Below are 72,089 nucleotides of genomic sequence, written 5' to 3' on the forward strand. Positions count from 1 at the left end.
AGTCATTTTTGCGCCTAGCCTTTTTGGCCCCCCTTCAACTGCTCTGTGGCCCCCTTAGTGGGCCATGGGCCCTCGGGTGGAACCGCTGTATTAAACTTTCCGTCTTTGGATAGTTCTTTATTTAAATAGCATGGCTGGCACGATACCCAACGCTTGAATGAAAGAAGGTTTATTTCGAGTATGGAAAGCGTAAAAAGAAAATCCAAATGAAAAATTGCACAGCTATCAATAGATCCGGTGCACAACGGAAATAGAAAAGCAATTGATTTTTTTTTTCATAGAGCGCCCTGATATATATAAATCAATCAATTCATTTGCTGCAATTTCGCGAGCTGCGGAACCGAGTTTAGCGATTGTGAGTGATTTTGAGTATGGGTGTCAGCACTCGAAATGCCAGAATTTGCTGCAATGTTTCATCTGTTAAATCTATGTTGCGAAGGTATTAATTAAATTTTGGGCAAACAACCGTTTGGAATAAACGCACAAGTATGCAAAAGGGCTTTCCGATCACGTTTGCCAATTGGAACCTCTTATTTTTGCAAAGCTGGGTCACGTTTATATCAAGTTTAACACCACGCTTTGAAAATATGTGTCCAGACAGCAGAACAGACATAATGTTGTTTTGCTGCCATTGTCTATATTCTTTACGTCTACATGTTTGAAACATTTAAAAAGCACACGTTTATATCAAGTTTAACACCACGCTTTGAAAAGATGTGTCCAGACAGCAGCCGCACATCTCTAAATATAAATCAATAAGTATACAGTTATGACATCATGTTGTTTTGCTGCCAATGTCTATATTCTTTACGCCTACATGTTTGAAACATTTAAAAAGCATGAAATACACATTAATGTTCACAAAATTGAGTTCAATGTAGGCCTGGGCAAGTTGCAGCCAGCGGGCCGCATCCGACCAGTGGCAACGTTTCATCCGGCCCGCGAGCAGACTTCTAGATTTAAACACTTCCGTTTTTTTACCTCTAAACTGTACTTTAGTTTTTTTATTGTAATGAAAAACCAGTGTTTTAGTAGCGATGTTTTATAGACCATAGTACCAGCTGGTAAATGCAGTCAATTTTGCAAAAATGACCAGCGCTTGTTTTTGCAGGTGATCGATCACTTATTATATTAATAGAGTAATAAAAGCCTGAATTTTGCTCGTATTTTTGATGAGTCAGGAGTCGTGCGCTAACACAGCCAGTATTTTGAATATTATTGTAATTACATCTGTCGTTGAACCTGACAAACGCGCAATGAAGATTGATTTGACTTAGTCCGGCCCGCCACTGCATTTTGAATTAGCTCCATACCAAAAATAATTGCCCAGCCCTGATTTGGAGGCAGCATTTTTTTTTTGTGTAAATGCGTTTTTACCTTGATAATTTGGCGCGCACGAACAAAAAGTTTGTGAACTGCTGCTACAGAATAGAATAATAGACCATACAATAAACTTTCATTTCATGCTACAGTGGCGGATTCAAATCAGTTCATTTATTCCACGAATTAAAATCGCGAAATCACTTTTTGAATGTGCTCTACGTATCATCGATTCGAATGCAAAAATCGAGGCGCAATTGTAATATACTGCAAAGTCATGGAAATTTGAGTTTATCAAACAGTTGAAAATATAGAATTTATCATCGCGGTGTTTCTACAGGGTGATCAGACCAACCGTAGACACATGTTTATTGAAATATCTGCAATATAAATGTAAAAGAGAAAAAAAAATATTTCACTGGAAATAGCTGTATAAAGATAAATAATAGAATTCATTGTTATTTTTCGATATAACAACTTGTCGGGACGAAATTTTAAAAGAAACCATACGTGCATCAAGTTCCAATCAGATCGAGGCGTGTAGTGAAGGCCTGTTTAAAGAATAAGAGGCGCATTGTGGTAAGCGTTAGAAATACGCTTGCCACGCACCTATGATTACCCTGTGTGGATTCGCAGTTTCGAATCCTGAAGGGCTTGGGTGTGCAGCCTGTAATACAGGAGGGCAAGATGCAAGCAAACTGGGTGAAATTGAAGGCTTTTGTTTAACATAGACTTTCTAGTAGTTGCAGGCACAAAAAAAATTGATTATTGATCTTATGACATGCGTTGTTCGCTTCTCACAAGCTAACTGTTAGGGCATTGTAACGTCATAGGCATAGATAATAATTTGAACTCAGGCATAGGCTTTGCAAGGCAAATGGATTGGAATTACTCGCACGTACCAGATTAAACTAAATCAAAAACTCGTTTCGCAATTTCCCCTGTGGGGCGCATTCGGCCCGCGGGCCACAGGTTGCACACCCTTACCGCAGGGGATAATTATTTGTGAGAGGATTGCTGGACTCCTCACCGCGGTAGGGTGGTTCACGTAACCACTGGTCGGTTACGGCTTTTTCTACAATCAAGCCCATGCATCTGAATGCAAATAATTGCCTAACTAATCCCATACACGACATGAACTGGTAAACGAACGAGAGGTCGTGGTTCGCCATATGATTAAACCGTCTTATCGGTTTTTCTATCCCCGGAATAAATATGTAAATTCATGCCTTTTCTAAGAAGGCGAAAAAACATTATTGGAATGCGTGTTTCTCGACATTTACTGGACAAATGATTGATCCAATGGCTACAAAGGACATTAAGGTCAGGAGTTCAGACGTGTCTCAACATAGTGGAGTATAAATTTCTCGTAGTTGTGATTCGATCCCCTATTAATAACAAAAATTCAGTTCAAAAGCCAGGTTCTTTAATACAAAATCTTTAGCATTAAAGAAATGTATTTCAGTTTAACCTATAAATATCGCAGCGGACCTTCATTATTAATCCATACGTCTTTTGAGAGTTTTCTATTGCAGTGGTTCCAAACCTTTCTACCATGGCGGACCGGTACTGTTAAATAAAATATACTCACGGGCCGGCAAAAAATTGAAATAACTGGAACAGAAAATAATAAGACATATTTGCGTAATTTAATGCAATGTCAGTCCCTCAATATGATTTTAGATAAAAAAAAGCACATTTAAAAACATTTTAGGTTGGCTCATTACCGGGTACACGATAGAGATGTACCGATACCACTTTTGTCGCCGATACCGATCCGATACCACCTAAAACGCCGATACCGATACTACTAAAATTCCGATACCGATACTATATAATTATTACTTAATTAAGTGTGCTGTGTAGGGCAGAAGGGTTAAAACAATGGTCTTTGAGCGTTGTTCATAGTACACATTATTTCAGATCGAAAAAAGGGATATATCACATAATATGAAATTGATCTTTGGTATCCAGACGCTGATTGAGATGCATTGTACAGTGACGCTAGTAATCTCGGTTCAATTAGAAAACTCATAAGCCGGGATGTCCAATTCGAAGTTAATGTTAATATCGCAACCTTCGAATATCGTTATTCGTGTTTAAAAGAATATCGAATATTGCCCACACATTCTAACGCCGCCGTCCTACGTTCAAATTAAAAGAGTTTACAAATATTTTATTTTGTGGTTGATCATAATCGTCGCCACAATAAATCAAAGCCAACATGAAAGAATATCAATCAGCACCGACAAAAAGAAGGCCTACCTATAACTGTCGAGCATGTTTTTTTACTTCACTATTTTATAATATTTTACAATCGCTATCATATATTTTGAGACAGTCTAGGGCTCTAGTCAGTCATGTCAATATATCTATAAAGAAATTGTGTAGTTAAAACAAAATCGAAATTAATACCTGCGTAGAGGAATAGTTGTGTCGGAATTTAGTTTATCGATGTCGACGGACTAAATGACACTCGTACTTGACGACTAACAGTCAGAATTTATAGCCGTGCCCAAAGAGCACGTGGCGTTAACAAGAACTCCAATTCCACTGTATATGATTTAAAACTGGGCGCCTCGTTGCTTTTTGTTATGTGATGTGTTGATATATTTTTTCATAATTACTATGTAATATTAAGAATGTCAATATAAAAATGTGACAGCGAAAACAGCCAAATTAGTTGAGCTACTTTGGCTGATAAATATCTAAAAACAGGTGAATCATATTCCCTCGCGGGGATGGGGACATGTATGGCTCATAGCTCACGATCTCTTTGGACAAAAAATAAATTTAAAAGTAGTATTTAAACTTATCTTTTAAAACATTCTGGACCATATCAAAAAAGTTAATATATCGGAAATATCGGCCTTAATTCAACCGATACCGATACATGGCCGACACCGAAAAAATGGCCGATATTGCCGATCCCGATACATCAGTACATCTCTAGTACACATACCATGTTCAGGTTGTGCGCCATCTTGGTACACATACTTCGGATGCTCCACACAATAACATGAAAATAATTCAGTACAATTTGGAGTGAGACAAATATAGTGTAAAAATGTATAACTACTTGCACGTAGACAAAGGCTATCATACAAGCAGAAGAAAAATATATTTTTTTTCATTTCAATCAGAGAAATTGGATTCAATTGGATTGATGAATGAGAACGAGGATGTCAAGCTAACAGCAAATAATGATTAAATAGCTTGCATCAAGGCTTGAACAGTCATCAATATTCCTGTTTATGTACCCTAGTAGTTTCAAGTATTGAAATAGCATAGGCTGGTGCGGTTCCCGTCTGTCAACAAAAATTGAACGCTTATAAATGAAGGTTTGTTTCGCTCAGTACACGAAAATATATCATAATGTATTATAAAACGTGATTATGATTAATAAAAGCGTACATTGACGGGAAAAACCTAAAAATTGCAAACACACAACGCCTTCCCTCATCTGGTGCATGATTAACTGGCTCTGTTTTTTCATCATTTAATTTATAATCAATTAATTGTCGCGAAAGAATAAAAGATTCCACGAAATGATTTATTTTTATGATACAGCGTACAGGCGGCTTCAATTATGTTTCATTTATTTGATAAATTAATATCGCGAATTCACTTCATGACAAACATCGATTAACGCTCAGAATGCTATGGCGTAATCTATTAATTCAGCATATCTGACAATAGAGATAGACACTATTTGCTGCAATTTCGTGAGCTGCAGTTTATTTATATGCTGAACCGAGCTGAGCGAACATGAATAATTTTTCAACTTCAAAGAAAAATCCGGGAAAGATAAGAAAGAAGAGTTGACATTTTGCCTTCATTCCCTAGGCGCGTGTTTACAAACTTGAAAGGCATTAAGTACACAGTAACGTTCACAAAATTGAGTTTTATTTAAAAGCAGCATTTTTTTCGGGTAACTGCGCCGTGAGTATTTTCCCTGATAATTTGGCGCCGCAGGAACAAAAAGTTTGGGAACCGCTGTACTGTGGCGTATCTACGTAAAGTGGCGCCCATGACAAAATTTGAATATGCGCCCCCTCTGATTGTTGACGGGCAATTTTTAAGAACTATCGTTGAATTGAGATACTTTTACGTTATTATTTAGGAAAAATAAGAGTTTCAATTATTTCCAATTTGTAATTAATGGCGCGAGCCATATAGCTGCCACGCCCTAGATACGCCACTGCCGCTGTACTACAGTATTCTGGGCAGCTTCAGTTCAGATCAATTTATTTCACAAATTAAAATCGCGAATTAACTTTTTGAATGTCCTATACGTATCATCAATTTAAATGCAAAAATCGAGGCGTAATCTTTTTAATTTAGCATAGTTTATATTTATGTCTTAGCGCGGCAATGTTCGCTTACAAATATTCTTTCCGTACTGTTTCCACATTCAGTTGAAAGTTCGAGACGTTTTGAGCGAACTTTAGTATTAAAACGTTCTTTAAAATCTAGATGAGGCGGTAAGCAGTTATTATTGACAGTTTTTACTTTTCATTTGGTGCTCCCGAACTATTCTTACCAAGATGGCGCACAACCTGAACATAGTATGTGTACCAGGCTAGGGTTGTTCAGGTTGTGTGTCATCTTGGAACGAATACTTTCGGAGCGCCTTTCGTTTAGCCTGTTCCATTGAAATATATAGATTATTTTACCATGAAACTGTCCGAATTGACGGTGACTGCGGAAGATGCCACAGACGTGGGAAAGAAATGCTTGCTAACATTTGCAGCAATCGGAGCGGCTTACTACCTCTGGTATCGAAACAAATGCAGTCAGCTTCGATTGAAAGCCATTGATAAAAAAAGAGCCGAACAAGAATATATCAAACAGAAGTTGAACACTCTACAAAGAGAGCTAGTGGGTGTTAATGTTTCGTTCGAAATTTTACCATCAGATCTTCCACTTTCACAACAAATCTTTGAGCAAGAAGCTATTATTACTTGCGTAGTCACTATACGCCAGGGGTGTGCAACCTGCGGGCCAAATGCGGCCTACGGGGAAAACTTGTGCGGCCCGCGGAGAAGGGCCAATTTCGAATGGTGTGCGGACCGCGAAACGAGTTTTTAATTTAATCGAGTATGTGCGAGTAATTCCCATACAATAATGATTGTAAATTATTTTCAATCAAAAACATCCTCGACGTGTTATAAGTACTTCAAGTCGGTGCTGCTTTAAATCCTATCATGTCGGCAATAATTAATTGCCACAATGAGCTGTCTTCGATTACGATAATGAATAAAACATAAAATTTACTAATGTTTGTGTGCACGACATTCGATATTATATAAACAATAAAAACGATATTCGAAGGTAGCGATATTCGAATATTAAATTCAAATCGAATATTCCTGGCTGTAGTAGGTGCGTACTAGTTTTATGATTTGTATGGTCGGCGCATATGCGAATTTTCATAAATTCACCGTTTTTTAGGGGATGTTATATATATGCAAGATTGGCTAATATGTGAGGATATACGGTATATCTATTTCTGCATAACTATCAATAGTTCCTGATCAGCAAAAACTCTTTGTCATTTCAGAACGAAGAACAAGTAGAAGAAATCTTGAAACTGAACGGACCGGAATTATTGGAAAAATTACAAAGCAGAGAAATAGAACCGACAGATGCTCTGAATGCTTATATCTACAAGGTATCGCATTTTTAAAATCAATCAAACCGTTTATGACGTCACATGTAGTTTTGCTCCGGAGATGAACAAAGCTTCCGCCCAAGTAAACTCGCTTTAAAACATACACTTAGTCGCGCGATAGTCACCAATGTTTCAACTTTCAATAAGGAAAATTCCATCAAATGGTGAACTATGGTATCTTATCCGGCCAGGTGCTAGCAGTATGTTCTCCGCATTTTAGGGAGAGTGTTCACCGCGCATTTTCATCCATCAAATCTGGTGAACGGATTATTGATAGCAAGTCAGGAAATAGCAAAATGGTGTTGAACAAAGGCGCATGAATTTATGTCTCATAGCAAAATTGCATGACTACGCCTATGGATAGAGCGAAATAACCGACCAGAGCTGAGGAACTAACAGCGGCATTATAAGCAACCAATCTGTTACACATAATAATAGTACCCCACGGGTATCAACAGTGCGATATCTAGAGTATTTCTGTTACTTGGCATCGTTAGAAATCTTGTGTACATAACAATTCCCCATGAGATTCCAATCCACGCATCAGCGTTGCGATATCTATATTATAGTTAATGCATGGCTTACTGTTGAGTACGGATTAAACCTTAATTTGACACATAGAGAAATTTTATTGGCAGTAGGCAAAACCAAGATATAAATTGTGTTTTATTATGTGCCATATTTTTCATATACAAAGGTTAATTTCGTGATGAAAGGCCTCAATTTTGTCAATTTTTATATATGATGAAAATATTCTGTGAAAAAGCTAACATGAGGTTCAAAAAATCTATATTATGTCCATGGCTTGGCACGGGCGATCCATAACACATATATATTGCTGGCATTTCCACATTTTTACTACATGCATTTCAATACAGGCTTGCAAAGTGACGGGAGATATTAACTGCATAACAGAAGTGCTTAAAGACTGCGAGGAAGTCGCTCGAGAAGTTTCAACAAAAAATCCGAAGGATCTGCCTTTGTACGGGATTCCAGTCAGTTTGAAAGAATGTATGAAAACCAAGGTTTGTGATTGAGATATGACTGCACAGGGGGTCCGCAACGATATGAAAGAGTCTGACCGATCTTCAATGATTAATTTCAATCAAAAAACATTACATCTTTTTGGTTGAGCGTTGCGAACGAATATTCATTTCTGTCAGAAAAGGCAATTAAAATTTTATTGCCTTTTGCAACGACCTACATGTTTGAGGAACTATCTTCAGTTCTTACTAATATGATGACAAATTACAGGCCGAGACTTGCAGTAGAGTCGAATCTACGAGTTTGGTTGCCACAAATTGCTTCGAGAATCGATGAATTGGACGGTTAAACACAACCTGATCCATCACATTAATGTCGTTTACTAAGATTTCGATTGCGTTTCAAATGTCGTCTCAATATTTCCACTCTTCATACTTGGTGTGGATATATATAGTAAAATGAAGGATGAACGGTTTAAAAGATATAAAAGTTCAATAAAATTATCACGGAATATATCAGTTATAAACACCACGATCCATGATAAAAATAACACAAGTTAAAGTTCGATACTGGTTCGAAAATCATCAGCAAACAAAAAATATAATATTTTTGAGAAATCAACACTTCCAGTTGTTGCGTGTGCGAAGCCTCGTTCAGCGCGGGGCTAGTCACTTCACATAAACTACGATTGGATGAACTGGATGTCAGACAAAAACATCAATGTTTCTCGGTGTCCAATTTTTTTTATATAATGACGTCATACGAAGCTTTTACCCCGAACAAGACTGGATAAAAGCAGCCCTCGCTATCTAACAATATCTCAAAGAATCTTATCACAGACTTACTTCGCTGTCGTATTCTAAGGCAGGGCTACTCAACTGGCGGACCGCGGTCCAAATCCGGACCTTTCGAGTATTTGATTCGGACCGCACATCATTCTTTATTTTGGATCATTAGCCTCACTTTTGAAGTTTTATTTTATAAAAATGACTTTTATAGCTTTGAATATATATGAAAAGAACCATAACACCATAATAAACAATCTTGATTAGCTAATATCCATTAGCCGGTCAAGGAAGTGCGCCTTCAAGGATGCCGAAATCTAATTTCTGAAAACACCGGACCCAAATAATTTTGGAGTTTTGTATACGAACCTTCGGTGAAAATAGTTGAGTAGCCCTGATCTAAGGTTACAAAAGCGCGTTTTCCTTTATCCGTCAGTTTTTCAATAAAATGGTGTTGCAAAAGGCGTAACCATTTATGTCACGACGCAAATGCCGCAAAATTGCATTTGAAAAATTATTTTTTTCGGGCCCCCCGACTACGCTTATGTTCGGCATTGCCACCCCAATTAATTAAACCCTGGGTTTTATCTACGATGCCACGACAGCCGGGTTCAATGTTTTAACTTAATAAGCCACTGCGCCACCGAAAACTATAGCTAAAAAAGATCCATAGAGCTTTGTAACTCTTTAGTGAAAAGATCCTACACTTGTACGGCATTTGTTTTCATTTCTTTCTATGTATTACACAGGGAACTCCAAGCTGCGTAGGTCTGGCAATGTACCTCGATCAAATACCAACCGAGGATCTGGTTCTGGCAAAAGTATTGAAGCAATGTGGGGCGGTACCGTTTGTGAAAACGAATACTGTGCAAATCATGCTCAGGTAGGTTTAGTTTGTATAAAATTCACGCAAGATTACCATTCTGGCTTACCATTAAGACGTTGTAGCATAGGCCTTCATTTTAATTGCTTTTTTTGCGGCATTTGCAGTGAGGCATAAATTCCAAAAGTATATGTACCAATATGGAGGTAACTAACTTTGTTCGCCTACTTTACATCAAGTTGTGTAAAGGGACTGAAACCTATGGACAGGGGGTAGATTCACTTGGCTAATACAGACAGTCCCGAACTCGTAATAGAACTAAAATAGGGAAATTAGAACTAAAAAGAGGAAAATAAAATTATGGCCTAACCCTAACCTGGTAAACACACTGCGTGATAACCTAAATTCGTACGTCTTTTTTAATAACATTTTACTCTTTTTTTGAACGATTTACTGAGTACTCGACGTTACCTGGCTTGCTATCAATAATCCTTTGTTCCAATGAACCAACCGCGATAGATGGAAAGGCGCGCCCATATAGCTTGGATAACTTCGACAGCGAAATAAGTCAGGAGAGAGATTCTTTAGGATATTGTTAGACATCAGTGCCTGCTTTTATGTAGCCTTGTTCAAAACAAAATGCACGAGTAAGTGTTGTGTTACGTCATAATACTAAATTTTGGTCTGATTACGGTTTTGCGTCAGTGGCCTAGTGATTAAAAGCAAGGTGGCTAGCCTTGTATGTTGTATAATTCAGGTTGAGAATGCCTGGTACTACCGTGTTTCCTTTAGGGTCCTATTTCAATTTTCTTTCGAAACATAACACTAGGGCTTATTTTGATGGATGTCTTTTATTTTCATTCATCACAAACAAAATTACAAAGTAGTGAATCACGAAATTTTCAAATATACAAAATATGAATCGTGGCGTGATCTTCACGTTACCTCAGGTCATTGAACCTTTTTCTTCGTTCACACGTTTTAGATTATTCACCTAAAGTTTCTTGCTATCGAATAGGTCAATTAAAAGTTGCGCTATCAACTTGGTCTTATTTTAATGGGAAGTATTATATTAAAATCATTTTCAAAACACGGTATTTGTCTATTTTGAAATAGTTTTAAATTCTGGAATCCTGATATGCAATAATTGTTAATTCCGTTAATTAACGTATATTTGAACCTATTCACTAGGCCGGAAAATCGCGGTATCATGTAAAATTAATCCCGTGTCACTTCGTAATTTGTGTTTTAAATTGCCAAATTTGCTGCCATTAGCCGGTATATTCGTTTGAAAACGACCAGTCAATCCTGCCTTATTACTGAACTACCGGTAATTTCTAATGAATAACCAACATTGAACAGCATATTGAACCAATTTCTAAGACACTGTTTCGATATCGGTAGCTGCTTGTACATTACCGAAAGGCGTAATTGATAATTTTAAAAATATTGACCTTCCGAAATTCGTTGGTTACTTGAAGGAAGGAATGCGTGATTGGAACATTTTTTAATACAAAATGTCTAATTGCCAACTTTTTAAATCGTATATACTATAACGTACACATTATTACGTTACTTAGAACCTCATTTAACTAATTTCTAATGAATAATCAACTCCACCATTCTTTCTACACAGCATTGAATTGAGCAACCCCATTTTACAGCGAGGCCACAAACCCTCTGTACAAAAGTGTCTTTTTGTCCTGAAGTTGTCCATTTGCGTTGTGCTGGTAGTTCGGCACACATCGTTAGCTATCAGTGGATGTCCTTATTCGGAGCGCAAAAGCTTAGTATGAAAATCGTCTTGTTGGGTTTCCCATTCACGTTAGTTACTCGCAATAGGGATTACTAGATTGGAACATTATTAGACGAGATTTTTAATTGCGGTTTTCTTTTGCAAAACTATAATTATATACACACATTGTGAGCCATCAGGGGCCAAAAATTTTGCCCACCTAGACTGGCGGGCCATGTAAGTGTGACGTAAAAAGTTAAATTTCATGAACAATATTTACAGTGTTATAAAAGCAAAAGTGAAACACAATAAGACTAGTGTCAAAACTAAATTTGATCGCAAACTCAACAAATTCTTCGAGCAATTTTTTAGCTAAAACATCAAAATATGTTCTTAGTTTGGTTGTGGCAGCATCAGGCGGGCCGTGGTTTGGCCATGTCAGTAAAGTAACACAATATTGAACCAGTTTCTAAGACCCCGGTCTTTTAGATATTAGTGGCTGCCTGTACGAGAACAAAAGGCGTGAATGGTAGTTTTAAAAAATGGGCTTTCCGCGATCCGTTGGTTACTTTGGGGTAAGGAATGCGTGATTGGAACATTTTCAGACAAAATGTATAATCGCGGACTTTTTTGAATATATAACGTACACATTATTAGCTATATAGTACCCGGAAGGGTGCCCCCGTAGTGTGTGTACCAGGGGTATCCAGGCCGGATAGCAACTGTCATAATGGCGACTTCATAATAGCGACGTAATCAAGCGAGCGACTGTCAAAACAGCCACTGTCATAATGGCGACCGCATTAAAACAGCGACTGTTATGATAGCGTTAGGCTTAGTCCAAATAAAATGTTTTTTTAAAGTCGTATTTGGTTTCAATCTTTCACTACGCAGTGTGCGTGCGTGCATACGTGTGTAGCGAGGTCCCTAACCCTAACACGAGTTAAGCCGCTAATATAATAGTCGCTGTTTTAATGCGGTCGCCATTATGACAGTCACTGTTTTGACAGTCGCTCACTTGATTACGTCGCTATTATGAAGTCGCCATCATGACAGTCGCTATCCTGACACTCGCTATTTGGAACCCGAGCCGTGCCAGGTTAGGCCATAATTTTATTCCGATTTTCCTTATTTTAGTTCTATCATGAATTCGGGGACTGTCTGTGTTTGACAAGTGAATGTACGTACCCTCTGCCCACAGGTTTCAGTCCCTTTACGGCTTTACGCAACTCGATGTAAAATAGGCAAACAAAATTAGTTACCTCCATATCAGTTACACACACTTCTGAAGTACCCTTGAAAGTACAATTAACTAATTTCTAATGAATAATAAATAACACCATCATTTTTTCCACGCAGCATTGAATCGAGCAACCCGATTTACGGCGAAACTTCAAACCCATTGAATCACGAATTCTCTCCGGCGGGTTCATCATCTGGTGAAGGTGCAATTGTTGGAGCCGGTGCCTCTGTTCTAGGATTTGGATCGGACATTGCCGGCAGTATCCGAGTTCCGGCTCATTTTTGTGGAATTTGTGGATTCAAACCTACAAAGTATCGTATAAGTTCGTCAGGAATGATTTGTAAGTATATGACCCAAGGTTTATTTACTTAACGAATTAATTTTCAGTCTATTTTGTGAGACATAACGCGTCACCAAAATTCTGTGCGGTTACTATGACTCATAGGTTTTCAATGGACATTCGTTGGTAAAGATTCTTTTAACATCTACTAGTTCATGCAGTTCCCAACCGGGGGCCCATGGCCTCCTAAGGGGACCACAGAGCAGTTGGATGGGGCCATAATGCTCGGCGCAAAACTGATTTTACTTTTCCCTTTACAAGAAAACATCCAGTTTTTCCTAGCTCATTGCTTGATTAGGATATTTCAAAGGGTATTTTCACTTTGTTGAGCATGAATTGTTTGAACATAATGGGCAAATTTGAAATACACCAATCCTAATAACACTCTAAACACCACGGGAATGATAAACAGGCGGGCCATGAGTACCTAGAGCCTTCGGTAGGGGGGCACAGGCTATAAGAGGTTGAATCAGTGCACTAGTTAATTAGTTTTATGCGCTCCTCCGCCATTAATTTACCAGTTCATGTTTTTTTCTGGCCTTATTAACTTCACTAGATTAGATTGTTTGAAGCTCACAATGTAAAACCATAATTCTATATGGTTTCTTCGCGCTTTGTAAATTATTAGAGTTTTCTTGCATATAATTCTCATATTACAAGTCCAGCCCATTTAATGGGGCATAACGCGCCACCATGATTCTGGTTGCAAAGACTCTTGACTTTTTAGTGGTCGATTGTTGCAGTGTTGGACAAATTACGGCCCGCGGGCCAGATCCGGCCAACCGAAGTGTTTTATCCAGCCCATTTGTGCCTGTAGAAATTACGGCAATAGTCGGCTAAAATATGGAACGTAATTCCCGACGTATTATGTGCCCCTGAATATATTGTGCCGTTTGGTCGATATCTGTTTGTTGTACAATAACTATTACGCTAGTTATTTGTAAATGAACTGTTTTTATTCATAGTCTCATGTTGAGTTTTCAGCATCCGACTCAGTAACCAAGTCTATTATCTGTAACTGGTTCACTCAGAAATGTAAATGCCCATCCCTGCGCTACAGCCTCTTCTAACATATAACTAAGACACCCATCTGGAGCATTTCAATATTTCACTATTTATACCCGACCTGAATTAAACCGCCACATCGACTCGACATTCTCCTGTGATAAAGTTTTCACCAAGCCTAGATTAGAGAACTAAAGAGAGTATTTCTTTTGGTCATGCGATTTCTTTGTTTTATAGGCTTCCCACTCACGAATAAATACAAATTTTCTAGACCTCCTGAAGTATGTGCACCAAGATGGCGCACAACCTTAACTCAGGTCGTGTACCAGTTTAGGGTTCAGGTTGTGCGACATCTTGGTGCGCATACTTCAGGAGTACCAAAGTTCTTTCTATTGTTTTCAGGGTCGTTGATGGGACAGAACGCTGTTGCATCAACGCTCGGACCTATGGCACGTGATGTTGACACAATTGTCATGGCAATGCGAGCCTTGTTGTGCGACACAATGTTTCAATTGGATAAGAATGTTCCTCCGATCAAGTTCAATGAGGAGGTAGTGCAATGAGAATATTTGCATCTCATCCAACATATTCGATTTTTTGTCGCCAGTTTAGAATTTCTCAAAATTTATCCAACCAAAAGAAAATTTATAAGAGAGTTTGACCATTTTAATAGCATATTAATTATATATAAATTTCAATTCACTATACTTATGCTATTTCATTATTATATTTAGGGAGACGATTAGCGATAAGACAGTCGAGTAATATTTACTTCTATGTCTCTTTTGAGCATGTGGTCAATTTAGATTAGAATTTTACATATTCTGATAAATCATTTCACAGTGTATCTTTTTTTATGTAACTTTTTCACATCTTTTTATACGATTTATTTATGCGCATTCGCTCCGAACAAGGCTCTTCACCCGCAGCAATTGTTGGGCGAGTAGCTAGGTACTTTATTACTTATCGATCTCGATCGGTAAGTATGTTGATAGGTATTTGTCTGTTTGTCTGTCTGTTAGACACTTTCGTATGTTACGCGATATCTCACGAAAGCGGGGTTGCTCCAAATTTTGTATGTGCATTCAACATATCTCAGACCAGAAGGCTATTGATTTTGGACGAATTATGCCATATAATTAGCGAGTTGATGATTAATTAGTGATGGGACACGCGGTGTCGCTATTGAGACAGAGCGGAGGAATCGAAACCGCAGTTTCTGTTTTGGGGGATCCCCTAACCTTCTTCGCTGCGAACGGAAGATAAGTCGGCGGTCTCCGATCGTCATCTAGTTTCGGGGTTCAGCATTGCAATCTATTTCACCCTGAATGAAGGGGTGGGGATGGGATCAATTCTCAAAATGGTACGTTTTCTTATACTACATTTCACGCAAGTTCAACGCTCTGTTTATGTCCAGTTTACGCATTTTAAAATATGATTATCCACCACGTAATACATTTAATCTAACCCAGCTTTGTATCTTTGCGCGATAAGATTTTTGAGAAAAATAACACAAACGCGATTGCCAGTTCTAAGATATTCAACTTACTATGATCTATCCGCCAGCTATTACATATAATTCAATCCAGCTCTACAATTCTAAAACCCCGCTGAGAATTGGTTACTACATGGACGATGGCTACATGAAACCGGTACCAGCATGTCAGCGAGCTGTTAGGATGACAAAGGAAGCATTGCAAAGTGCTGGCCATACTTTGGTACCGTTTGAAATACCAGATATTGAAGAACTGATGGAAATGACTACTAGAGGTAGGTGAAGTAATCACGTAACATTACTTCTTATTAGGTACGAAGTGGAACGTTTTGTTATCATGTCGTTGTTGTTCTTGTTAGTCATCACTTTTTCATTAACTAATGGGCCAATTGCTTTGAAATTTTCAGTGGTCTTCTCTGGGCCACCCCCTGTCTAGCAGCCATCTACAAGCAAGAGTTTTTTTAATGAGTCTTAACCGATGTAAAACGTCGAAGATAAATAAAGCACACCGGTGTATAGCAAAACGATGTAATTTGCCGACGTTTCAGGCATGATATGGAAAGCACACTATCGTAAAACAAGAAAAAATATTACGGCGTGGAAATCTAAAAAGAGGGATTATATGATAATAGATCTAAGTGAATAAGCGCAAGTTAAAACAAATATGGGGACTACCTAAACAATGACTCATGGCAGTTGGGAACAAGGTAGATTCTTTATCTTCAATGGAATTATTCTCTTTGTTAATATGGTATTATTCGAGATATAGTATTTTCCTGTAGTGGGTACACCGGTTGTGCTTTATTTATCTTCGAAATTTATCTCAGACATGGAAATCATGCGCTACTACGACGTATATATATATATTATTTTTAAATTGTAAAATTCACTATTGGCTTCAGCTTTTTATGTCGACGGGGGACGCGGCAATATCGAACGAACAAAATATGATATTGTCGACAAACGTCTCCTTCCGTCATGGCGAAGATGGAGCATGCCTTCGATAGTTATGAAATTATATTCAATGTACCTGGACTTATTCGAGGTGAAATTTAGGTTTAAATAAGCTTTATTTCTACTTCATTATCAGCATAACGAACTATAAAGTAATAATAATGATTGCGATTACTGAACTCCTTACCGTTGTAGAGTGGTCCACAAAGCCGCTGGTCGGTTAGGGCTTCCTCCACCATCAACTCCTTGCATATGAAACAAATAACTGGCTAACTAGTCCCATACCCCACAAGGACTGGAACTGGACGAGAGGCCGTAGTTCGCCATATGATTGAGCAATTTTACGATTCCCTTTGCCTGGGATAAATATCTATTCGGCATTTTTCTGTCCTCCAAGATAAATTTTAAAATCCTAAGTGTGAAACGTATTGAACGCTAGGACGGCTTAATCATATGGCGAACCATGGCCTCTCTTCCAGTTACCAGTCCATGTCGAGTATGGAATTAGTTTGCGAGTTTCTTGATTTCAGATGCATTGAACCCACGAACCCACGCAGGGTAATCAGAGGTGGGGTGGCGAGCGTATTCCTAACGCTTAGCACCATGCGCCACAGGTTTCGTTCATTTCTCAGATTCTTCGTCTTGATTTTTTCTGTGTTTTGTTTTATTTTTGTGAAAAATTTGAAATAAAATCTATCAACTGTTACAGTCTTCTCGAATGGCCAAAGACCTGTTAGCTTATGGAGGAGGCGACAAATCGGCGCATAATCTTTGGAAACTGACAGCTTGGATAGAAGGGTATAAAATGAAATTCTGGACTGAATGGAGAGAAAAGTACAAACTTGATGCTTTGATCTGCCCTGTCCATCCTCTTGTCGCTTGTCCTAAAGGAATGGTAACAAACATGACAGGTTGGTAAGAAGTTGTTTCTATTTCAGTATTTTTTTTTTTTCAATGTTGCCCTAGTATTTAATATGGCGCTGCAGAAGTGTGTACCAATATGGATATAACAAATTTTGTTCGCCTATTTTACATCAAGTTGTGTAAAGGGACAGAAACAAACGGGCATATTCACTTGGCTAACAAAGACAGTCCCCGAACTCGTAATAGAACTAAAGAGAAAATTGGAAGAAAATTTTCCCCCAACCCTAACCTGGTACACATACTACGGCAGTACCTTTCTTTCACCCAATGCTGCCCTATTATTCATTATACAGTAAAAACTCTAGCCACTTCTTAAGAAATGCGTTATATCCGAAAAATCCAATTTACGAAAATTCAGTATATATGTAGAAATATTGCTTCGACTAACGTAAGATTTTTACACAAAGAAGGCTGAAAACTTGAAAAGCGCGTGTAGTGATATTTGCCTTTTTTATATTAATTTAATGCAGTGCATGAAGTCGTAAATATTCATCCCGTTATTATTTACAATAATTCTTCAAAAGTAGAAGAGTTCATACAAGAAACTCAGTAGTCTGATAGTTGTATATGCCTGTCGAAAAAGGTTTTCAAATTGTATTTTTTTGCAACAACCAGGTAAAAAGTTTCTGCACAAATAACGTTTTCTACATTTACCAATAGTTTAATAATCTTTCGTTAAAGTAATATTTTTCATATTTATCAATTGTATAGAGCTTAGGTGATACACTTCCCTGATCCTGCAGCGAACGAACGTGTATTACAAGTGTCGTTTGCTTCATTTGCCAAAAGCATGTAGAGTATGATAGGATTTACATATTCGACCAGGGGAGAGTAAAGCCGATAAGACGGCTTATTCATATGGCGAACCACGACCTCTCGTCCAGTTACCAGTTCATGTCGGATATGAAATTAGTTAGACATTTATTTGTCTCATTCGATGAATCTACCAAAAGCATGTAGTTCATGTAATGGAGTATTTGGCCAATTAGAAACATTCCGGGTAGAAAGGCAAAACTAACCGTATATCAATAGAAGGTCGACCACCATTTTTTGTGTGATTCTAACCTGCGAACCCACATGGTAACTAGTGATTACGATTGTGGGCTTATATTTATGCAGTCGCAAAATTATTTCGATTTATTTGAAGTTTTGATTGAGACTTCAGACTTGGGTATGTTTGCAAAAACGAAAAACATGAACATCAAATAGACTTATTCTATATCACTACATAAATAATACACCCTGGTCCTATTATGTAAGTTTATATCTTATAGCGAATATGAGCTACTCAACTGCCTTTACCGTTACCAACTGTCCTGCTGGTGTTGTCCCCGTGACAAAGGTCAATCAGAAAGACATAGAGGAATTGAAGATACACAAGGGGCATTATGATGACCAATGGGATCGACATTGCGTGAAGGTTTAATAGTTAATATTACTTACATATATGTTTGTTTTCTTTGTGAGATTTGTGATTATAGTGATTAAATCTCGGGAATCGGCAAAATTTGATAGGCGTCAGAAATTTGCTTGCCACCGCACCACTGATTACCTTGCATGGGTTCGCAGGATAGATCCCATGACAGATAAATATGAGCGGTAGGATTGCTAGATTCCTCCCCATCTTAGGGTGGTTTACGTAGCCGCTGTTCGGTTGTGGCTTTCTCCATCAAGTCTGGTAACTGGCTATCTGAATGGCGTATCTGAAATAAATAATTGGCTAACTATTCCCTTACCCGACATGGACTCGTAAAAGAGCAAAAGACTGTCGTTTGCCATACGATTAGGTCAAATATTGGCTTTCCTCCCTCATAGAATAAATATAAAAATTTTATCCTACCCTACCTACAAAATTAAAAGCAACCACAAGCTCCCCTATTGTCATGCAGGCATATCGAAGAGTGGGCAACGCCACTTTTATCTATAGAGAGTGCTTCGATTCAAAATGTTAAGAACCGGCTCTTTCTTGTATCGGACTCACTAACAACAGGTTCCAATATTTTGAAAATTCATGCCGAACTTTTCACTCCTAACTGTACATCATATGGCGCTCTGGAAGTGTGTGTACCAATAAGGAGGTAACTAATTTTGTTCGCTTACTTTACATCAAGTTGTGTGAAGGGGCGGAAACCCGTGGGCAGGGGGAATATTTACTTGGCTAACACAGACAGTCCCCGAACTCGCAATAGTACTAAAACAAGGAAAACCGGAATAAAGTTATGGTCTAAGCCTAACCTGGTACACATACTACGAGAGTACCCATCATATTTGTTACATTTAAGTTACATTAACATGACTCGTTTTAAATAAATCTAATACATAACTTTGGAAGCGCAAAATATATATAACTCCAATCGTTCAGGTCATGGGTTCGCTTATTATCACAATATTCCATCAACTCCTGGATCCCACAACCGGGTATAAAGTTTATGCAGCCACTCGCTACAAGCTGGGCTCTGGACGTTGGCTAATGAGATCATAGACGTTTAGGGGACCTCCTGAAGTATGCGCACCAAGATGATGCACAACCTGAACTCAGGTCGTGTACCAGGTTAGGGTTCAGGTTGTGCGACATCTTAGTGCGCATACTTCAGGAGTACCCGTTTAGGGGTATATGAGGGAAAAGGTACTCAACATTTCTAAGACATCGCGCTTATTTTGCGTTCATTTAATTAACACGTTGATTTGTTGTACACGGCTCGCGAACCAAGTCGTCACGATATTGCTACATCCAAGCTTACTTTTCTCAAAACACATCACTTGGGAGATCAAACTTCTCTATGATCACAAATTTTCTGTATTTCGAATTTCCAGGCTTGTATGGGAAGCATCAACATGCCAGTGGGAGTGCAATGCGTTTCAGAACCTTGGCAAGAAGAAGTCTGTCTCAGATTGATGAGAGAAGTAGAGACACTGCTCCCGATGTAGACAGCACTTCCATCGAAAAAAAAAAAGGAATTATTTTTCAATAATATTGTTTATGTTATTACAATCATGTAGGCTAATATAGGATTTCGGGTCACAGATAGTTTTCACGTGTTGGGATTGATATGTCGCCGTCATTGGGTGTCGTGGTGTGGGATTGTAAAGTACACGGAAACAGTATAGAAGAGAATTTATAGTGGGTGAAACTCGAGTAAAACAGGAGGGGCTTTTGCCTCGTTAACTTTTACAGTGCTTTTAGTGCGATTAGAGACTCTGAACCATGAGCCAACCCCAAATTTTTGAGGAAAGTCAAATTTCTTTTGTATAATAGCATAATACGACACTCATTACTTATCGATCTTATGATCGGTAAGTATGTTGATAGGTATTTGTCTGTCTGTTTGTTTGTCTGTTAGATGGACGCGATATCTCAAGAAGGCGAGGTTGAAACTGCTCCTGCATGTGCATTCATCATATCTCGGACCAGAAGCCTATTGATTTTGAATGAATAAGTCGTATAATAAGCGAGGTTTTAATTAATTAGTGATGGGACACGTGGTGTCACTATAGAGTCATGATTTGAAACCGCAGTTTCGATCGATAAGTATTCGCTCTCCGACCAATATTCTCGTTTGTTCTTTTTCTCCAAACAAAGCCAGATAAAAGTAGGCACTGATATCTAGCAATATTCGCACTACAGACGTAATTCGCCGTCGAAGTTATGCGCGGCGCGCATTTTACCCTATCTCGTTTGGTTCACTTGGTGAATGAATTATTAATAGCAAGCGAGGGGACTTTCGTTTCAGTATATCGTTCCAGAATAGAGCAAAATGGTTTTTGAAAAGGCGTATGAATTTATGTTTCACTGCGAATACCGAAAAATTGCATTAAAAAAAATGGCTGATCATTGTTGATTGACAATTGATCTCTTAAAAAAACACTGATTTAGGGTTTGTTTAATAGTTTCCATTGACTTTGGCACGATGGAAATAAATACCTGGATGTGAACACGAATCTTTGTTCACGCAACACTTTGCTTTGAGAAAACTGGCATCAAAATTTACTTGTCGGAGTTTTAATGATTGGCTAGGACGAAAGAAATTCGTATCTTAAACCAGCCTGCTTCCATTGCTGAAACACTAAATGTAGGCCAATATATCAGCGTGTGGTTTATGTTTGAATCTCGCGAAAGAAAAACACAAAATACCGTGTTTCCCCGAAGATAAGACCTAGCCTGAATTTTAAAAAATATTTTAATATTAGCCCACCCTAACAATGCGACCTGGTCGATGGCGCAAATTTTTTTTTGAGTAAAAACGTGTTATTTATAGGTTAATGAGTATCAGTTTTCATATATTTTGTGTATTTGAAAATCTCGTAATTCTCTACTTTGTAATTCCTTTTTTGATAAAGGAAAATAAGAAACATCCCTCCAAAATAAGCCTTAGTGTTATTTTTCGAAATAGATTGAAATAATACCCTGTCTTGTTTTTGTTGAAATACGGTATGAGAGATATAATGGTGGTTTAAGCCAGTATTTCCCAACTCATTTTCTTGGGCCGCTTATTTTTCAACAAAAACTTAAAAGCTACTAATTTTATTTTCTAGTAATTACTTATCGATTTTAATCGGTAAGAGATTGAACGAAAACAAGATTGAATCTGCTCTGGATTTTTCATGTGCATTCATCATATCGCGGACCAGAAGCCTATTGATTCTGGGCGAATTATGTCGTGGATTTTGCGAGTTATTAATTAATTAGTGATGGAACACAAGGTGTCACTATGGAGTAAGAGCGCTTTTTGGGGATTCCCCTAACTTTTGATCGATAAGTCCTCGGTCTCTGACCGATATTCTCGTTTTAATTGTTTATTATAAATTGGTATTATAGTGTTGTTCTATAGTAACTGTATACGTAGCACCTTATCACTTTGGGGTAATAAATATTATTTAAATATGATTGTTTTATATTAGTCATTAAAATTGCGGCCCTATAAGTTCGATATATTGTTTGAAAAGGCGCCCACATGGGTGAAAACACAATGATTTTTGCCCTCGTCACAGTGGTAACCTTTTCGCTGTTTTGCGCGATGCTTTTACCACTGGAAGGGTAAGCGAGAGCCGCATTCTCTTCTATTACTTTTCCCGCTGAGCTCTGGTGGTCCTTAATTCTTTGTGCACATGTGAACTATTCTTTTGTGGCCCAACTGGATTTCCTAATGGGGTGAAAAAACGTTGCACACCCCTATCCCAACATATCGTTATATATCATAGCGAACATAGCTACTTCTTTCAACAATAACTTTCAATCTAAACTTGTACGTTCTAACCTTCTTGAGGTTTTGCTTGCTCTCCCGATTCTATAATCAGTTTCATTCATTATTTATCAATTATTTTATCGTCTATTCTCCTGATTATGGAGTCGAAATAAACTTGCACCGGTAGCCTGCTTAAACAAGGTCTTGTTAGAGCGAAGTGCGTGAATAAGCGTCATACATTGACCTCAATGCTTCCCCAAAAATCCAATACAGAGAATATAAATTGACAAATCAAAGATAGAAGTCTTTAATAAAACGAAAGAACTGATAAAAGAAATAAAAATAATTGGCAGTGAATTAAAGTGTGATTGAATAGGATTCTAGATATTTCCCAGATAAAGCAAAAATGACTCAGCCATATGGCACACAGCACATTTTCTTGTCTGGTTACAAGTGCAAATCAAAATTTGTTTAGAACATGATCGTCTACAAATTCTATTCCAAGAAAATAGATTGGTTTTCAACTTTTTCCCTTATAAAGGAGGGAAATTAAGACGATTAGGTAATATAGTGAACTATAGTGAGTTATAAATCCACGTTGGCATAAAAATCAGGAATACAGAAAACTTTGGATTTGGATAATATAAAGCACAAATTCTTAAACCAGTGGGCCACAAACAGATTGCTAAATTTAGTTTTATTTATGTCACCATACTTAAATTTTAATTGTAGTGACAACAAACGATCATACTGTTTTTGTTACTGAATGGTAATTTTTATCCTAATTAATAAAGTGAAAGCATCTATTGTTGAGGACATAGTTTTCTGCTTTTATTGTAGTTTTTCCATTGCATGAAAAAGTTAATAGGCCAAAGAATTTTTATGCAACGAAAATAGGCCAACGAAAGAAAAAAAGATTGAGAACCACTGGCATCAAGGAAGTCGTAATTATGTGATACCACAGTTTCTTAACCCTGGTTGGTCCCCATCAATCCCTAAGCCAGGGTGGTCCAAACCCAGGCCCGCGTCACATTCGGAGAGTAATCAATAAATCGCATTTCGTGTTGTTTCGTCATCAAATTAATCAAAAAAACCTTTTGACATACCGTTACATCACTTATGTCACTGAATTGACCAGTGTTATGGCTAGCTGAGGCAAATAGCGAATTGAATGATGTGCTTGGCAGTCTAAATTATAAGCTGGCTTTCTATCTTTCTGGTTGGGAATATATGCTAATCGAATGCAGATTCTATTAGTCTGGAATGGCTATGCCTGATAACTATGTGTTTGCACAATAAAAGTGTTCGTTTTGTATTGCACTGTTTACCTATTCTTGGCACTATAGTGGTCCGCGAACAATGAAAAAATAAATTTGTGGCCCGCGGAGCCGACAACCTTGGAACACCCTGCCCTAAGCTATTCGAAGTGGATCGCAAAGTATTTCCAAATGTTACATATAGTTTTCAAATAGTTCAGGCATTATTCTTACGTAACAATTAGAATTATGCATCATTATGAGGCTTGAATATGATAATATCCAATATGCAAGATCAAGTTTCGCATTAAAAGTAAATTGCATGGGGATGCATTGTTTCTTTTCTCATTTATTAACGACTCATTGTGGTTTGCACAGCAAAAATGGCAATAAAAGTGGGTCGTGAACTGAAAAAGTTTCAGAAGCACTGAATTACAGTAAGCTTATATTGTTTTGAAATTGTCTTTAAATTAACGAGAACTACCAAGTAAAATTTTTTGAGGTAATTAAACTGTAGGTATGTTCCATTGCTTGAGCGCAGATAAGTGACACACATGACTTTTTCCTACAAACTGGACAAGGTTTTAAAGTGTCAGTAGTTTTGGGAGATTCCTTGACACTTCCATTGCAAAAAGTTAATTCTTGTGAGCTGTCTGTATCTTGGGCAAACTCATTTACATCTTGGTCAGATTCTGCGTTTTTTGATAAATCCAACTGGCCATCTTCTACATCATCAGCAGAATTATAGGAAAGCTTCGGCAATTGAAGAGTCTTTTTACATAAAGCACAAGAACAGTAATCTCTGATGATCTTTCCCATCTTTGCTGACTCAACACCCAAATTTGAATCTTGGCTTTCACAAGCACTTGTTTCATCATCGTCTAAATTAGAGTTGCATGTGGATCCAACCTCTCTTACGTCTTCGACAGCATCCAAATCAACGCTAGCTATATCTGAACTTGAAATAGCTATGTAAAAATCAGCATTGTAACTGCTTAAGTTCTTTTTAAAAGTTTGTGAACCGGAAGTGTTTTCTGAATTTGAAGAAGAAATTTTGGCGTCCAGATCGACATTGTGAGTAATTGATTTTTCACTTTCATTCCGCAAACTTTCCATGTTCAAGTTATTTTTGACAGAATCTGGTACTACAGTATTCTGAGTGCTGGAATAAGTCTTGTCAGGGTTTGCCAAAGAATCTATATTATTACAAAGCTCCATTTCATGGAACTTGCTATCTGCATCGCCAAAAGATCGTTCAATTACAAATGTGGATTCCCTTCCCAGTTCCAATGACTTGACATTTTTTGTATCACTAGGTTCTTCCTCCCTGCATGATTCGGCATCTTTGGCACTGGTCTTGTTTTCAGAGCGATTTTTCCTGGTTTTACTTTGTTTTGACCGTTTTTTGATTTTATGAAAGTGTTTCTCATGCTTTTTTAGTCGTGATTTCTTAGCAAAAGTAAGATTGCAATGTTTACAATTGAAATAAACCTGTTCATTTTCAGGGTGAACATTCATTGTGTGCTTCCGAAACTTCGAGTAAGTTGAAAAACGTTTCTTGCACTTTTCGCAATGGAATGGTTGCACTTTCGCTAAATGAACCTTTTCCATATGCTGTTTCAGAATTTTTGTTTTGCGAAACCGCTTTCCACATGCAATACAAATATGTTTTTTACGTTTTTTCTTTCTAATATTAAGTGGAATAGTCGGTAATTCAGGGGTATCGGATAAGATATGATTGGCTGGCTCACGTTGGTCGGAGTTTAAAATATTGCATACAGAGTCACTGGCCGAATCTTCATTACCATCTGTGTTGCTAAAAATCTGGTTTTGACTGGATATATCCGACTCTAACCCGTCATCTGTGTGCAATTGCTCTTTGTTGCATACAATTTCACTGGTTACTTCTTCATTTTCATCTGCTTCCCTCAAATTCTGGTCTAGACCAGTTATATCTGGTTCTAACTTGTCGACAGTGAATAGTTGTCTTTTAGTAGCAGCATTACAATCTTTGTTGCATACTGGTTCACTAGTTACTTCTTCATTTTCATCTGCTTCCCTCAAATTCTGATTTTGACTGGTTCTATCTGACTTTAACCAGTCTAGGAGCAGTTGCTTTTTGGTAGCAGCATTGCGGTCTTTACGCTGAGGTCGAAAAGCGATAACAGGGCTATTGTCTGAACAATTAAAGTCAGAAGACTCATCTTGATGTATACAAGGTTCATCATCATTTGGAATATCGTCCTTAGTACAAGAACTTTGAATTTTTCTATTGCCGTGCTCTTTTGTAGCATGGGCCTGTTTGTGGACTCTTGAATCACGGTCATTGTGAAAATTTGCCGTAATACTGGTTGCCACAGTTTCCCCACCGATGCCATTCTCTACAGCATTGTTTGGTTCTTTTATACAATTCTGTACATTTTTATCATTTATACAGCTATATTTTCCAATTTTACTCAAATGCTTCCTCATATGTTTTTGAAGAATCGGTTGTGAAGAGTATTGATTTCCACATATACCACAAGAAATATCCCGAGCACCTTTGCGTTCATTTTTATGAATATAGTTTATATGATTCGTTAAGTCACACTTTCTAGGAAATTTCCTATCGCATAAACTACAATGTAAGCAGTCACTTATATGTACGTTATTAAAATTCCTTCTGTCACTTTTATGTACATCCTTCAAATGTCTCCTGACGTTACGACTGCGAGCGAACATTTTATGACAGATATGGCATTGCTTGTCATTGTTAGGAGTAGTTGTAATGCTGTCTTTGTTTTGGGTATCCTTGATTTCGCTTGAATCTTTATGTGTAAGCAATATTTCTTGTTTGTCTGACATTCGAGTTGTTTCAGAATTGGCAATAATATCAGATTTTGGCTTAGATTTATGTACATCATTTAGATGTCTTCTGACATGACGTTTTTGACTAAATGTTTTATGACAGATATGGCATTGCAAGTCACTGTTAGGAGGAGTAGTAATGCTGTCTTTGTTCTGGGTATCCTTGATTTCGCTTGAATCTTTATGTGTAAGCAATATTTCTTGTTTGTCTGACATTCGAGTTGTTTCAGAATTGGCAATAATATCAGATTTTGGCTTAGATTTATGTACATCATTTAGATGTCTTCTGACATGACGTTTTTGACTAAACGTTTTATGACAGATATGGCATTCCTTATCATTGTCGAAAGAGATTGGAACTCTGTCAAAATCTGGATCTTCCTGTTTGTCTGATTTTTGGGTCATTTTGGCATATTCATTCATATCAAATTCATGTACGGTTCTCAAATGTCTTATAACATGAGAATTCCGCGTAAATGTTTTACGACAAATATGACATTGCAAGTCGCTGTCAAGAGTAGTTGTAATCCTGTCTTTGTTTTGTGTATCACGAATTTCACTTGATTCTTCCTGTGTAAGCAATGTTTGTTTGTCTAAATTTGCGTTTGTATCAGATATTGGGTCAGAATTATGTGCATTCCTTAAATGTCTTCTGACATGAGATTTTTGAGTAAATGTTTTTTGAATATGACATTGCATGCCGCTGTCAGCAGTGGTAATGCTGTCATCGCTTCGTGTTTTCTGAATATCTTCGCGTGTAAGCAATATTTCTTGTTTGTCTGACTGCTGAGTTATTTCAGAATTTGCATTTATATCAAATTCATGTATGTCCCTTAAATGTCTTCTGACATGAGATTCCTGAGTGAAGGTTTTGCTACAAATATGACATTGCAAGTCGCTGTCAGTTGTAGTTGTAGTATTGCTGTCCTTGTTTTGTGTATCACAGATTTCGCTTGATTCTTTTTGTGTATCCAATGTTTCTTGCTTTTCCGACTCCTGAGTGGTTACAGATTTTGGGTCAGATCTATGTGCATTTCTTAAATGTCTTCTGACCTGACACTTTTGACTGAACGTTTTATAGCAAATATGACATTGTTTGTCACTGTCATGGGTAATTTGAAAGCTGCCAATATTTTGTGTTTTCTCGTTTCCACTTAATTTTTTCCGTTTCTCTGGCTCTTGAATTATTTTTTCAAATAAATCAAGGGTGGGTTCACCGTCATTATTTTTTGTTTTCTGCTTTTCGCTTGATTGCACATCTGAGTCCTGAGTTGTTTCAGCATTTGCACCTGTAGAAGGTTGAGGGAGACCGTCAAAATTGTGCGTTTTCTGGTTCCCAATCAATTTTCTTCGCTTTTCTGATTTTTGGGTTATCTCGGCATTAGCATTTGTAGAGGGTTCATCGACATTATTTTGTGTTTTCTTGTTTCCGCTTAATTTTTTTCGTTTCTCTGGTTTTTGAGTTATTTTTTCATTCAAATCAATAGTCGGTTCACCGTCAATAGTTTGTGTTTTCTGCTCTTCATTTGATTTTTTCAGCTTCTCTGGCTCTTGATCTTGAGTTATTTTAGCATTTGAATCTATAGTAGGTTCCGGAACGTCATCAATATTGTGTGTTACCTGGTTTTCTCTCAATTTTCTTCGCTTTCCTGATTTTTGTGTTCTGGCAGTTGTCAAACATATAGTAGGCTTGGGAACACTGTCAATGTTTTGTATTTTCTGGTTTTCCACCATTTCGTTCTGCAGGGGTGACTCTTGAGTAATTTTGGCATTCTTCGTGGGCTCACTGTCGTTATTTTTTGTTGTCTGCTTTTCACTTAATATTTTCCACTTCTCCGACTTATGGGTTATTTTGTCATTTAAATCTATAGTAGGTTTTGAAACACTGTCAATATTTTGTGTTTTTTGGTTTTCTATCATTTCTTTCTGCGGACGTGATGGCACTTTGTTTTTACTCTCCATTTCTTGACTTGAATCCATCGGCACACATATTGTTTTGACATTATCGTTTATATCATGTTCCAAACTAGCTGGTTCTTCATGTGACGAAACACCAAATTTGGAGAGGTATTTTTTATGATCTCTCAACTTTTCAAGTTTTACAAAACAATTCCAAAGAGAGGAGATATCTAATATCTTGAATGGGGAAGCTTCTCCATTTTGGCTATTCTGGACGAATTCTAATGAGTCATCAGTTGAATTTGGGTGTAATGATGACTCATCAATTTTGGAATTTTTTGATAACAATGACTTGGTGATTTTTGAATTTTTCAGAAGGCGATCTACAATTTTAGAAAAAGTTCTTCGCGATTTTGACATGTGTTTTTTAGCGTGATATCTTCTATGCCTCTTTAAATCGATAGCTCTAAAAAACCTCATTCCACATTTAAAACATTGACTGCCAGATTCATCCTCACTTGAGGAGCGGAATTCGTATATTATATCGCTAATGTCCAAATCATCCATCGGAGGTGGAGAGATAGATTTCTGATTTATTATTTGCGTAACAGAATCTTGTTTTTGCACCTCAACTTCTTCTTTTGCTTTGTCAACCAAAAACTGCTCGTACTCTGCTTGCTCCTCAAACAGCTTTTCAAATAATGTTCGCTCATCCATAAATTTTACGGAATCAGTACAGTTATCTGTGTGGGAGGTATCCAAATCTTTTATATCAAATTGCATATTGAATTTTTCGAAAAAATTGCACCGATAGGGGTTTTCAGTGGTTTCAGAATTCTCAAAGCATAATCTTTTATCATCGTTAATTTGCCCGGTTTTCGATTGTTGTAAGAATTCCAATTCAGTTGGCATTAGTGACAAATCACCATTTTTGTGGAATTGCGTAGGATTTCCGTCAACACCTGAAGGACGCTCAGGGCTGCAATGAAGCGCCGTTTGTGCAGGTAACGCACAGTTTCGTTCAATATACTTGTCCAACATACTGTCATCTACGATCCGTTATACTTTTTATTCAAGAAGAATTCTTCAAAAAATATTCCCTTCCTTTCAATGTAGTCTTGTTCAGTTGTTGTAGTCATTACAGATGTTTACAGTAGGCTGAAAGACATCCTGATAGAACTACAAACCTAAATTAATTTATTCTGAAATCTGAGAAAAAAATATTGGATCATGACATAGAAATAACATGAATATGCTGATAAAAGATAATAACCTGAACAAATAAAGATTAGGAAATTCGAACTAGCACACGAACTAAGCACAGGATGGAAATTCAGAAAAAAATCAAATAAAACGGCAATATTTTAAAAGTGAAGAATATGGGTTGGATGGTTTAGAGACGCTTCGGTCCACGATACCAATTACTTATTTTGCTATTATCAGTGGAAGTGAATTGTCGCGTTATTGTAAGGTGGGGTATATGCATGTACAACTATATTAAAGTTTATGACACTGCCACTACAAACCTTAAAGCCATCTTCATGCATCAATAGGCATGGGTTAAAGGTCACTATATTACGGGTATTTTATTTTATTGTTCATTATTTGGCGCTCCTGAAGTATGCATACCAAGATGGCGGACACTGAAACGTAGTATGTGTTCCAGGTTAGGCCATAATTTCCGATGTCCGCCATCTTGGTACGCATACTTCAGGAGTACCCATTATTTTTTTATTGCAATTAATGAAAGAGATAAAAATTAAAAGTTCCAACGCAAATTAAACAACACCATTCTTTGTTTTTTAACATCCGACATAAAACTCATACGCATCGGACATTGTGTAAAGTAATGAACCAAGAAAAAGAACATATTTAAATCATCATAATTAAATAATTAAATCAATTTTTATTTTCATTAATAGTCATAATAACTAATAAATATGGTAAATAGCAAGATAATTCATTTTCATTAATAAAATTCTTCGCTCTCAGTTATCTGTATCGTAGCTGAAACGTCTGGTACAATAAGTCTTATGCCAGTTAGTTTTCAACCTTTTAGCAAGTGGATATTATATAGGATGGGAAGGGTGTCCATAAAGTCTTGCATAAAAAATTGCAAAGGAAATTTACATACAGTTTTGGCCCTCACAGATGTATTAAATGAAGTAAAAATACTTAAACAATTACTGATTGAATTACAACAAACCTGGTTAAGATATATTGAGAACTGACTTCATAACAAAATTGAAATTGTAAAGAGACTTTATGGACACCCGATGTTCCAAAAACTAAGGATACGATAGCCTACTGTCTGTCTAGTGGTGTCTACGATACAGTTAACAGTTACTACAATTCATAAATTCAGTCATTGGGAGTTTTAGGTACTCCCCAGGTATGTGAACCAAGATGGTGGACACCGGAACGTAGTATGTGTACCAGGTTAGAGTTGGGCCATAATTTTATACCAATTTTCCTTATTTTAGTTCTATTACAAGTTCGAAGATTAGCCAAGTAACTCTCATAGTCTTTGTACCTGAAATTAAGGCCTAACCTTAACCTGGTGGTGGTGTCCGCCATCCTGGTTCTCATACTTCAGGAGTACAAAAATTTTGGAATATACAGGTATAGGCTATACCTGGCTATATATGTATTCTCAATCGTCTCATAGTGGTAAGAAACATAAACAAGTTGACAATTATTAATATTGGACGGGATATATGCACAAGACTATACCGGCATGAAACACATTTTTTCGGCATGCATATTAAAAAACATCTTGTATACAGTATTAAACACAATATTTTGGCATACACCACTTTTGATAAATATTGAACAGCAAATCTATGCATGCAAATTCATGTCTTCACACATAATTCAAAAAGTTGTCTGCTAGAAATCATCTCAGTCCTGATGTAACTGCTGCATGTGCAAAGATCAAAACTACACAATAACAACCAATGATTATAATGACTTGTGGAAGAAAAGATGATGCAGCAAGTATCTAATTGATGGACGGTTGATCAAATACCTATGGCCCAGTCTTCAATTCATTGAAAAAGGCTCGCCACCATTGGTTTAGCTTATCAAAGCAAATGTAATCTATTTGGAAATGGCATTAGAATACCTGCAAGGAGGCTAAGCCAACTTTACTAATTTTGAGTAAAATTTGACAATATTCAAATCAGAATTGATAAAATCTCATAAAGGCAAAACTAGTTATTAAGTAAACTGAAGAGTAGAGAACCATTAATCTTAGTGTTAATCTTATTAAGTTTAGTAAAACCTAACCTTGGAAAAAAGATAAACATCTCATCACATATTTCCTCTCGGTAAAATATAGTACAATTCTATACAGTATTCCGTATATAATAATAATAATATGAAAAAATGGATACCATATTGTAAATAACAATAAAAGCTAAATTTTATGAGTAAATAATCTCAAAGGCACCAACATACAGAAAAATTCAGTACTTTTAGCAGTATAGGATAATATTTACATATTTATCCTACGAGAGAAGAAAGCCCATAAGGTGGCAAACCACGGCCTCTCGTCCGGTTACCATTCCATGTCGGGTATGGTATTAGTTTGGCAGTTATTAGTTTTTGGAAGCATGAACTTGGTAGAGAAAGCTGTAACCCACCAGCGGTTATGTTTACGAGAACCACCACCCTATGGCGACGAGGAGTCCACCAATCCTTTTGCACATATTTATCCCCGCATCAGATTCGAATGGCGAGCGTAGTCATAACGCTTAGCACAATGTGCCACACTGCCTATCCGAATATTTAATATAAAATCCAGCAAGGCTGGGCGACGCCCAGATATCAAATCACACCCTTGACTGACTGATCGATTTCAGAAAAAAAATATTCAGCAGGGATTGTGACATTGAGTGGGCACCTTATTCACTGGACTTGAACACCTCAGATTATTACAACAATAAGAATCTTCGCCTGTGTGACTCCTCATGTGATCTTTCAATTCATGAAAACGAAACAAATCCCCGCACATTTCGCAAAAGTATATCCAGCATCTGTTTAAATCCAAATGAGTTTGAAATTCTTTTTCATTCAAAAATTTTTCTGCACATTTCACACATTCAAGGTATAATTTTTCTGTGTATTTTTCAAAATGCTTTTCTAAGTGTTTCATAGACGTAAAACTAATGTTGCAGTCAGGACAAATAGGTTTAGAAGAATGAATCATAATTTCGTGTTTCACCAAGCATGGTTTATGCTTGAATATTTTATCACAAAATTTGCAGACATATTCATTTCGAGCTCTGTGTAATTGTACAATTTCTCTGCATTGGTGGTTTTCATATTGAGAAATGATAGAGCTGCTGCTTTCGCTAGAAAATTGATTCGATTCGATAACATGGTTGCCAGATTTTGAGATAGTTGGTGATTCTTTGTGTGTCAAATCAATAAACTCGTTGCCAAGCTGTATATGTGGCTCTTTACCATAGAGAATGAAATCTTCAATAACATAACTCTCAATCGCCACAGAGCTGCACTCCTTTGCAGCATGGCCTTGAATAACAGTCATAGGTTCCTCATTGCTGCACCTCTCCACGACATCATTCGTTTTTTTTAGACAATTCCTTTCTTTGTCTTTTATAATAACTTTTTCTTTTCCAATTTTACTCAAATGTTTTCCCATATGTTTTTCAAGATTCCAACGCGTGGAGTATTCGTTTCCACATACGTAACACAAAAAATCCGAATAAAATTTTTTGTCATTTTTATGAGCACGGTTCATGTGTCGACTGAAGTCAGACTTTCTGGAAAATCCCTGGTTACAGGTGCTACAAAAAATTTTATGTACCTCCCCTAAATGTCTTTTGACATGTTGTTTTCGACTCAACGTTAACAATTTATGTACCTCCCTCAAATGTCTTCTGACGTGTTGTTTCTGACTGAATGTTTTATGGCAGATATGACATTGTTTTCCGCTGTCAGCAGTATTTCGGAAACCACCAATATTTTGTTTTTTCCGGTTTTCTCTTAGTTCTTTCTGAGGAAACAATGGTGCTAGTACTTTTGACCTTTTCGTTGTTTTGAGATTTGCATTTATACCTAGTTTTGGGTCAGATTTATTTACGTTCCTTAAATGCACGTTCTTGGTTGTTTTTGCTTTTGCATTTGTACCTAGTTTTGGGTTAGATTTATGTACATTCTTCAAATGTCTTTTGACATGATCTTTTCGAGTAAACATTTTACGGCAAATATAGCATTGCAGGTTCTTGACACAATGAATTGGGACACCGTCATTATTTTTTGTTTCATGATTTCCACTTAAATTTTTCTGTACAAGTGATGACGCTTGTTTGCTTTCACTTTTCAATTTTTCACCTGACTTCTCAGACTTTTTTTGATTTGTTATGGCATTTCCATTTATATCATGCTCTGAGATAACAGATTCTTCATGCAATGCAACATTCAAGTTTAAAAAGTATTTTTCATAACTTGTTAACTTTTTAATATTCACAAAACAATCTTGTAAGGAGGAGATATCCTCAATCTTATTTCTGCCATTCTTCTTGAATACGGAAGATTCTTCATTAGGGCTGTCTTGGAAAATTTCTAATGACTCGTCAGTTTTTTCAAAACTGGTTTGGACCACTGAAGACGATTCAGCAATTATTGAAATTTGTAGTAACGGCGGCGACTCAACAGTTTTGAAATTTTCAAAATTATTACAATTTTGAGAAAAACTGTCTCGTGAATTTGAATGAGTTTTTTTAGCATGATATCTTAAATGTCTCTGTAAATCGATGGTTCTAAAAAACTTCATTCTACATTTAAAACATTCGTCGCCAGATTCATCCTCACTTGAGGCTTCATTGCCAGATTCATTCTCACTTGAGGGTTGAGACTCAGATAGATCACTGCTTTCCGAATCCTCTACGGGGGATGGGGAATCTGATCTCTGATCTACTACTATTGTAATTAAATCTTGATTTCCGACGCCGTCATCTTCTATTGATGGATCAACCAAAAAAGACATCATGAGGTGACTATACACACATGATGATTTATATTGAAATCTGGAAAACGAAATAACATTTCATTTTAATGAATTACAAAGTTAAACGTAGAAGATCAGAAGATTCTCACTACCACCATCCTTCAATGCGATCAGAGTTATGCACATGTTAGCTGGGTTTGAGAGCATGTTGATAATATTTGATAATAAGTAAATAAAATGAGAATAGTGTGTGCTGTGGCAAATAATTTCGTAACAAGCACAAGTTTGTCTAAAATAATTTTTCATTGTCAGTTAAAAATGGGAATCGATAAGTAACTGTATGAAATAGAGATTTGGCAAAGTTAATTAATCATGAAATTATATTCAGGGATGTCTAAATCTAATTGAATAGTCAGATTCTAATTTATTGGAATAACCCGACCTTGGAATATTTATTTTAGAGTTCATAAGAATATCGAATATCACACACAAATCCTCACCACAACGCTTTCATAGAACAAAAGCATGAAAACCTGAAATTTCTATACCCCATCACGTTTTTTGGTCGCCTGTTAATTCAAGAATTATTGTAAAAGAATTTACTAACATAACAGTGATTTAAAATTTGTACGACCACCCTTATTTCAATCTCACAATAAGCGCTGCAGGTGTGAAGCTCAAAACTAGGCTACATGTTACCAACCCATAATGGTACTCCTTCTGTATGCGAATCAAGATGGCGGACATCGGAACGTAGTATGTGTACCAGATTAGGATTAGCCCATAATTTCAGGTACCAATACTACGGGAGTCACTTGGCTAGTCCCCGAACTCGTAATATAACTAAAATAAGGAAAATTGGAATAAAACTATGGCCTAACCCTCAAATTTTCTCATCAAATGATTAAATCCGTGACTCACAGTCTTCTTTTACATGATAAAAATGGGCTATAATGACTGTCATCGCTGCCCTACAAGGATCTTGTCAAACGAGATTCTACTGTGACGTTTTTTGCTATAATCTTTTCATTATTAAATCCTGTTAAAGCATCTTCATGATTCATAGAGTTGAAGGTAAATTTTCTATGTATTACTGTATAGGCCTATATAATGATAATCTGCAAAAAATAATGAATACTGAATTCAAAGAACTGAATAAAATTCATGAGAAAATAATCTCAAAGGCATCAACACACACAGAAATAAGAAGTTCAACACATTTATAAGCAATGATGAATATATAAAAAACTTGTGGCCTAGTAGTTAGCACTTTAGTTTGAACTAATTATGTTAGAATTTTTTATAGAAGGACCAAAATTTTTTTGATTCAGCAATTCCCTCACACTTTTATTAGACCTTTTACTTGGTGTAGATCATTGAATCTAAGTTCTTAAACACAAGTTCATCAGGCTGGCCACTAATAGAGAATCTATTATCAGACTTCAAAGAAATTCAATTTACATAAGGTATGGTGCAGAGAACGAAGCAAAAATAACGTGATAGTTGCAAGATACAAATCAAGTTCGAAGAGAATTTGAGAATTAAAGTCACACAACATACAATTAATAAAGTCACACAACATACAGCTTATGCATATAACGGTTCCATTACATTTGAACCCACGTACATTTGAACCCACGACGATTGCACCTGCACACTATTGCACCTATGAAAAATTTTGTTGTTTTACGGATATTTGAACCCATACTAACCCTAACCCATACTAACCCTAACCCATGGGTTTAGCACCCGCATATACATTGAACGCGCGAATATACACATGGGTTCAAGTGTACGGTCACCGCATATAACATATGTACAGAAGATTTTTCAAAAACATGAAAATAAATGGAATCAAAAAATTCCGTATAGTGTGTGTGTAGGAAAAATTGATAAAACAACAAGTATACAGAAGAATACAGGAAATGATCGCGCAAAACAAGTAAGGCAAGTATATGCAGACCCCCAAACTGTGAATTTATAAAACTTCTCATTTAGGTCAACCCTACAAAACGTAACATACCATACAGCAAATGATTGCAGAACAGAATTAGTGTGATCAGAGTTATGCGCATACAAGCCAGTTCCTAGTTTTGTAATTTTTTTCAAGTTTCAAACATGGCTTATATGCGAGGATATATTTTTGTCGTATACTCTACACCAGAAGTGAATATTTCAGAAGACCAGCAATTCAAGAAGTCTGCTACCAGAAAAAAATACTGTACGGTACTTATGGATAATCCATAAATATCAAAGACTGTTTATGCAAAGACTGAATCCCCACTGCTTCGAACAAAAAACTGAGCCAGAGCTCCAAGAACAAAGAGCCACAGGTTGCCGACTGCTGATGTAGAGCTTTGTTCGAAATGGAAGGCACAAAAAACTCATAAAAATATTCTAACAGTTCATGAAATCAAGAATATAATCAATATCCATTACTGGATATGGTTTAATAATCAATTCGTTTGGACATCGCTGATAAATAACTACATAGCATAAGATATGAAAAGTGTGCACTGCGGAGTATGACAGTCGAGAATGACAAAATGATAGGTATCTATCTATACATTTAAAAGAAAATACATGCGTGGAAAACGTTAAATTCAAGTGATAAGCGACAAATTATTTTACAATAAAAAGAAAACAAGTTATGCCACAACGTGATAGCAGAGTGATGCAGCAGAATTCACACTTACTTTTATGATGGGTTGATTGACCTTTGCATTTAAAAAAAAATAAACACATGGAAAGAGTTATTAACTAACTCAGAGATAAAAAGGAATGATTTTGCGATAAGAAGGAAAAGCAAGTTATGCTTCAACGTGAAGGGAGAATGATACATCAGAATTTACACTTACTATATGATGGGAATCTTTGGGATTTATATTTGGAAAAAAAACATGGAAAGAGTTAATTAACTCACTAGGAATAAGAAGCACATACGTTTGCAATAAAAACAAGATATACTTCAAAATGGAAGTAGATAATTACAAGTAATGATAAAACACAAAAATTAAGTGTTGAATAAATAAAAGTTTGGTAATATCATGTACGAGTGCGAATATATCGTGCACGTAAGAGACATAACGTGAACCTTCGGGGATCCAGAAGTGTGTGTACGAATATTAAGGTAACTAATTTTGTTCGCCTACTTTACATTAAGTTGTGTAAAGGGAATTTATATGACATTGCTTTGAGCCAAATCCCTTGTAAAAATTAAAATTATTGCGCCTAAGTTATGCAAAATTGCTATTGTTCAAGGTGAGGTTATATAAGGTAAGACTGAAAAGCTTTTATGATTTGCAAGCCTTTGAGGGGGTTGCGACGTTGGAAAAATTAAATTGGAATACAATATGAATTGGACTATCAAGTATAAATAGATAATATATAAACGCAGTAGAAGCAGATTAGCTTATTTAACATTTAAAAAAATCACATTTTTCCAATTTTCAGGTCAAACAGTCAAGCCTGAAAATGGACATAGCGTATTTCCAGGCAAATAAGATGAAGCCTATTCTTAGCACTAAAAAATAGGGTTTTTCCATATAGCCCTCCAATAAGACAGGGCTACTCTCTCTGTTGGTCAGTTAATAAGCAACTTGCAAAAAATAACCAAATCCCAGAAAAAATATATTAAACATACCTGCCCAATAAGACGGACCCCCCAAAATCAGGCCAAAATTTGGGTCCAGAAGATCGACTTAATAGCCGGGAAATACGATAATTAAGGCACTACCTGAAATTATTAAAAAAAAAACTATAGCTTTGGAACCCAGAATAAAAAATAGCACCTGGTCCATAATGACAGAAGATCAACATACAGGAAGCCCTCGGGTTACAATGGTCGCACTTACGCTGTTTCGAGGTTACGAACGCGCGTCCATAAAAATATAAAAGATAATACTGTACTGTAATATCTAAGCCCTTAAACTGGATCATTGTGATCAAGAAAATCAGGGCTTCGGGCTCATTGACTTTCGTCATTAACATCGTAAATGACGTGGACAATTTGGAACTATTATGATTATGAACGAATAATCACTAAGCTTCAGTCACGTGGTACACAGTTTCAGTGATACTGTACGCCATTTTGATTGTTCCGACTTACACCGCGTCTCGAGAACGAAACAATGTCGTCAGTCGAGGACTCCCTGTATCTATTTTATAAGCTACGGTGTGAGCTACTTCGGTTTTATTGTGGTAACATGGCAATAGCCGGCAGGTACACAAAATAGCTAAAAGGAATACAGTGCAGAATATAACATAATATGTCGCTATAAAACTACTCCAAAAGCCAGAAGAAAAAATAATAAATGTCTGTTATGAACAAAAAAGTACCAAGCTTACTGCGAAGCATGAAAATCGGTTTCAAATATTTGATTGCTATTTACAATCTTCGTTTCAAATACCACACAGGGTGTAATAAATTGGGTAGGCAATATTGACACAGAAATTTAAAAATTGCAGCTTCTTGCATATCGTTATACGCCAGTAGCTGCTTTTTATTTTACAGGACCTTGTTCGAAAGCGAAAGGCGTAAGTAATTGTTGTGTAAAATTGCATAATATGATACTATTATGACTACCTTAATTAATAGCAGATTTAACAGAAATTGTGGATTGCTCATTTGATAATAATATATGACACGATTGTTACAAAAATAAACCAATGAACATTAGCACTGGGAATTGAAATTGAATATTGTCAAGAATCATCAATGATGATTCATAATGAGCACAGGATTGTACAGAAACTGTCTGATTTCAGAACTGAAGGTAACTCGTCCAGAAAAAAATTTCGAATCAGGAAAGTAAGATAATTGATTGCAATTTACAAAAAATTAGTAAGTTCGCTCATGATTTTCCAACACATGATGGGATTTGGCAGGATAGTGAAATCATTTATTTTAGTCTCCCTCTGGGTCAGATTTCAAGAACACCAGAAATCAGAGTCACAATTTTTTATTCAACTTCTACTCTTTTTTAGAAAAAATATTTTACGCTTAATTTAAAGTACTTTAATAAGGTTGTAGTCATAGTCAGACTTTCAAGAATGCTTCAATTAAATTTCCATTTCATGGTTACTTTTCAAGCATGTTTATTGTGAAAAGCATTGTCTTAGAAATTGTCACATATTAACCATAACTAAAATGAATAGCCATTGCAAACAGTTTCCTGTTCTGCTATGTGGCGTTACATATTTATATATGTTGCGAACTTTTATGATTATTGGTAGAGGATTGATATGCATGTTTTTTCCCTTTTTTATGCATTTCGAGCATATGTGTTGATGAAAAAATGAGCTCACAAATTGAGCAGGTTCGTTTTTCTATATCATGAGATTGAACATGTCTCTTGTACAACCACCTTGTGCAAAACTGTCTGTCACAAACTGTACAAATATATCTGGATCTTCCTCGCACATGTTTATTAAAATGTGCTTCCTTGATGAATCTTCTTTTACATAAATCGCACTCAAGTGTGTTCTCATTATTATGAGTTTGCATATGTTCCAAAACCGATGTCTCAGAACTGAATTCTTTTCCACATGAATTACAATGATAAGAATCTTCGCCTGTGTGACTTCGCATGTGATCTTTCAATTCATGAAACTGAAACAAATCCCCACAAATTTCGCAAAAGTATATCCAGCATGTGTTTAAATCCAAATGAGTTCGAAAATTTTTTTCCTTTGAAAAATTCATAGCGCATTTCACACATTCAAGATATAATTTTTCTGTGTATTCTTCAAAATGATTTTCTAAGTGTTTCAATGAAGTAAAATTAGTTCCGCAATCAGGACATGTAGGTTTACAGAAGTGAATCATAATTTCATGTTTCACAAGGCATGGTTTACCTTTGAAGATTTTTTCACAAAATTGGCAAATATATTCATTTCGAGCTTTGTGTAATTTTACGATTTCTTCGGATGAGTGGTTTTCATCTTGAAAACCAGAAAAACTGCTGCTTTCACCAGAAAATTCATTTGATTCGATAACCTGGTTGCCAGATTCTGAGATGGTTGTCGATTCTTCGTGTGTTAAATCAATTACTGTCTCATCCTGTTGATCTTCCGAAGAACTCATTGTCTTATTCCAATAATATTCCCATCAGCAAGTCCAAACAATATTAGCTCCAATATTAGTGTAAATAGAACAATTCTATTATAAAAACACACAAATTAGTGATAGAGATGATTTATATTGTATTAGTATACATCATAATTTTGGTAGGCCTACTCCTGTAGTGTGTGTACCAGGTTAGGGCTAAGCCATAATTTTATTCAGATTTTCTTTTAGGAGTTCAGGACTGTCAGTTTAGCCAAGTAAACATGCCCCTTATCCATGGTTTCAGTCCCTTAACACAACTTAATCCATAATGTAAAGTAGACGAACAAAACTAGTTACCTCCATATTGGTACAATGGTACACATACTTTGAGTGCTGCAAAATGATCCATATCCTATTTATTCTAGATATTCTAAATATATCTATATTTCCGGTGCACACCACTTCCCATCATTCTATGAGAATGCATATGTTTACAAAGCTCAGATTTTTCAATCAACATTGCTGTTAATAATAGCTTGTCAGAGGAAGTCTGATTTGTGAAAATGAGATGCAAGAATTCTCAACTGCAAATTAAACTTATCCAAATATAACATATTCAAAAACATGGGAATTCATATAGTAGTATTAAAGTGTATGCCAATTATTGAAATAGATCTTTTTCCTAGCATTAGCATTAGTATTTCAAGATATTCCCGACTTTTTTATATACTCGTCATGATGATATAACGATGCATGTTAAAATCTTAATGGCATGTTTAATAAATCTCAAAGTTCATATACCATGCTCATTCCGGTCCTTCTGAAAATAAATAGAGGGGGACATACCGTTTTTTATCGGCTAATAAGACAAGCCTATTTTCAGCACTAAAAATTAGGTTTTTCCATATAGCCCTCCAACAAGACAGAAAAATTGTGGGTCAGTTATTGAGCACTATTAAGCGCTCATAATTTTTGCTTAGAACCATGTCATATTTGTTTTAGGTAGAATCATACTCACAGAAAAACATACTACAATGAACAATATTTTTAACAATAAAGGAGTAATTTTAATCATATTGAACAACCAATTAACTAGAAGGTTGAAATAAGTATAACCTGTGAATATTGTGTGCTGTACAGCCATGGGCTAGTGAAAATCTTTGTTTTTCAGTCTGGTGTCTAAATCGTCAAAACTAAAGGGTCATAAATCAATCACTTTATTTGGTGGTATCGCTTTTTATTTTGAAGTACAGATATCAGGCATGATTAGGAAGGGAGTACTTCATCGTACTGGCCAGGTTTTTAAAAAGAATGAGACAAATAACAGGTGATAGTCAAAAGTCAATTATATAACTGGTAGACACATTATTATAAAATATATCAATCCAGATAAGTTCACACAAACTATGTTCGAGAAGATTCATTCAAAAAATAAGCCGACCTCAGAAGGAATAAAATAAGCATAGCTTCCCAAATAAGACGCCCCCCCTCCCCCCCAAAAAAAAAAAAATCAGGTCAAAAAATTGGCTCCAGAAAATCGACTTAATAGCCAGGAAATACTATACATATAGTTATCTACCAGTGGCTGTTTTAGTAGAGGTTTGCTTGGAGTAAAAAAAGATAACATAATACAAAAATGATGGTCTGATCCACAATACAATAGGGATGCCAATGTATATGGTATACATAAATTTGATGTTTCCACCAATTTAGGTTTCGAATAATCTGTATAAGCCAATTTTATAGCAGAATCATGTAATTATTATCCATAATATAGGTGTAATGGCTTAGTGCAGTGGTTCCCTAACATCGGCCCGTGCAATCATTTAATATGGCCTGCCTAACTTAAGTGAAAAAGTTTTACACTTCAGGTTTTTTTTTTTTTTGCGTTCCAGATACCTGTCAACCGTTATGTCTAGGGCTGTCCAAGCGAACCGAATATTCGAAATCGAATCGCAAATTATTCGAAGCGTTTTTCGTCCAATTTACGAATCGCTAAAATTTGGTACACAATGCGCCTCACGCCCACCTTTGCAACGCGTTTTTCACCGGGCAAGCAAAAACATGTTTCTATCGCTTTCTTTGCTGAAAAAAAGTCTCTCCTATTGTGGTGACATGTAATTATCCATTTCATGCAGGGTCTCAAATGAAAAGTTATTGGTAACAATGATTTAAAGATGACGTTTTGAGAGAACACAAGGAGAAAATGGAAAATTTTGTGTCAGCAAAAAGGCCAGTTCTATAAATAGAATTAATTTGTAGCTGTTGAGTCAGTAATCATAGGAACATGGTACAGGACAGAAACACGTTTTAGAGGTTCAACATCTTTTTCCAATAGAATTTGTAATTTCCTCTAATGGCAATACTTTGTTTCATCCATTTATTACTATGACAAATAATTGCACTCTTGTGAGTTGATGGCTGTTTAAATAACTCTGGAAACATAGGTATGCAAAATGTTTGCAATAATTTAGATATAACTGCAAATACGTCACCGGAATATTGAAGAGGAAGTTTTTATTGTACATTAGAGACAAATATAGTATTGCGCAATAATATTCGATTATTCGGTTCGATTTGAGAAAAATATTCGGTTCGATTCGAATCAAAAAAATATTCGATTTTGGTCAGCCCTAGTTACGTCATTATCACAGTTTAAGCATGTAACAATTCACACTTAGTAAAGACCTGAGCTCTGGTTATTTTAATGTGGATGTGAATATCTTTGTAATCATTCGTCGACAACCTTTTGTCGCTCGCGGGCGTTACATTCGTAACAATTCAATTATGTCGTTATTTTAATTATACATACTGCATGGGCCCCTTACAGGCGATCCCCCTTCCCAGCCCACGAATATCCTTTCACTTCTAATTTTGGCCCCGGTCAATCAACTCGGGGAACCACTGACCTTTGGGTTCTAACACAGTTTTCTAATAAAAAATAAATTGAGTCAGGAAATATGATAAAATCAATGTATAGGCTGAATAACTGGGTCATATTGAAAAATATGGCATCTAAGTTCATAAATGTAAATTAATCTCTAAAATGAGACTATAATTATAAGTGATTTATATAAGCTAAAAAGTCAAAAACAGCATAGCCATATTATGTCACCTGGTTCACTACGTACATCACGCTCTCATCTCTAAAATAAACATATCTGAACAGTTCACCACGTACATCACGCTCTCCTCTTTAAAATAATCATATCCGAACCGTAGATACTTAGAAAACAATACTTGTAATGAAGCACTATGCTGCTAATATGCCTTTTTCACCATGTTCTGACGTCTTGTTGAAATGACACTCTGTATTGATGCAGAGTATGTTTTAGTAAGTCCCAGTGAATTTTGATTCCGTAATTTTCAAAATCTTGCATTACCCTTTTCATAATGACCAAAAATAGAATTTCTCCGGAAGCAGTTTATAGTAAGTTTAACTGGTTTTAATTAAATCTAACTATGGACTGAAAACAAAAATAACGGGAACTGATAAACAATAATACCCAAAATAACGATCAAAATCGGTGAAAAAAAACAAGGTCCTCATTTATATAACCCAATAACAAAAGGCAATATTCGATCATAAACATATACCGGTAGTTGAAAAATACAATAGCAAACAAAAATATTTGGAAAAGTAAGCTCAACTGATAGATGCACACACTATTCAGGGTTTCCCAAACTTTCTCGGTCACGACCCGTTCCAATATATTAAGAAATTTCGTGACCACCTGTTACAAGCCACTTTTCGGGTCTGGGTCTTACGATCAAAGTCGGCATTGTTATGCAAGTGTGCCGCTTCTCTGATCCAATGTATTCTCTAGGATTCGTGAGATTTATGTTTTGCGCTAGTTTTAATAATAGTTTTTCTTAAAAAGTCTTAAAAAGTACAATAGATATAGTACTTTGTGTGAAATTGGTACATGATTTTGTAAATTCATTCCCCCCATCCCTGTGGGGTTGTGACCCCCAGTTTGTGAAGCCCTGGAATACACCCTGGATGGCACACTTTATTAACAGCTTACAGTCTGTTCATTCACAAGTTGCCCTGTTTGTATACAAATATTCTGTAACTAGAGATATCCAGAACATTCAGTATTAACAGAATTCAAAAAATTTGATATTCAGAAAATAAAATGACAGCATTTACCATATTGGAAAACAAAGATGAAATGAGATATTATCCATACAAAAATAAAACAGAGCTTAGAAAGTTGATACTTTGGTCAGACTATTATTTGGCAATTATTGTCATTCAGACCAGGAGTAAATGGAGCTAAAAAGCCAAGTCACGTTCATTTTTTTTTTCAACCAGTAAAAAAAAAGAACACAGAAAATACAATCAATAAAGTCTATCAGTAATGCAATCCAGGGCTGCAATTATTTTGGATTAATATTGCAGAAAAATATTGATGACAAAATTCATAAGTACATCCTGATTCAAATGTTAAATCAGCAAGTACTACACATTATACATCATTTTTAATATCTGTTGAATTCTTAGAATAAAACACACTATATATAGGATAAACCCCACAAGAATATCATAATTTAAATGTGAAAATAGAGAGTACTACACAATATACATCATTTTAAATATCAGTGGAATCTTTGGAATAGAAATTGGGGTACCTGAGCTGTTCCCTTGAAAATTTAAATTTAAAATTCTAGAAGCATTTTATTTTCAATTTTTTGAAGCAGTAGCTGAAATTTTTGCTTTAGAAGATTTATTGTTAACATGTCCTAAGATATGTTTCTGAGCACAGACTTTGATATGAAAATATTTCCCACAATGACCACATTTGTATGGTTTTTTTCCTGCAAAAGCTTGCTCATGTTTTTCTAAAGAAGTTTCGTCTGAAAACTCTTTGTTACAGACTTTGCACAAATAAGATTCTTTGGGTACTTCCTCAGTCTGGCCAAACAGCATCAGTTCATCACCCACTGCGTCAGTATTCAAACTCGCAGGGTCTGGGTTACAAGGTTGATAGGTGAAATGAATTATTTTGACATCATGTGAGTTCTTATGTAAAATGAAGTCTGTTTTACTACTGAAGGTTTCTTTACATATAGAACAAGCTATAGGTTTTGCATGAGTTTTCATATGTCTTTCAAGTAAATCTTTGCTGTAAAAATTCCTTTTACAATCAATACAGTGAAATGATGCACCAACTCCGTGCTTTCTTAAAACGTGCCGTCTAAGATCACATGCCCTTGCGGCTCTATAGTCACACTGAGAACATGGATGGATTCTGTCTTGGGAATGCATGTACACCATGTGTGCCTTCAGAGATGATTTTTGTGTGAAACGATTTTGGCAAGTACTGCATACAAATTCCTTCTTGCCTGTATGTATTCTACTGTGATCTGTTAACAAAGTTTTTGAGCTAAATCGCTTCCCACATTCATCACAGTTATATGGTTTTCCTACAGTATGCAATCTAATATGCTGAGACCAGGTACTTTTGAGACGTAATCTATGTCCGCAAATGTAACATGGAAATGGTTTTTCCCCGGTATGAATTCTGATATGTTCTTCCACAATTTCCTTTGAAAAAAACTTTCTGTCACATGTTTTACATGCATAAACAGACTTTATATCAGTATGTTTGATGTTATGTTCGATAAAAGATTTCTTCGTCTGGAGAGGAACTTCACATACTTTACAACACAAATCTTTATCCATCAACTTATCCATTAGTGCCACCTGCTGTTCAGGGGTAGTCCCATTCACGATCTGCTGGTTTTCAGTCAAGACTGGACTACTGTTTTCTGGAGAAACCGTTTCGCCACCACAGCTTATCGCAGTGTTTGAATGAAGTTGTCCGCTATCTCTCCTTCCATCTCCATCATCAGGATAATGCAAACTCAGATGAATGTCATACGTTTTCTCTCTGGTAAACATTTCTCCACAAATCACACATATTCGTTTGGAAATACTTTCATGTTTTTTCCTATGATTTGTTAACTTGTTATTGTTTGCAAAAACATTCCCGCATACTTCACATGAATGTGTTTTTTCAACAGCATGTACTCTAATGTGATCCACCCATATTTGACTACTTGAAAATCTCTTCCCACATTGATTACATTCAAATGGTTTTTCACCTGTGTGAGCTCTATTATGTTGAATTAGTTCAGATTGTCTTGAGAAGGTTCTGTGACAAGCATCACATTCATAAGGTCTGAATAAATTTTCATGTAGCTTCGACACAGGGTCAACAGAAGCACATCCTAGAATGTTGATAGTGGCGACTTGACGAGGTACAGAACCATCGTAAATCGACATGACTGAATATACAAAAATTATTCAACTCTGTTCCTATATGTATCATAAAATCCTAGTAAAATGCACGGTATTTGAAATTAAAATAACTGTAGTTGATGTAATACTGAAAATCTGATGCTGTAAGCTGCAATCTTTTATTCAGTTTACTATGTTTTTTTCATAGTTTTTTTAAACTTCATGTATAATTCAGTGTTTATATAGAACAGAATTTGCTCTGAATACTGTTCAAACTTCGATACTCCCATATATGATCAACTATTTTCTTAGAAAATGTCCATTTTTTGGTGATTTTTAAAGTAAAGAAGATTAGTTTAATAAGGCAGACAATAAACAACCTAATAAAAGAGAAAGGGTAATAAAGATATGGCATTAATCAACAAATATAGTATCATTAAATTAATTATTAAACAAAATGGTGGCAATCAGGTATGTGAAAAAACAGGAAATTGAGTATTGAATACGGCCGCACAACATTTACCATCCTTAATAAAATACTTCGACTACTACCGGTAATTTAACACGACATAATGAACGTAAAATTAGAAAGTTGATTCTAGGGAAATGTATATTGGAACATTATATTTTGATAGTGAAATATAGAGTATTTCATACATCGATAAATTGATATAAAATCTACAATAAAATTTCTCAAAAGTATAAAGGTTTAAAAATTATGTTAAAGACTGATAATATGCAGTCTTCAGTAAAAAGTAGTGAAAATTGCAGTAATAAGGTGAAATTGCGATAATAATTCACAAAAATTCAAGATATTTCAACACTTGGAGGGATATCCATAGGAAAAAGTGAACTAGCAAGCATATTAACCGGTACTCCCATAGTGTGTATGCAAGGTTAGAGTTAGTTAGGCCATAATTTTATTACGAGTTTCCTCATATTAGTTCTATTATGAGTTCGAGGACTTTCTGTGTTAGCCAAGTGAATACACCCCCTGCCATAGATTTCAGTCCCTTTACACAACTTGACGTAAAGTGGGCGAACAAAATTTGTTACCTCCATATTGTTACACACACTTCTGGAGCGCGCAATCAACTGCACAGAAATCAGTTTGGACATCAGAACCTAAGTTGTTTCTATGGGACGAGAGTAAGAACTGTCAACCCGATGAGAGTCTAAATGACACTTCAAAGTTGTGGCGTTGAAAAATTCCTTGTTACAGATTGCACATTTTAAAGATTTATTACCAGAACAAGATTTACTGCCTGAATTTGAGTTTATTTCTGACTCTGCTGTGCTCCAAACACCATGAATCTTCGTATGAGATCTTAAATGAGAATTTCTAATGAACCTTTTGTCACACATATTACATTGAAAAGGTTTATCACCAGTATGAATTTTTGTATGATCACGTAAATGTGAGGCTTTCAAAAATCGTTTACCACATTTTAAACATTGAAACGGTTTTTCGTCAACATGTATTTTTGAATGATCTTTGAGATGAGAATCATCACAAAAACTTTTCTCACATTTGGGGCAAGTTACAGGTTTTTCTATAGCGTGTATTCTCATATGTTTCCTCAATACCGATAACTGTGTAAACTGTTTTAAACAAACCAAGCACATATGTGGTTTTTCACCAGTATGTAGTCGTAAGTGGTTTTTTAATGTACTTGAATGAGCAAAAGCTCTTCCACAAGTTCCACATATAAATGGTTTTTCTCCTGTATGCACCACCATATGATTTTTTAAGGTAGCAGGATGCGCAAATTTTTTGTCACAATGTTCACAAGCATATGGTTTTTCACCAGTATGTACATGAAGATGATGATCAAAACTAAATTTGTCACGAAACTCTTTTCGACATGTTCCACAACTATATTGCTTATCTCCGGTATGTGCCCTTCGTCGATGCCGCACTCGTTTCACGCTGTCAGAAAACAGTTTTCCACACCACTCACAAGCATATCCACCAGATACATTTCTGGCCCTTGCTTGATCAATTAATTGTCTCGATATCACATCAGAAGTTGATTTAGAATCACTTTGTGAAATAAATTCTCTTTGATATTGAACTTCAACAATATTGACGACCTCTGATTCTTGACCTTTAACCCCATCTAACTTCGAAACCAAATCGTTAGCTGATTTAGAGTTAGTGGCCGTAACATTAAACACGTATTCCTTAATCCCATTTTGAAGTTTGATATCAGAATGGGTCCAATTCTGAGAATTGAGCGTCGTTGTTACATCGAGAGACATTGCAATAACCACATACTATGAATGCCAAGAACCAGAAATATAATGAGAAAAATTACAACAATTATTAAACATATCAATACACCTCTGAGAATGTGTAGTTTGGTAGGGACAATGGAGTTTTGTCATTTAAATGACGCTGAAGTCAAGTTTACCATAATAGATGGACCTTAATAAGCTCCTAACTATCTTATTTTTCACATTCATAATTTTGTAATACACGGTATAAATATTAGAATCTATTTCTCTCACTTTACAGCTAATAATTTTTTTAAATTCAATTTGTAATACTAATTAATAAGTTTCAAATTGAATTCGTATATTCAAAAGATAAATTTCAAAATTTAGGCTGATGTTTCCGGTAGTGGTACAGTATTGTATGGAGCAAAGGCCTGACTACGGAGCTTACAATATTTCTCTGGACACCGGGCCATTGTAATTTAAAACCGTCTACGCAGCCCTAGCGCATCATGCTTAGTTTTAGAAACACACCTCAATGATCAACCTATAAGACTCTGCAAATTGTATAAAAAATTTTCTTGTCTAAAACTACATAACCAATGGTTTAAATTGGATACTTTCGCAAAACTGAAGGGCAAATTAAAAAAAAAATGATTCAGTCGTTTCGCTTAATTTAAAGTAGAACAAGATGGAGATTACTGTTTATGTAATTATCCGTAATTAATATCCGTAGAAACCCTTTATATTGATTTTTAAAAATATTATAGAAACTTTTTTGTTTGTTGCCATGCACACCCCGGCTATATCAGTGCGGTAAACTAAGTTCAAAATTCCTCGTAGCATGCAGTACACTAAACGTGAATAAACATGGGTCAGGGTTAGCATGTGTAACAAACAATAAAGTGCAAAGAAGTTTATAAGTTCAAGCTGTTATTTCTGCTATTGACATTATCTTAATAATTATAACAGTAAAATTTTATTTTGACTCCATAATACAGTAACGAGAATATCGGTCAGAGACCGAAGACTTATCGATCGAAAGTTAGGGGATCCCCAAAACAGCGCTCTTACGCCATAGCGACACCTTGTGTCCCATCACTAATTAATTAATAACTTGCTAATTATACGACATAATTCATCCAAAATCAATAGGCTTCTGGTCCGACATATGATGAATGCACATGCAAAATCTGGAGCAGATTCAATCTCGCTTTCGTGAGATAATAGCGTGCATCTAACAGACAGACATACAGACAAATACCTATTAAGATACCCTAATTAAAATCGATAATGAGCTTTAAAGAAACAATAAAAAAATTTCTAAATATGAAATAAGTAAAACCTATTAGCTATTACAGAATCAAGAGAGCAGAAAATCTTAAAACGTACAGATTTTAGATTAAAGGCAGAAAGTTGTTGTCAAAAGAACTCACTGTGTTAACTCACCAAACAGTATTAGGTTAATTAAAACATGCATTTGATAATGGGTGTCATGTTTCCCAGATTAATAGATTGCAGAATTTTAACATACAGACATATCAAAGTATGTATAAAGATTCACATAATAATACTATGTTTGCTGATCAAAAAGCTTAATGGGATATTAAAACCCTGAAACCAATTCTCAAGGAAGTCCTGATCCTCTTTTTTGTGCCAAATAAATTCCAATGACCAACGGAATTTTCGTATTGAGATTTTAGAATGGAATTATTATATTATGAATACCGGTAAATTTTATTTGTTTCCATGTTTCAGTTTTTTAATTTAAATCCCATTCCCCCCAATATACTGATATATATGAATAGTATAATAAATATCCAAACAGAAACAAATTCATACCATTACCATGATGTCATTAATTTAAATTCCAATATTATGTCCACAGGAGTTGTGTTTATCCACATGTAATCCAATCAGTTTTATATTAGTTACCGTATTTCCTGACGAATAAGTCGCTTTTCTATACCCAAATTTTGGGATTGCAATTTGTGAAAATCATCAATTGTTTATGTCATCGTGATGTCTTATTTAAGCCGTAAACATCTTTTATTTCAGCTTTTATTCTCCCTAAATCACAAATTTCTTTAGTATATGTTTTGTGCCACGAGGACGACGATAATTACTTTATTGTTCTCAAACAACCATGTCACTTGTGAGATACGAGTTATTACATGATCATGTGTGACGAGATGCTAAGATAAATAAAGGAGCGAATACGTGACCCAGATTTTCTTGGTTGAAAAGCGGTATTATAAAAAAATCAAAACAAAATGGAAAACATCATTTAGGTTTTATTTTAGGATGGCCCGTGACAGATTTAAGATGATTTTTTAGACATTGCAAAACGCAAGAACATTTTGTGTTCTATATCTACAAACGGGATCTGATGCGACTATGATATCTATATGTATGTATAATAAGTATTGTATATCCAATTCATTTTTTGAAATAAATTTACTCTGTGGGATATTATCGCTGACTTTTTTTAGGGTGATATCCTAAAATAATGAGTGACAGCATTGCGATGGAGCGGAATAAGTGTTGCAGCAACAGCGATGTTTTTAATTGGAATAAATACGAATCAAAACAACAAATAATCGTACATGGATCGTACATGGATACATGTCCATGGATTGCGTTGATATTTTGGAATAGTGATACTATTAATGTTGTCGCAATCGCAGATTAAGTTGATCACAATTAAATTAATGAGGCAACACGTTTCATTTCGTGGAGATTTCGAGGTGATGAAGATGTATGTTTGATATAATATACACTTTATATGTATATTTTTTGTCCTTAAGTGTACTTCCTGAGATTTTATAGCAGATCTTGAGATTTTTATACTGACGATAACAAACTCGCAAGAGCGCAAAAATATGTATGCAAACTAAAATTATCAGGCGGTTTATCTCACATTATTATGTCCACAGATTGCCAATCGCAGGTTACGTTGAGCACAATTATATTAAAATTGAAAGGCAGTCTGAAATCCTGTAGTTGTCGTGGATTGAATATTACGCAACATGGAAATATCATTATGGGCTATTTGAACAAATGCGCAAACGGCGCGACCGCTCAGAAGCCATTGCATGATAATTTTAGATTCCGATTTTGATGTGATTTCACTTCTCGTCTCATTGGGAGATTATATGCAAAAACCCATTTTTTCGGGTTTAAAAACGAACCTCATCTTATTTATCGGGTGGACTTATTCGCCTGAAAATACGGTATACCATTTAGCATAAAAAATGTAACCAGAGAACAAAAATTAGACAAAGAATAAAGAAAACACCAAGCTCTTATCTTGGGTTTTCCTATTTACCACCTACGGTATGTCTCATACATCTCCATCTAATGAAAATGATGTCTGGATGTACAAATTATAAAATTGAATTAGCTTTCACAGGATATTAAGCATACCTACTTGGCGTTGCATAGAAACTTACATATGTACGTCATGATTGACCTACAGTATGTATTAATCATCAATGTGCTCATATAACAATAATACATTTCTTTCACTTGTTTTTAGTAAATTCAGAAATATAAGATTCCTATCAATTTACACTTCTGCACTTGTAAAGAACAATCCACAAAATGGCAAAAAACACAGACAGACAGAAGGCCGCATTATAATTAAACAATTATTTCAATTTATTCACATTGACCATTTTGCAATAGGTACCGGTACCGTCCCTTCAGACCTTACGATAACGATACTACCATAGAACCGTACCGGCCATTCGTGACTATATTCAGTTACCGGTACCTGCTGACCGGTACGCCTACGGTACCTCAATCAGTGAATGTCTGTTAGTTTTATTTTATGATTCTCTTTTATAAAGTCGGCCTATTTAATATCGATACCGTATATATGGTTTATATAATAATAATAATTGCGGAACCACAATGTCAGATGCAAAATTACAAAACAGAAAAACGTTGAGGGTACGGCATCAGATATGCAAGCCAAAAGCCACGGCGCAAAATAACGCGCGAATCGTTATCAAAGATGAGCGGAGTCAAATTACCGAACTTTAAAAATCCGCAAGAATCCGGATAAAAATCCGAGTCGTTCTCCAAAAAAACAATTACCGTATTTGCTCGTTTAATAGCCCGGGCGCTTATTTATTTAGACATACTCACTAACCGGGACCTTATTCAAACCGGCCCTTATTCAAGCAGGGGCGCTTGTTATTTTTAAAGTAAAATTACACACAAAAATACCGGTAGATAAGATCGATCGTACCAATCCACAAAAAAAACTTTTACAACGGGCGGGTATTCAAGCACCGGCCCTTATTTATTTTTATGTCCTGTTCACACGGGCGGCTATTCAAACGGGCCCTTAATCAAGACCGGGCGTTAAAACGAGCATATACGGTATTCGAAATTATACCCTGTGATCGAATTGACTATGTCTACTTTAGATATAAATTTGCATCCACTGAAGTCGAATATATACAACAAGTATGTACTGATATGAATGGCGTAATTTATCACACTGATAAATTTATTGAAACCTCAGTAGCTATTGCCTATCCAGTATTCTTAGGCCCCTTAATTTAGAGACAGTGTAAAAAATGACGGAATATCAACAAAACGAACCCACCGAACATATTTTTTAACAAAAGTACATAAAAAAGGAGGCTAATCAAACCATATCCGAACACCCAGAGATTGATTGATTGCGATTGATCTCGGTGCCTTCGCGGGATGAGGTAGTCTTGCGCGGAAAAAGCTCCCTATTCTCTTTTTTCGTGAGCGGTAATTCTCGTTTTATACTTTTTCCACAAAATCAATAACGAAAATCATTTTTCCAATCAATCATTCTATTTCGGTTCCCTGAAATAAACAACACACGAAGTGAACAGTCAAACAAAATTCCGAGATACTTGGGAGGCTAGCATTTAAAATAAAGTTAAAAAGCTTTCAAGTACCACCCACCTGAAAAATATTAATAATAAAAGCACACAAAACACCGAAAGCTTAGGATATATTGCACCCGAAAGCCTAGGATATATTGCTTGATTATAATACCAGAAGGGTCATATGCACAAGAAATGCATACTATAATGCAGGAGTGTGCAAACTGCGGCCCGAGGACCAAATGCGAAACGAGTTTTCAGTGTAGGTAACCTGTTACATGCGAGCAATTCCAATTCTTTTGCGTCGCAAAGCCTATACCAGTACCTGAATGTCACTGTCATATCAGCAAAACTAGCTACCAAAATACATGATGTTATAAACTTTATAATATAAAGCGTGTTTCTCACTGAAACTGTTCAGAGTCGGTGTGACAATAAATCTGAATAAAAATTTTCTTCAAGGACCTCTAATAATGCCGTAAGATCAATACAAAAAAGAAACAATTTTTTGTGCGTTCAACTACTAGAAAAGCTATCTCAAATAAAGATGCGGTCGGTGGTTTTACCCAGTTACTTGTATCTGGCCCTTCTATAATAAAGGTTGCACACCCTCACTCATAATGTAATAATTGTTTTTCAATTTTTTCATCGACGTAAATTCAGCATACATTGGAAGCAGAGTATTTGATTATTTCATTAATCTGAGACTGACTCCTTCCTGCCAAGGACAAGGATGTTGGACAACGACACTCGTAGGGTCATATTTTATGGGCTTTATTGTTGCGATTTGATTGTGTTTGCAAGATTCGTGCGGAACAATTCAACATACTCTGAGTGGGTTCGAATCCCGTGGGAGATAATTATGCAACAACGGGTAAGCTATACAGGATACGGGCAGTGATGGAATTCAACCGGTTTGCACCGGTTCTATAGAAACGTCTCACGGAATTTTACGAGATCAGCGAACCGGTTAAAAATGTTTGAAGTAAAAACTGCTAAAATTTCAAAAAAAATTTTTTTCTCTGATGAAGATTTTTTGTGTTTATTTTCATTATAGAATAACAGCATTCTTTTTCTATAGAATATCAACATTCAAGCATGCGTTTTCAGTAGATCATACACCTTCAGGTTTTTAAGTTCATTATCAACGAGTATATAATATATACAGCAATATAGACAATCCTCAACATCATCAAAAATTTCGATGCTATTTTTGACATAATGATGCTTACTTAACCATTATTTTGGAATGTTAATTGGGAAGTAATTGAAAATAATCAGTTTATTTGCTAAAAAATATGACTTTTTGTAACAGAACCGGCTAAAAAATATGTCTTTTGTGATGGAACCGGCTGACAAAATATTTGAATCTCACCACTGGATACGGGTATGCGAAATGTAACAATACACTACTAATACCAGCCTTCACAATGTCATGAACACATGGAAGACGGTCATAACGATGTCATACAAACGTGTTCCCACGAATAAAAATTATACAGCGCATTTTCGATGAAACATCAGATGGTCCAGTAGTACAAGCGATTTTTTCGTGTGTGACAAGAAGTTAAATTTTAACAACAAGAACAACGACATAATAACAAAACACGATCCATATGTCCATTTCGTGTCCAACAAACACTTATTAAGTTGAGATTAACTATTAAACCTTCACGCAATGTCGATCCCATTGGTCACCATAATGGCCTTTGTGCGTCTTCGTTCCTTCAATGTCTCTCTGATTGACCTTTGTAACAGGGACCACACCAACAGGACATTTTTACGATGAAGGCAGGCCGTAACTCATATTTGCTATTTATTTATCCAACTAGTTGCTTTCCAAGAGATCATAGCTGGAATCGAAGTTATTTTTTTAAAATTGAGTTGGAGTCAAAACTTTTCTTAACCTGTAGTCCCAGTAAAATCTTGATTCAACCGCAGTCAGACTTGATTCCATCGTCTATCTATATAGTACTGATGCTCACACCAATTGGAAGCATGTCGCTTGATAAAAAAAAAAGGTAAGAGACATAGATAGTTTATTTTGAAAACTCCATAACAAACATAAATTAAAAATGGAGAATTCTGGAGAGCAAGCAAAACCTATAAAAAAGGGACCTCCATAAGTATGTACACCAAGATGGCGCACAACCTGAACATAGTATGTGTATCAGGTTAGGGTTCAGGTTGTGCGCCATCTTGGTGCACATACTTCGGGAGCGCCTAAAAAAGTTTAAAACATGAGAAGTATCTCATGTGCCTGCCCGCCAGCACGCACACACACAAGCCCAATTAAATAAGGCAACAAAACACACGATAGTATTAAACTTTCGGGCTGTTGTACTTTGAACACTTACGTTTAAATAAACGCTTAAATAGTTGGGATTGTTGAAATTGTTCAGTACAAATTAAAGAAGACCAAAAGTGAGAAAATTTATTCACCTTGCTATAGTGAAATTTTGTAAGGATAACAAATCAACAAAAATATTTTAATAAAAAACTTGATTTAAAACTGGCTGTTTTGTTTAAATTGATAACAAACAAAACCCTACATAAGACAGGCAGATGGGCTTGTTAATTTAAAATTGCAATGGCCGTAGCCTGTAATATAGCATTACCCTTTCCAAAGAGGGCGTTTTACGTCGTCACCAAAAACAATACCCATAACAAAAGGACGTCGTATTACTTTTATACACAATAGCGCTCAACAAGCGATCGGTAAAATGTATTGAAACATTGTTTGTAACACGTCGGTAAATTTAATGCGATGGTGCGGTCTTGTTTACGGTAAAAAAAAATTTCAAACAATTCAAAAAGTATGGTGGATCGCATCAAAACACTGCGGGAACTTTACCATTACTTGGTATCTTGCCATCGATATCACACTACAATAACAGTAAGTTTACCAATTTATTTTGTACGGACGATCGAGTTACGACCCCCTTCTTAGCTATAGTGTATTCAAGCTTTGAAAGCTGAGTCGTGTATTCTGGTTCGTACGTAAGTCATTTCATAACGCATAAACAACCATTCTCAGAAAACACAGCGCGGAATAGCGAGCGTAATATCGCTGCTTACTCTTGTGATAATCAAAGGTAGTGGAATATAGTAAGATTCAGTGAAGAAAGGAAGGAAATACAGTGAAGTCCTTTCCAAAATTCAATGGTGTCGCCTATCATGTTCTATTACAATGTAGTAATAGAATGTTACAGTTGAGTTTTGCGGAATGTAATTAGCACTTTTGAAATTGAAGTTATACTACATCGCTATACGTTGTAAAAACAATACCCATGACATAAAAATGTATAGCCTCGTTCCAGAATAATGTCAGTTTAGGGCTTTATAGACTTCATATTTCTCATTTATGTTCCCATATTTACTGTTTTAAAAAATGAAATAGGGTCGAATAATTGAATTTGGTTAGCTTTAAAAAATTATATCCCTTTAACCTTAAATTACACTAATTTAAAGCAATTGAACAGTTTTTACTCTAATAATGCCTTTGTTTTAGGAAAAAAATGTTGATATATTATAACTATATATACATACAAATTTATCTAAGCAACAAAGACTGTAATTATTATATATGTACTTTTTACTATGCCAGATGTCACTAAAACGAGTTTTTTGATGTCGGGTTTTCTAGTGCTATGACGTTTTTTGCCTGAAGTTAAAATTAAAATGCACCCGTGGTATCATAATACATAAGCCCCTCATTGTATGAAAACGGCCCTGATTCGGGTTGATTCGAGTTAATTTTTAAATAAAATTAGGATAGGATAGGATTTACATATTTATCCCGGGGGAGAGGAAAGTCGATAAGACGGCTTATCCATATGGCGAACCACGGCCTCTCGTCCGGTTACCATTCCTAGTCGGGTATGGGATTAGTTTTTTACTGTATTGTTTATTTTCGGAAGCATGGACTTGGTGGTGGAGGAAGCCGTAACCGACCAGCGGTTACGTGAACCACCCAACGACGGCGAGGAGTCCAGCAATCCTCTCGCACATAACCATCCCTGCATGGGATTCGAACCTGCGAAGCCACGCAGAGTAATTAGAGGTGCGGTGGCGAGCGTATTCCTAACGCTTAGCCCGTTGAGCCACACCGCCGCGCCATTAAAACAAGTATTCACTACATCGCACTGAACTAATTTCAAATATAGTTTATTATTCAGTACATTTGTGCTTGGACATAAGCAGTCGTCCATTCCGGAAATTGTGGATAATTCATTACAATGCACCACCCTGCGTATGCCAAATAGAATCTTCATTCAATGTAGAGTATATTGCTAACTGACTGCCATTGCAACCCCCACACGAAAGCAAATAGGTCATAGAGTATAATAACTTTGAACAGTTAGAGGAGACAATACTTAGTCAGCTATGATTTACAAAAATAATATATGAATGTGAAATAATGTGTCGCTCGACCAGAAGCGCCGTGCTCGCCGAGAGAAACTGAAGCGACTCCGCGTGCCGCCTCTAACCGCGACGCTTTGTGTGTAAACGGCTTTATTTGAAACTATGGGGAGCGATCTCGGGCGCATGCTGCGTCGCAAACGCTCTTTAGATAGCCGCTGATTTAATATATTCTCCTTATTATATTCGCACTATTCATGCCGTATTTAGGTGGTGAGCGTTCCCCCTGTTCCAACTGCTTTTGGATTGTAGTAAGCCCTACGTTTCATGATTTTTCTCGCAAGGCCAACTTAAAGCGCCTCCCTGATATCTTCGATAATCTTGTTACTTTGGTGTAGTACTAAATTGGCATTAGAGCTGCGCGAAAAGAGTGGAAGTTGAAGCCAAATTTTCTTATATCTCCCAAGGTATTGTACCAGCCGCGTGTGCAGCTGCACAACGCAACTTTTTGTCATAGTTTCACTGCGGTACAAAGGTTATTTCAAATAAAATTACAACTGGTACTGGTTGCAGATATAGCTCTGATCAAGTTCTGAATATCTCACTACTTAAGCTTATATTTATATATATCGATTAGGTAATCATCGGTTAGGATAAGTCATAAAATCGAGTCATGAGGTCACAATAAAAAGTAATGAAAAATAACGCCAATGTTGAAAAAAAAAAAAAAATTGTAATTATCTAGTCAGGGTTAGGGAAATTTCCAAATCATTCCTAACAATATCCCTAATCCGAATTGGATATTTACTATTTTTATTATAAAACGTGACGGGGTGTTTTCCTGAAATCTCACATTTTTGCAAAGTTGTAAAAAAGTTAAAAAAATTCAATGGAAAACAAACCCTTACACTGGTTCAGTTTGGAAATCACTGAATCATTGCGTATCTGTTTATCAAGAGTCATATACGGAGGGTTAAATATGTTGAATAAATTTGAAAAAATGTATTACTGTATTGGATCCCATGCTTAATGATAGAAATTTCTATATGTAAGTGTGGCGCTGCTAAGTTCAACCTATTAAGCTCGTTTCTGCTTGTTTTTGACCTGGTTCTGAGCGAAAAAAAGTAATAGGATCTTAAAGTTGAGTTTTATCGAATGTAATTTGCATTTTTAGAATCGACCACATTTCAAAAAAATTCTAAAAATATTCTTTACAAGTGTGTTGAGACGCTTTAATAAGATTAACTACTTAATTGCATTATATAGGTTCCAGGTAAAATATCACTTCTAGACGGAACCGTAATTTTTCGAAACAGACGAATCCGAAGATATGTCGAGTATTTGCGATGAGTTTGAGTTAGTACTTTTGCTCATCCCCTCAATTGGCGCCGAGATTCGCCTAAACTATTAACCCGGCCCTGATTCGAGCCGACGTAGGTTGCCATGGACCAACTGCTATTGCAAGCTATTGCTAAGCCAGTGACCTATGTTTCATAATTTTTCTTGCCTTGTTTACTTCACCCTGATATCTCGGATAAAAAATTGAAATCTTGTGACTTAGTGTAGGTACTAAATTGACGATAAAGCTACGCAAAAAGAGTGGAAATCGAAGATTTTTTTTACATTTATAGAGTATTATTCCGACAGCGTCTGCAGCTGCGACAACGCAATATTTTGGCATAGTTTCACGGCGGTATTCAATAAAAATACAAACGATCGAAAAATTGATTTAAGACAAGACCTTGTTTTATAACAAGCTGTTTTTCAGGCAGATGGACCTGTAAATTTAATAATAGCGAAGGCTGTAGTATAGCATTATATTTTTCTGATAAAGCGTTCTACGTCTTCTTTAAAAACAAAACCTATAACAAATAGACGCCGTGTTATTTTTTACAAACAATAGCGCTCTGCAAACGATCGGTAAGAAGTATTGAAACATTGTTTTTTCACGCTAGTAATTTTTGTCAGATAGTGAGGTCTTGTTTCAAGATAAATAAATTGGAAGCCCAAACAATTCAAAAATTATGATAAATTAGGGTATTAATCCTGTAAACAAAACATCGTTGTGTATCACATCAAACCATTGCTGGCACTTGGTATCCTTGTATCGATATCACACTACAATCAAAGTAAATTTACCAATTTATTTTGCACGAGCGATCGAGTTATGACCTCCTCTTCGATATTCTAGCGTTGGCATATACAGAGTCGTGTATTTAGGTTCCAACGTAAATCTTTCCATGGCGCATAATGTATTGTCGTTAGAAAATATAGCGGGGAATAGCGAGGCTTTGTACAGAAGGATCCGTTAATTTCAGTTAAAAAAGATTTGCTCAGTTTGAGCTGGAGAAACACAGGGGTTCACAGCGCAATTAGAGGGGCAACACATAACTATTTATATCAAATTACTACGTTTCATTAAAGTTGTTGTACTTTTAACAGATTAGTTAGTTCCATGAAAATATGCAAAAGCAAAGACAAAGCTTTTTTTATCAAAATTCTACCATTTTTTTACGAGATGTTTTGTTTTTATTGAGAAAGACAAGCTTAGAAACCAATGATATACCTAACCAAAAATTAGTAAAAATCATAAGTATCTTTTTCTCTGAAAACAGTTTAGCGCTGATTTTTGACCAAAAATTATAATTAGGAGTTTTATGTTGTTGCTCAGAATAAGCCATAATCAAGCAGATCTTTTCAAAGGGAGCAAAAAACTTATTGAATCAAGCACGTTGTAAATATCTGTATCTACAATGCAATATCAATTCCGTATTTTGAAATATTTACCCTCATTTTGACTTCTTAAACTTACTATTCCTTCGATATCGATGTTTCATTTTTTTTCCTTTTAGTAGAGGTTTTAGTAGTTTGGTTTCTTTCAACCTGGTTTACACTGACAAATCTGTGAAAAAGATAAATTGAGAAAAATCTGAAAATGAAGGAAAATAAAGAACCTGAAAATAGTCAAGGTTGGTTTGTATTTTTATTTCTTGATTACAATTTCTTTGTGTAGTTTTGAATTCACAACCTTTCGATCAGTGTTAGCTGTATCCAGCTACTTGTCTAGTGAGGTTAAGGAGCGGGCAGCATCTGGCAATATTTCAAATCTTCCAAAATTTACCTGGTTCGTCGTTTTAGCAAAATATTTTAATTCTTGTTATTTTTCTATTTATTCTCACTTTTCAGATTTGATCAAACTCTCCGATTCTATTCCGCTATTTCAGAATAAAAAAATTTCAAACCATGGTGAAATATATGAAGGAAAAATATCGAGTGCCATTTTTGGAACTCGTCATATTGCAATAAAATATGTTCAATACAATAAACAAAGTGTGGAAGAGGCAAAAATTCTTCTGTTACTGAACCCTCACACTCATGTAGTCTCTGTGATACATTCAGACGAATACCAACAAGGTCCAATGAAATATATGTACATTGCAATCGGCAAATGCAACCAAGATAACTTGAGAAATTTTGTGGAAAATAGAAAAAAGGCCGAAACCCCTTTTTATCCTGAACTTGCACTTGACTTTGCAAAACAGTTATTTGCTGAAATTGAATACATTCATGATAAACATGTGGTGCACAATGATCTCAAGTCTGACAATGTATTTTTATCCCTTGATCAGGAAGTCATCAAAATTGGTGATTTTGGTATAAGTGAAGTCATAGAGTCAAAGACTCAAACAGTTTACACCAGGAAAGGCCTCGGTACTGACGGGTACAGACCCCCTGAATCGTTTGTGTCTGGATTTCCAACTTCCCAAAAAACTGACATATATTCACTGGCTGTCATTGTTTACTATGTATGGAGTGGCGGTAAACATCCCTTTGGCGATGAAAGAGACTTATGGAATCATTTCATGAAAAACCACAAAAACCTGAACCTGGATGGACTTTTAGTTCCAGAAGCAGAAGTCGCAAAAGATTTACTGGAATGGATGCTTCAGTTTGTTCCTCGTAAACGTCCAATGATAAACGAGATTCTTTCTCATCAATATATGGCTCCGCCAAATGTAAAAGGTAGGAACGAATTTATGGGTTTAATCTTCAACGGTCTGCTCCCCCCAGGTCATTTCGCATTAGCCAATTTCACAAATCGTTTTGTTATCAGCTTTTAGGCCCTGAAGATTCACTAATGACCCCCTACAAACGTATGCCAAAGTTCCTCTTTGGCTATACAACTACAAAAACTTCTTTAATCGTATATTTTTTATGCGATATAATGCCCAAAAAGAGTTAAGAATTAATTGTTCCTAATTAATTTTTATTCCAACCTTTTATTCTGTTAATTTGCAACAAAACTTTATCACAACCATTATTATAGCTAAATCTTAACTGTTACTAAAAATACGTTACACCAGGGCTTCCCGAACTTTTGAGCTCGCGGCCCCTTTTAATATATTAAAATTTTCGCGGCCCCTATTTACGTTAATAATGCTAAACAGTTTAGAATATGCATTTTTGATATCTTATTGACACAGCTAAATCTGAACTTTTAGTAGGCCTACTCAATAAGAAAAACAAGCACATATTTACTCAGATTAACGTTACGCAATTTATCAGTTTTATGGGTGCGGATGCTTTTTGCTGCATAGCAAGTCCAGCCGTGGCTCAATGTTCGTTCATGCGGGCCTAAATGATGAATTACGATGTCTGGTCGTCGACGGCATGATCTTCATTTTCCACTCTTATTGATCAAACTTACCATAAGGCAGAGGTTTGCGTGCCGCCGGTATACTGTAGATAAAGATCATTTTCTTCGGTTCAAAAAGCGTTCCGAACTCCCATCCCCTTTGTGATTTTGTATTTGTATATAGCATGCTTTTCTACCATGGTCCATTAAATGTGATTTCACTGACTGTCGTTTGGTTTTGTTTGTTCGTTTATATGAAAGTCATTGCAAAAACGCTCTTTTATTGAAAGATATCAATCAATACGTATTTTCACGGGGAGCAACTAGAGCATATTTTTGGCGGGCGTCACAATACAATGAAGTTCGCGGACCACTGAGTCCTAGTCGATAGCAAGGAATCTTTTCTACTTTTCAAATGGTTAATAATCTATATGTAGCAGTTATTTTAAATCAAAACGTGCTGTTTATAAGTAAATGAAAATCGGTATTCATGTTTCGTATATTAAAAAATATTGCTATTCTCTACATACCCCAAAATAAGTGGTGTTATTTTTGAAAGAAAGTGTTATTTTCGAAGGAAAATTGAAGACGCTGTCTTATTTTCGAGTAAACACCGTATGAAGATGTATTCACTCGGAATCGTGAAATTTTGTTTTACACTATTTATTAATTGTATTTCGAATCAAGTGTCTGAAAAAAGTACAACAGATATAGTACATTGTGTAAAATTGGTGTTCTCTTTGCGGCCCTTAAAATTCGTTCCGCGGCCCCTAGTTTGGGATTAGACCAATTATAGACCAATTAGACCTGCATTAGACCAATAAAAGGAATTAAATTAGATGGGAATCGAAGCTATTTATACACAGCAATTCGCACTTTGTGTCATGGCTGAAACTTTTTCTCTTCTATCACTACGTCACAATACGATGTGAAAAGCTGAGAGCGTTTTTAAACTTCCAGTACCAAATTTTACCAGCCAAAGTACAGTGTCCCATACGAGCGTTCCGGCGAAGATACTCTCAAGTTATATGCAGATAGTTCTAATCTGTCAGTAGTAGGGTTTCCTATATTTTCATTCAAACTATTTCAGCATCTTATCTGACGATATTGTGATTGCCAAGTGCGCACTAATAAAGTTTGACACCTAACTTGAAGTGAAGATTTATTTAAAAGAAATTTCTTTCTGTTCAGGTTTACTATTCCGAGATCTGCAGAAAGAATCTCCACCTGGTAGCTCACAATGTCCTCAAACAAGCAGCCATGATGAACTTTTGCTTCCACATTTTGAGAATGGAACTTTCAAATCAGATTTGTCAACAAAAATGAAAACTAAAAGGTTTGTATATTCGTGTTGCAGTAATACCTGGTCCTGTTTTGTGACAGTCTTATTAAAATTCTTTTCCGGAGCATTGTTTGGAGAAAAGATAACCTCAAAATCCAAATTTTATCATCTTCGTAGCAAGCAAAACTCTTGTCCATTTCATGATGTGAACTGGCATTGGATCAGACATGTTTTGTAGTTGTTGTCTTACAGGTATTGTCGTTGAAAAATATATTTGGAAATTATTAAGATTAATTCTCCCTGAAGAAGTATTGTTATGAATGGGACAATACTAAATTCTGAACAAGGCTCAAAATAACATAATCTCAAAATCGAAATCTTAATCACACTTATATTAGATGGAGCAAGCTGTTTTAAATGTATTATTGTTTGAGATGACAATCAACATGAAGGGACTAATAATAGGTTAATAGAGATGAATTCTGGTTGTGACAATCAAATTTGTATGCCAAATCCAAAACGAAGTTTAAAATAACATTAATATTGAAATAAGAACCCTGATCAGGCTTATCTTAGAATGAGCAAGCTGTTTTAAATGTATTTCTGTTCAGCATTATTCACTATTATTATCATGCGGGGATTAGAAATAGACGAGTAGAAGTTTAATATTGGCTGTAGCACTCAAATAACTTCTCCCACTAAAGTTAATCCATCACTATTTCAGTCATTCTTCACAAGTTGCAACCTCATTAACAAAGCTTGTTAACAACTTCCACTTTGCAAAATATCTTGAAGAAAAAGAAAAGATTAGGAAGGCAGCTTTAACTTCGAAAGGTGAGATATATTAACTTCATCATTCCTTGCATTTTTTCTCTTTAAAAAATTGAAACACAATAACAAACATTTGTCATTTTATGGGTATTTGCATCTGATTCAAAGCAAAAAACTCTCTCAGATAGAAATACGCTTCTGCTTGTTCAAACTCTCATGAATTCAGCAAATAAATTGATTTTACGATCATAAATGTTCGTTAATCTTTAAAACCCAGTCTGTGTTAAAATTTATTCTGCTATTTTTTCAGTCTGTGAATTGCTACTACTACTTTGAACCTGCGCTCATTTGCATAATTAGATATACGATTTAAAATGCTTTAACACATAAACACCCAATTTGCCTCCCCCTGGTTTTGGGTCCATCGATTTGGGTCCAAATTTTAATTTTAAAATTAATTTTCCAAAATATACAGTGACATTGCGACAAGAAGCGTTTTGAATTTTTATGCATAATCATGTTCATTGAAGAGATGTATTGATGTATCGGTATCGGCTGAATGTAAACCGATATTCCCGATATATTTAGCTTTTTATTCTAACTAGAATGTTTTAATATGTATGACGAACATTAATTTATCATTAACTGGATAATCATTTTTTTTTCAAACTGAAAAATGTGCACTATGAATAATGCTCACAGACTAATGTTTAAATCCGGCGTATCAGCATCGGCGTTTTTTCGTTGATATTGGATAAGTATCGGCGACAAAAATGTACCGGTCGTCGGTACATCTCTAGTTTACATAGGAAATATAACCCATAGTGTTAATACGTATTGTTTTGTAAATCATTGAACAGTTTTTCATTTCAGATAGTTGTTTATTTCATTTTTCTTTTTTTAAAATGAGACATTTTCAGATCGCCAGCAACTAACTGATGACATCTGGTGGTTTAAAGACAAAGTGCTTTATGAGAAATTAGATATCCACACTCCTGAAATGAAAACCCGAATGGTCATTTATGAAGGTCAACTTTTTAATTCGGCTGCAGAGCCTTTAGCAATATGGGTGTATTCTGCAACGAAGGAAGACTTACTTCATGCAACGAAAGTTCTTCATCAACATCCACATCCAAATGTAATCTCTGTCTTTGCTAGTGGTCGGTTAAATAAAACGGATGAATATTTTGTTGCTACTCAAAGATGCCAGTTTCTAAAGCTTGTTGAATATTATGTAGAGAGAAAACAAAACAAAATTCCTTTTGATTCTAGACTTGCTCTCGTACATGCAAAACAGTTAGTTAGTGGTCTACAACATCTGCATAAACATAATATTGTTCATGGAGAACTGGAAAGGAGTATTCAGTTTTCATTGGACATGCAAAATGTAAAAATTAATATTTATAACAATTATACAATATGCTCTTCTTACACACGAGGTTTTGAAGATGATGTTCAAACTTTGGGTTCCGTCTTGCGTAGATTATGGTGTAACAATTTCTTTTCATTCGAATCAATTGGATATTATATGCAAAGTACGTTTCGCGGTTACTTACTGATTCCCAACCCTCACTTGGCCCGTGATTTGCTCACAAGAATGCTGTACGATGACGAAGATCAACGACTAACAAGTCAGCAGGTTATAGATCATGAATTCTGGAAAAGTATCAACATTCAAATTTTTCTCTCGTTATCCGTTCAGTCCGAGTACGTTTGTTACTATCCTAGAGCTTTTGGTAAAAGATATTGGGTTCAAACTAGAAATGTACCGATATTAATTTTTACCTAGTTGAAAAAATTAACGGGTACGTGTGCCAATAATGTACTTTGTCTATCTACATCTATTAGTAGACCGATAATAAAAATAATGAAATTTTTTTTTGTATATATGGGAATAATTCACTCCTTGACGACATTGAGTAGAACATGCAGGAAAACTAAGAATTCTTTTCTCAAACTAAAGCTGGTTATCAAACAACTACACTAGAGGTTCTAATATTTTATTAAGATTTAGAAAATCGGAGAGTTAGTCATTATAAGTAAGAACTGTTATTTTTGAGCTCAACATCGGCTACTGGAGATGAAATAACAACCAAACAAACGTATTCTCTCAGCCAATACATCAACCATCTGCCTTGAATCACATAGGGCATAATAAGATCCAACCATACATGTAAAATACTTAGAGTGACTATTTAACAACATGGGTATCTTCCAGTGGCGGCGCGTGGTCATTTTGACAACCGGGGCAAGCTACTGCGGGACCAAGTCACCCCCATCTACGGGGACAGGATGAGCGCTGTAAGTTCTCCCATCATTTTATGAGTGTAAAAACCATTCCATCGGTAACAACCAATCGGCAAAAGCGACAATTTTTAACGATAAGAAAGTGTCTTTAAAACCGGTCCAAGTCAAGGGATTAATAAATATAGGCATAGTTTATTTTGAAACCTCTTTCAAAAGAAAAGGCAATATTTACTCAGATAAATACAATGACATATTAACAGAAACTTCGGGAAAGCAGACAAAACCTAAAATAAGGTTTAAAACGTTACTATGAAGAAAGGAAAGGTAATGCAAAGATAAGGACATGCGTCGCCCACTCATAGATATATATGCTGCTAGACTTCTACTACTTGAACATATATGCACGCCGCGGTTTCTTGGAAGCAAAATGCTCAATAACGCGCTGATTAAAGTCATGCATCCTAGAAACAACGTCTCTGTGAATGGATAAAACAGTTAAGGAATTTAATCTATCTTGCTTCATTGTGTTTCTGAGATACGTTTTAATACGCTTCAGCGTGCTGAATGTTCGCTCTGCGTCGGCGGAAGAAATAGGCGTCGTCAAAATGATGTCCAGAGTTTTGCAGACGCCGCAAAGGTAGTTACTAGAGTGTTATCTATGAGGAACCCATAGAGCGCGCAAGTTGGTGTGATGTTCAAAAAAGTTTGATTGGTGTATATACATCGCAATTCATTTTCCAATTTACCCACGTTTATCATGGGGTAAAATTTGGAGACAGTAGCCAACAAATGGATGGGAAATTGACGTGCAAATTTTGAAAAATTTTTGGGGTTCATCAAAGAGAACGCGGCAAGGTCTTCAATGCGCAGACGATCGCCTATTTGATTCACCAGAATGTCACAGCATTCCTTTGCAGACAAAATCAAACGCTGCGTTGTTTGCCCGCGGCGTAAAGAAGCACTCCATGTGTCGTCGTATTTTATTGTTTCCCGGATACGAGATACAGCATCGCAGAAGTCTGAAATACACGACTGCACAGACGCTCCATCCATTAGCCTTGACTGCAATGCGCCGTATAATACATCCATAGAATAATGCGGAGAAAAAAATGAAAACTCACCATCTTCTAGCAGACTCTTTAGACCTGCCGCCTCCCTCACAGAGCGTTTGTCCCAAACCGGAGAGCTCTGAATGCCATTGAAACACTCAATGAGCTCAGACCTAATTTCGGACACGCCCTGCACCACGCGTGATTGGAAGTTCCAACGTGTTGGTGCACAAGCTGGGAGACGGCGGCTACATATCTGGCGAAGGAGGTCAGAGCGCTTCGGCGAAACGGAAAAAAATGAAGAAAACCCCGAAACATTTGCAAAAAATATACGGACGAGAGGGGTATCAAGACACATATTTTTAATAACGAGGTTAAATTGGTGTGCATAACAATGTAAAAAATGCGCATGAGGAAAATCTTCTTTTATATAAACTTGAACACCATATTTCGACCCACTCATGACTGCCGCGCCGTCATAAGTTTGAGCTATCAATTTTGACTTCGCGTTGTAAGGCTGTAACACTTCTTTCAGTACAGCCGATATCCCGCAAGCCGTGCGATCAACGATTGGTACAAAGCTGTGAAATCTCTCGGTAGGTTTACCATCTTTCACAAACCGAAAAATCACAGCCAGTTGGGAAATGCACGTGATGTCAGTTGTCTCGTCAGACTGAATCGAAAGGAACTGGCAATTCTCAATTTCAGAGCCAAATGTTGTAAATAAATTTTATACATTGAGTCGAGCAAATCATTTTGTATATCCTTAGATGTCCCTTTCGAAACAGTTGCGGCATCAAGATGATCTCTCAATACTGTATTTAGGGATGCGGTGTATTCCACCATATCCAAAAATACCCCTCTATTAGAAGAGCCAGCCCGTTCATCGTGCCCACGGAGGGACAGCTCGTGACAACCAATGAACTTCAAAACATCTATCAATCGACCGAGAACATGGCGGATTTTCTCGACGTTTTGGTTGTGCCGACGAATAGAAACCGCGCGTCCTTCATCCAACTGTGCTGCAATATTAATATTTCCGAATGTTCGGTAATTTACTGCATTGTCCAGATGCTCCATAGAAGATTGATGATCCCTGGCACGCTCGGAAAGATGTTTAAGATCTCTAAAACCAAATTTACACCAACGTGAGTCACGGGCGGTAGCAAAAAGTAGGTAATAAAAAAAGTGCATTTTTGTCCTCGCTTTAACACAACCATTCGTGTTTTTTATACCAAGTTTCTGCGCAGAATATACGCCGACGCTTTCCTCCGTCATGGGATTGTTCCAGTGAACAATTTTTTGGTTGATAAGGTCCAAGACGTTGTACCTCTAATTTTTGTTCCAGCGGCAGCTGCGAAAACGGAGTGCGAAGTAGTGCATCAACCTTATTCATTATGAGGTCTAAGGCTAAGAAATGCGAAGCCGGAAAGAAGTGAGGAGCTCAAAAGGAATGTGGAAAATCGAAAGCAAATGGACTAAAGGTCTCTAACTGATTCAAATAGCGAAACAAGCGACAAAAACGAAGGCGAGGAAACTATCAACTCTTCAAGCAACCAACGAACGAGAAGGAATGCGTGAATATGTCAACACGTTGTTGTAAGAAACGTCGGCATTGTGTCGTCATAATTTCGGGGCTAGCCCCGATGATTTAGTAAAACAAGAGATCTACGCACAAATATATGGACACGTTAGACCAGAGCGAATCAGTCTTTACCGGTACCTTTGACGATACCGGTACCCTAAAAAAAGTTCTGAATTTCCAGTAGCAAGAATTTTGCAGAATCAAAACGTACAGCCAGTCATGACACTGACTAAAATCCGTGTTCCCATGGATAAAAAATAATACAGCAAAATTTCAGACGAAATATCAAATTTCATAGAATTCACGCAAAATTTTGAAATAAATAAAAGTAATAGCCTTCTAGCGAAGAAATTAATCTTTAACCACTGAAAATTTCAAAACAATTGGTCCAGTATTCGAAGAGAAAAGCGATTTTTTAAAAACTTGTCAAAGAACAAGAACAACAACAACATAATATTGAAACGATCGTTATGGCCACTAAACGTGTCCAATAAACAGAAAACAAACGGGACAAACGCGGCGAGTGGAAGATAAAAGAGAGAATACGATATACAATGAGCAACCGGGGCAAAATCGGCGTCGCCCCGTCGACGTTCGGCGAAGGCTTTGCAAGCGAAAAATGAACCATGTCGGGAGAATATGGCTAGTGTAGACAGTCTGTGCAACCGATATTGAGGTATTATTCGAATATTTTTTATTATACCGAAAAAACAACCGGGGCATTGCGCCGGTTGGCCCTATTGACGCGCCGCCACTGGTATCTTCAGACCTGCCTCAGTTGTACCAGTGTGGTGTTAGTAGTTCTTTACAGTGTAATTATTAGATAAACAATGTACTCTTGATCAGGCATGTCCAACCATTCTAGTGTTGCGGGCCACTTTCAAATGGCAAATTCATTGCGGGCCGCAAACGTTTTTACCGAACTTCAAGACCAACCTGATTCCGATTTACGTTAGAATTTGAGCGTCGCTAAATCAAACGCCTGGATTGCACAACAATTTTATGGATTCCTGAACATAAAATGCGCACAAAGACCTTGGACCATGATATTCAACTCAAATTTTATGCAAAATGTACATTAATTGGCGTAATAAATCAAAAGAAAAAAAATAAAGTCAGCAATTTTTCTTGACAAGCCAGTTAGTTACATTTTTTTTCCATTAAAAAAAACAATTAGATTAATTTCAATATCAAGTTCATTTGAATTCATTGGTAGTCCGTTCATGATTCCAAATATGCATCATGATGTCGTTGCATCATTTAGTTCATGTTCCATATTCTATTGTATTACGGTAATCATGAATAAGTCCAGCAATTATATGTTCCATATTGTAGTTCATCCAATGCGACATCCATTTGTTTGATCATTCATTTATGTGAAATATCATTTACATTATATTAACATGAGAAAAGAAAAATGGTTTCGCAAATTAGTTACATAACAATCAAAACTATCTAAGAGTAATCTCTCATCTATTACTCAATTTATTATAAAAAAAAGCACACAATAAGGTAGAAATGAATCAACGCACTGATTTTTCCATTAATCCACCAATGATGGTGTTCAAATACAATATTTTTCTCGTTTGTGGCATACAGTTCAAATGTCCTATCATATTGGCTTTCCATTGTGTTCTTAAAATACTTTGATTCTTAGTAAATCTATCATATTTAACAATGTTTCTGTACCGTCATATGCAATATTTGCCAATTCCAATAATAAGCAACAAATTTTCCTCTATTATTTCTTTTAGCAGAACAATATTTTGTACGTTTCTAAACATATTATCAATTTCACACCAGTCCCAGAAGTTTTTTGTAAAATCACAATTTACAAATAAATGATACACTGTTTCAGTTTCATTTGAATCACAGAGAACACAATAGCCATCCTCATCTTGAAACCATGACTTTAGTACAATTCCTAAAGGTAAAGCAAAATTTGCTATCTTCCAATTTAAGTCTTGAGTTTTTCTGGGTAAGTCATAAAATCTAATTGTATTCCAATTCACATTTGAATATTCTGTTCTATAAAGCTATATAAGCTGCTTGGTTTTGGGCTGGAATTTTGTATCAAAATTGTCAATGGATATATTATTATATTGTTCGATGTTGGTTGAGACAAGTGTCCAATTATTCATGTTAATTAAAATATTCTGTTTAAAAGTTCTTACCCTACTTAAAGTTTGTTGGTTAATCCCCGAAGTGTTTCTTTTCAACATAAGCACTATCTGAGAACATTCCACATTAAATAAGTCACCCAATGTATGTATCCCTGTCCTAATCCAGTTTCTATAGTCATATGGATAAATAATATCACCCAATATAG

At 36.0% G+C, this 72,089-nt stretch overlaps 7 protein-coding genes across 11 annotated transcripts; 2 read left to right on the top strand and 5 right to left on the bottom strand.

Annotated features, from left to right (window-relative positions):
* The first annotated feature begins 5,775 nt into the window (after nucleotides 1-5,775).
* LOC120338685 (vitamin D3 hydroxylase-associated protein-like) lies at nucleotides 5,776-20,304 on the top strand. 2 transcript variants are annotated; one of them, XM_039406595.2, is made up of 11 exons: nucleotides 5,782-6,201; nucleotides 6,884-6,994; nucleotides 7,873-8,019; nucleotides 9,513-9,646; nucleotides 12,681-12,904; nucleotides 14,312-14,460; nucleotides 15,499-15,679; nucleotides 16,307-16,449; nucleotides 17,068-17,269; nucleotides 18,557-18,702; nucleotides 20,097-20,304. In XM_039406595.2, the coding sequence occupies exons 1-11, from the start codon at nucleotides 5,998-6,000 to the stop codon at nucleotides 20,208-20,210; spliced, it is 1,755 nt and encodes a 584-aa protein (XP_039262529.2). In that variant the 5' UTR covers nucleotides 5,782-5,997; the 3' UTR covers nucleotides 20,211-20,304. The 2 variants fall into 2 exon arrangements, with proteins under 2 accessions (XP_077972050.1, XP_039262529.2); XM_078115924.1 differs by lacking the exon at nucleotides 18,557-18,702 and having other exon boundaries at nucleotides 5,776-6,201.
* A 2,444-nt stretch (nucleotides 20,305-22,748) lies between these two features.
* LOC120338682 (uncharacterized) lies at nucleotides 22,749-29,668 on the bottom strand. Its single transcript, XM_039406588.2, has one exon. The coding sequence runs from the start codon at nucleotides 29,506-29,508 to the stop codon at nucleotides 24,202-24,204; it is 5,307 nt and encodes a 1,768-aa protein (XP_039262522.2). The 5' UTR covers nucleotides 29,509-29,668; the 3' UTR covers nucleotides 22,749-24,201.
* A 7-nt stretch (nucleotides 29,669-29,675) lies between these two features.
* Nucleotides 29,676-35,516, bottom strand: LOC120338683 (uncharacterized). 4 transcript variants are annotated; one of them, XM_078115920.1, is made up of 2 exons: nucleotides 35,363-35,516; nucleotides 29,676-34,520 (listed from the first exon to the last, which is right to left on the bottom strand). In XM_078115920.1, the coding sequence occupies exon 2, from the start codon at nucleotides 34,481-34,483 to the stop codon at nucleotides 32,342-32,344; it is 2,142 nt and encodes a 713-aa protein (XP_077972046.1). In that variant the 5' UTR covers nucleotides 34,484-34,520; nucleotides 35,363-35,516; the 3' UTR covers nucleotides 29,676-32,341. The 4 variants fall into 4 exon arrangements, with proteins under 4 accessions (XP_077972046.1, XP_039262523.2, XP_039262524.2 ...); XM_039406589.2 differs by having other exon boundaries at nucleotides 35,323-35,516; XM_039406590.2 differs by having other exon boundaries at nucleotides 35,145-35,516.
* A 42-nt stretch (nucleotides 35,517-35,558) lies between these two features.
* Nucleotides 35,559-41,879, bottom strand: LOC120338686 (zinc finger Y-chromosomal protein 2-like). Its single transcript, XM_078115927.1, has 2 exons — nucleotides 41,607-41,879; nucleotides 35,559-40,601 (listed from the first exon to the last, which is right to left on the bottom strand). The coding sequence occupies exon 2, from the start codon at nucleotides 40,524-40,526 to the stop codon at nucleotides 39,642-39,644; it is 885 nt and encodes a 294-aa protein (XP_077972053.1). The 5' UTR covers nucleotides 40,527-40,601; nucleotides 41,607-41,879; the 3' UTR covers nucleotides 35,559-39,641.
* A 2,110-nt stretch (nucleotides 41,880-43,989) lies between these two features.
* Nucleotides 43,990-46,784, bottom strand: LOC144411632 (uncharacterized). The gene has a single exon (XM_078115925.1). The coding sequence runs from the start codon at nucleotides 46,780-46,782 to the stop codon at nucleotides 45,178-45,180; it is 1,605 nt and encodes a 534-aa protein (XP_077972051.1). The 5' UTR covers nucleotides 46,783-46,784; the 3' UTR covers nucleotides 43,990-45,177.
* A 333-nt stretch (nucleotides 46,785-47,117) lies between these two features.
* On the bottom strand, nucleotides 47,118-51,472 carry LOC120338689 (uncharacterized). Its single transcript, XM_039406599.2, has one exon. The coding sequence runs from the start codon at nucleotides 48,997-48,999 to the stop codon at nucleotides 47,863-47,865; it is 1,137 nt and encodes a 378-aa protein (XP_039262533.2). The 5' UTR covers nucleotides 49,000-51,472; the 3' UTR covers nucleotides 47,118-47,862.
* Nucleotides 51,473-61,040: 9,568 nt separating this feature from the next.
* LOC144427161 (uncharacterized) lies at nucleotides 61,041-66,746 on the top strand. Its single transcript, XM_078115921.1, has 5 exons — nucleotides 61,041-61,159; nucleotides 61,377-62,213; nucleotides 64,018-64,162; nucleotides 64,833-64,942; nucleotides 65,800-66,746. Exons 1-5 carry the CDS (start codon nucleotides 61,126-61,128, stop codon nucleotides 66,666-66,668), a joined length of 1,995 nt encoding a protein of 664 aa, XP_077972047.1. The 5' UTR covers nucleotides 61,041-61,125; the 3' UTR covers nucleotides 66,669-66,746.
* The last annotated feature ends 5,343 nt before the right edge of the window (nucleotides 66,747-72,089 follow it).

The sequence above is a fragment of the Styela clava genome, chromosome 9, assembly GCF_964204865.1.
Source record: "Styela clava chromosome 9, kaStyClav1.hap1.2, whole genome shotgun sequence".
NCBI classification, from domain to species: domain Eukaryota; kingdom Metazoa; phylum Chordata; class Ascidiacea; order Stolidobranchia; family Styelidae; genus Styela; species Styela clava.

Bases quoted from the DNA above. Each gene is read 5' to 3' on its own strand.
- LOC120338683 (XM_039406590.2), bottom strand. From the start codon at position 35,188: ATGTCCGCCATCTTGATTCGCATACAGAAGGAGTACCATTATGG. The intron at 34,521-35,144 runs GTTGGTAACATG...TTCGTTTTCCAG, and splicing joins CAGAAGGAGTACCATTATGG to ATTTCAATATAAATCATCAT.
- LOC120338686 (XM_078115927.1), bottom strand. From the start codon at position 40,526: ATGAGTTCTTCGGAAGATCAACAGGATGAGACAGTAATTGATTTAACA.
- LOC144427161 (XM_078115921.1), top strand. From the start codon at position 61,126: ATGAAGGAAAATAAAGAACCTGAAAATAGTCAAG. The intron at 61,160-61,376 runs GTTGGTTTGTAT...CTCACTTTTCAG, and splicing joins AGAACCTGAAAATAGTCAAG to ATTTGATCAAACTCTCCGAT. The intron at 64,163-64,832 runs GTTTGTATATTC...TCACTATTTCAG, and splicing joins ACAAAAATGAAAACTAAAAG to TCATTCTTCACAAGTTGCAA.
- LOC120338689 (XM_039406599.2), bottom strand. From the start codon at position 48,999: ATGTCTCTCGATGTAACAACGACGCTCAATTCTCAGAATTGGACCCAT.
- LOC120338682 (XM_039406588.2), bottom strand. From the start codon at position 29,508: ATGTTGGACAAGTATATTGAACGAAACTGTGCGTTACCTGCACAAACG.
- LOC144411632 (XM_078115925.1), bottom strand. From the start codon at position 46,782: ATGTCGATTTACGATGGTTCTGTACCTCGTCAAGTCGCCACTATCAAC.
- LOC120338685 (XM_039406595.2), top strand. From the start codon at position 5,998: ATGAAACTGTCCGAATTGACGGTGACTGCGGAAGATGCCACAGACGTG. The intron at 8,020-9,512 runs GTTTGTGATTGA...TGTATTACACAG, and splicing joins AAGAATGTATGAAAACCAAG to GGAACTCCAAGCTGCGTAGG. The intron at 14,461-15,498 runs GTAGTGCAATGA...AATTCAATCCAG, and splicing joins CGATCAAGTTCAATGAGGAG to CTCTACAATTCTAAAACCCC.